The sequence below is a fragment of the Sciurus carolinensis genome, chromosome 1 (genome assembly GCF_902686445.1).
Source record: "Sciurus carolinensis chromosome 1, mSciCar1.2, whole genome shotgun sequence".
Classification (NCBI taxonomy): Eukaryota; Metazoa; Chordata; class Mammalia; order Rodentia; family Sciuridae; genus Sciurus; species Sciurus carolinensis.
In genome coordinates this window covers 2,107,103-2,175,386 of record NC_062213.1, presented here as the reverse complement: position 1 = coordinate 2,175,386, position 68,284 = coordinate 2,107,103, and the positions used below count along the sequence as shown (strand labels likewise).

General features: G+C 56.1%; 4 protein-coding genes across 4 annotated transcripts; all 4 read right to left on the bottom strand.

Annotated features, from left to right (window-relative positions):
• Positions 1-2,003: 2,003 nt before the first annotated feature.
• Ly6d (lymphocyte antigen 6 family member D) lies at positions 2,004-3,524 on the bottom strand. The gene is made up of 3 exons (XM_047516299.1): positions 3,419-3,524; positions 2,622-2,720; positions 2,004-2,479 (listed from the first exon to the last, which is right to left on the bottom strand). Exons 1-3 carry the CDS (start codon positions 3,480-3,482, stop codon positions 2,247-2,249), a joined length of 396 nt encoding a protein of 131 aa, XP_047372255.1. The 5' UTR covers positions 3,483-3,524; the 3' UTR covers positions 2,004-2,246.
• Positions 3,525-11,417: 7,893 nt separating this feature from the next.
• LOC124967526 (secreted Ly-6/uPAR domain-containing protein 2-like) lies at positions 11,418-19,767 on the bottom strand. The gene is made up of 4 exons (XM_047529938.1): positions 19,686-19,767; positions 18,412-18,550; positions 15,190-15,288; positions 11,418-12,339 (listed from the first exon to the last, which is right to left on the bottom strand). The coding sequence occupies exons 2-4, from the start codon at positions 18,470-18,472 to the stop codon at positions 12,128-12,130; spliced, it is 372 nt and encodes a 123-aa protein (XP_047385894.1). The 5' UTR covers positions 18,473-18,550; positions 19,686-19,767; the 3' UTR covers positions 11,418-12,127.
• Positions 19,768-41,913: 22,146 nt separating this feature from the next.
• Ly6k (lymphocyte antigen 6 family member K) lies at positions 41,914-44,032 on the bottom strand. The gene is given in 4 exon segments (XM_047566998.1): positions 41,914-42,107; positions 42,110-42,199; positions 43,352-43,453; positions 43,894-44,032. Coding segments are annotated over 4 exon segments (525 nt in total).
• A 17,685-nt stretch (positions 44,033-61,717) lies between these two features.
• On the bottom strand, positions 61,718-66,708 carry LOC124991346 (cytochrome P450 11B2, mitochondrial-like). The gene is made up of 9 exons (XM_047562136.1): positions 66,470-66,708; positions 65,981-66,139; positions 64,288-64,487; positions 63,967-64,170; positions 63,619-63,777; positions 62,852-63,014; positions 62,446-62,524; positions 62,168-62,356; positions 61,718-61,831 (listed from the first exon to the last, which is right to left on the bottom strand). The coding sequence occupies exons 1-9, from the start codon at positions 66,706-66,708 to the stop codon at positions 61,718-61,720; spliced, it is 1,506 nt and encodes a 501-aa protein (XP_047418092.1).
• Positions 66,709-68,284: the final 1,576 nt, after the last annotated feature.

Genomic DNA, 68,284 nt, shown 5'->3' with positions numbered 1-68,284 from the left:
GGGACACCAGGAAGGAGGGAGCAGGACTGGGGCTCCCCCTGGTCGGAAGCTCTGTCCATACCCACAGCCCCCCCCACCTTTGCAGACCCTGCCCAGGGCTCTGGCCTGAGGTGGGTCCCAGTGAGGTTGGAGTCAGGTTGGGTCTAGGACCACTGAAGGGGCTGCCCGGTGGGATCACACCAAGGTAGCCAGGAGGTCAGAGCCAGGCCTTGGAGGCTGCTGGTCATGGCACAGGGTCTGGCTAGGAGCTGTGGCTCCCTCGGCTCTGGGCGCTGCCTGGTCACAGACACTGCTGTGCCACGTCAGCAGCCCGGGCACCCTCGAGTGTGCAGACGGCCCTGGCCTGGGACCTGGCACACCCACCCTCACTACCTCTGCTGTCCCTTTACTGGTCACCACTTTTAGAAACCCTCCCTGACACACTAGATGGTACTCCCTTGGTGGCCTGATTTCTGGGGTGGGGGCACATTTCTCCTTGCCTCCAGGCAGGGTTGGACCCAGAGCCCCCTCCCTGTCTCCTGGACTCTATGGCCAGCTTGTTGTGGAGTGAGCAGGAGTCACTTCCCTGCTCCTGGCTCAGTGTCCACATGGGGAAATGGGTCTGCATGCTGGGTGCCCCTGATCCTCGGCTCTGCCTGATTCCCATGTCCAGGGGGTTTTCTACACCTTGTCCTGGGCGCCGAGGGGGACTGAGAGAGGCACACGTGGGCTCTGGGTGGCCTGGACAGGGGAAGAGATGATTCTGAGAGCTGCCTTCAGGTACCTGGCTCTGGGGTTCCCAGGAGCTCCTCCCTGCAGCCCTGGGGACAGTTGCTGCAGGGACTGCAGGTGCTGCACATGCAGCAAGGGGGACAGCCTGCTGCCTGTGGAGGCTGGGAGGAGGGGCAGCGGCCCTGCAGAAGCCCAGGGGCCCCACTCACAGGCACCATAATGGGGGCAGGTGCTGACCACCCTGCGAGGTGCTGGAGGTACCTTGCTCAGGTCACCTAGTGAGGACCAGGAGTGAACAGGCTGGGCCTGGAGGTGGCGGGGCTTGGGTATAGAGAAGGGGCTCACAGGGTGGAGGCTGTGGGGCTCACCCAGGCCAAGCCCAGAGCTGAAGGGCTGACCTGGGTGACCTGGGCAGCCTGGACATTGGGGTTCCACATTGGCCCAGGGTGTCAGGGGAGGCAACATGCGTGTGTGGTCAAGAGAGACCGCTGCCATGGGTCACTCTCCACCTCTCACGGCTCTCCAGGCCCAGGGCCCTCAGCTAGAGCCAGCGCGTCCAGAATGCTTATCTTGGTAGGTTCAGGGGAAAGAAGAGGCGCCGTGTGGGCCTGGGCCGGACCCCCTCGTCAGTGCTACCCGCTCACAGTCTGCGAGGGCTGGCTGGGGCTGGGCCCTGTGGGGTTTGCCAGGCCAGACTGCCAGGGTGCCAGCTCTGGTGGGGATCAGAGGCTGTGCTGACCCAGAGGCCCGGAGAATGGCTACTGGGGAGTGGGACTGGCCTGCTCCCCGGGATGGGGGCCATGCTTGCTTGGGCATCTGTGAGGTGGACTCTTCCTCTCACTCCACCTCAGCCTCACCGTTGGAAAACTGTCCAAGCCAGGCAGCAGCCAGCTGGAGGCTGCACTGTCCTTAGGCCCCTCCCTGTCTCTAGGCCACCTCACCCAGCCCTGTGCTGAGTCAGGCCCCAGCTCCCCTGGGTAAGTCTGGGCTCCTGAGCGTGGGGTCAGGGGACAGCTGGTCTGGCCTTGGGTCAGTGTCTGCATAACCCCAAGACCGGGGTCTCTCTGAGCCTCTTGTACCCAGACCTCAGGGATGTGGCCTGGGTGGGTGTCCCTCCACCGCTGGGTGCTCCCCTGGGACTCACCCCAAGGGCACCTTCCTCTCTGGGAGCTGCTGGAGGCACTGGAGAGGGCCCGGCCCCTCCGGGGGTGGTGATGCCTCTCTGGCACTGCCCGCACGCTGCCGAGGCTGGCCCAGGTGACAAGAGCAGGAGACCCCATTCCACAGCACACTAATCTTAAGTCATTTATTTCCATGCGGAGGCTCCAGTACAAAATCAAAGGAGTGGGCACCAAATCAGGGGTCAGAGCAGCCCGTCCTCCCTCCGCGGGTTGGAGAGCCAGTCCTCTTGTTCAGGGAGGAGCTGCTCCGCACGGACAGCAGGACCGCGCAGCCCTCTGGGGGAGCCCCAGCCCACCGAGGCAGGGAGGAAGGGGACCCAGGGAAGGTAAGGGGCGACACCCTGGCCTTGGGGGTTACAGGCGGGGGGCTGCGCTGGTGAGGAGGCCCAGGGCCAGCGCCAGGCCCAGGGTGGCGCTGCTGAGCAGGGTGCGGGCGGGCGCAGCGCTGTACAGCCTCTCGTTGCACAGGTCATCCTGACAGCACTGGGTGGACTGGACGCCACTGCTGACCTGGCCCTGCTGGCTGTAGGTGGGCATGCAGGAGTCTGCGCAGTCCTTCCTCACCAGGTTCCCGGACAGAGGCTCCACTGCACAGATGTGGGTGTCAGGCTTGCCCGCCTTGCCCCCAGCTCCCACCTGCGCAGCACCAAGGGCACCCTCCACCTCTGGGCCATGACTGCCACGTGACCAAACCGTCCCCAGCACCACTGCGCATGGTCCTCGGCCCACCTGTGGTCATGGTCCGGCAGTAGCGGGAGCTGGCTGGGCACGTCTGTGGTTGCTTGCAGTTGGAGGAGCTGGAGCACACGTGGCAGCGGAGTGCCCGGGCTGGTGGGTGAGGGTCAGAGTCAGCTGGGCCTGGGTCCAGGGCAGAGCCCTCGGCTACCCCTGCCCCAGGCCAGAGCCCCTGAGCCCACAGATCCTTGGGACCCACGCCCCATACACAGCTTCAGGAGGAGCCTGCTCGGCCCTTTAGCCCCCTGGAGGTATCCTGGCTGGACCCGTCGGGGCCAGCGGCCAGGAAGAGAAGGGGATGGAGTATCGTGAAAACCCTTCCTAGGGGTCTCAGAAAGCCCTGGGCAATGCTGAGAGGGTTTTGCAGGACACCTCTGGTACCCCACCCTGATGGTTCTGAGAGCCTGGGTTCTTGGCCTCCTGAGTCTTGGGGAAGAGGGGTCAGGCACCCCAGGGCTATCGGGGAGGAACAAGGGGGCCCAGGGAGGGACTGGCGGCAGGGACCAATGACGCCGTGTCTGTCTTTCCCAGGAGGGAGGCATCTCAGGACAATGCCAGGCTCTGTTGCTCTCAGCCTGAGTCTCCTGGATGTTCCTGGATGTTCTGTCTGTGATTCTGCCAAGCCCAGACGCAGGTTCCTTTTGCTCTGGATTCCTAGAGTCAGCCCTCCGCAACATCGGGATTCTCTGAGCCTGAACTCCAGGCTTCCAGTGTTTGGTGACTGCCCCGGCTGAGGCTGAGGGTCTGGCAAACAGGCCCACTCCCGCTGCCCCCCAGGCCCAGCCTCTCACCTGGGCCCACGGCCACCGCCAGGACAATGAGGATCAGCAGGACGGTCTTCATACCGAGCATCATCTTGCAGCAATGGTGCCCCTCCTCTGGGGAGGACTTATACTTGGGATGGGGGTGTGGGAGTGGCAGCCAGCCAGCCAGTAGCATGCCACCCGGACCTGCCTCACCCTGCCTGGTCCACACCCACCGGCCCCACTCATGCCTGGCCCCTGCCAGCTGAGAGGACACTGCCCCAGCCCACCTCTCTGGGGCCTAGCCAGTGCTGGCTGTGCACAGGGCCCCGTGTCTGCCCGGCCCTGCACTCCCTGCTTCTGAGCCTCCCTGCCACTCTGCTCTCGGTTCTCCTGTCTGCCTGTTCCTGGGTCACATTGTCTCTGACTTTCCACCCGGTCTGTCACCTGTGTCTTTGCCCTGCATTTCCCAACCCCGGAGAGTTCCTTCAAGCCACAGCTTGTCCCAGACACTCTGGGGGTTCACATGGGTGGGGGTGCAGGGGAGGAGGTGCCGGCCCTGCCTTCCTGGGCTCTGGACTCAGGGGTGCTGGGTCAGCCCAGCAAGGAACCCCAGGGAGGAGAACCATCCCTGCTGAGGCATGAGGTTGGGGGGGCAGCTGTGAGTTGGTGGGCTAGGGAGGCAGAGGAGAGGCCACCAGGCAGGAGGAGCTCGTGGGAGCCAGGTGTGGGCCAGGTAGGAGGTGTGAAGACCCCAGGATGTGGGGACTTGGTCAAGGCAGGTGCCTGGGGAGGCAGGACTCACCCTCCCTCCCTTGGAGCCCTTGACCCTCCCCATCCAGAACTCCCTCCCCCTGCTCTGGGGCACAGCACAGTTACCGTCCTGATCTGTGCCTCTGCCCCATCCTCCCAGGCTGTAGCTCCTCAGTTCTGAGCCCAGCACCCAGGGTCCTTGGTAGTTGCTGGACCTGGTCCCTGTGTGGAGACGGAAACCCCCTTATTGCTCCATACTCATAAGGGGAACTTCGTTTCCCCACGAACTAGGTCTCAAAGCGCCTCTCCCTGCTGGTTCCCTATATGCCCAGCTGTGGTTGTGGGTGGACCCCGCAGAGTCCTCACCCTTCCTCTGCCGCTGCCCCTGCCCTGGGGGACCTGGCTAACAGGGAGGGAGCCTATCCCAAGTGTCCCTGCAGCAGCAGCGCGTAGGCACTATAGGGCCTGCTGCTGCCGGCTGGGTCTGGGCCAGGTTGAAGCTCCTGGGAGCCCTGTGGGTTCTGGGGTCAATCAGACCCAGGCCTGACTCCTGTGGGCCCTTCTGGCCTGCACCTGGGCCAGCTGGCTCCTGTGTTGAGCTGGCCCGGGAACAGAGGAGACGCTACCTGACGGCTACATGTGGTTCTCTCAGACGCAGCTCCTGGGCCTGCAGGACCTGCCCAGGGACAGAGGGGCACAGGTGCTGCCTGCTGGGACCTAGAGGGATGCAGGGAGGAGCCCCTGGGGTGGTCCCGCCTTTGCAGCCTGCCCGTGCCAGGGCTCCTGATCCGCGGGGATCCCGGGTTCCCTGGTGCGTGCTTAGGGCTGCTGTAGCCTCCGGCTCGGGCAGCTCCGCAGGGTCTGCACTGCCCAGAAGGCCACACCCAGCTCCGGGCCTCCCTGTGCACAACAGGCACAGGGTGTGCTTGGTGGTTGGAGGGAGGGCGACCTGCAGGCCTTAGGAAGCAGAACCCAGAGCTTGGGGACAGGGTGGTGACCACAGGGGATGACGGGTGGGAGAGGTGACTCACTGGGGCTAGGAAGCTGCTGGAAAAACAGGTTTGGAATTCCTGACGGATCTGGTAAAGCTGGTGGGGCCTCAGGATTCACAGTGGCTGTGTGTCCCGAGGCCAAGAGAGAAGCTGTGCTCCAGTTTGTCCCTGGCAGGGCTGCCCACGAATATGTGAGTTGGCTGCCCTGGCAGTTCCCGGCAGAAGTGTGAATCAGCTGGGCACGAAGCTCACTCTCAGGAGGAAGTGGGGATGCTGGTGGCAGGAGCCCTTGAGAGATGGCAGCCTACGGGCAGGGCGGCAGGGAGGGCTTCCTGTAGGCAGCAGCCAGATCGGGCCTTGGAGGCATAGTGGGTGGAGGGGCCACTGTGGTCCCTTACATCTGCCCCCTCCCAGCACCCTCCTGCTGGTGGAAATGAGGGCCAGAGAGGACCCCTGGAGGGGCAGGACCCGGTTGAGGTCTCAGGCCCCTCTTCCTGTCTCCACTGGCCCTCCCGTCCCCTCCTCCCAAAGAGAAGATGACTCTTTCAAAGCCTGGCCCTCTTAGCCCCTTCTCAGTCCTGGGGCCAGGATCCTCACTGTGACTTCTGTTCCCAGGACGTTGGCAGCAGGAAAGGTGCCCAGGAGATATGAGGGAGGGCAGGGAGCAAGGACACCACCACGCTGCCCTGCACCCAGACCATGCCCTGCACTTGACTGGATGGCCAGGAAGCTGGGGGCCAGGACTGGACCTGGTCTGGAGCTAGGGTCCCCTGCTGGAGCTCTCCCGTGCTCTCCCGTGTGTGTGCCAGCAGATCACAAGGGCCTGTGGCTCAGAGGGGGAAGCTCCTGGCTCAGGGTGGCACAGCATGCTACCCCAAGCCCTCTGAAGGTGCAACCCTGGACCCTGCCCTGACCTGAGGGCAGACGCCAGGTGGACAGGTCAGGCCCTTGGACTGGAGATGTTCAAGAACTTTGGGGTTCAGGAAGGAGGCTTCCTTAGGCTCAGGTTGCCACGTGTGTAGTCCTGGCCACACCTGGGGCCCAGATTGCATCCCTGTACCTCAAGGTACTCCACTCACTCATTCCACCTCCTACAAGGATGTACCACATGCAGGCAGCATGGATATACTGGAGACCAAGAGAGGAGAGGGAGGACCCAGTGCTTGGGCCGCAGATCAGCTGGGGAAAGAGAGACAGACAACAGATTGCTCTGTGGCGGCACACATGTAACCCTCGGGGAGTCTGGGACTGCCTTAGAGCTGTCTAAGCTGAGAACTGAGAGAAGGTGGCCATCCACTGGTGGAGCAGGGAGGGCATCTTGACACGGGTACCATGTCATCCAGGTCCCATGTCATCTGGGTCTCTCCCAGGAGTCAGGGGAAAGCTCAGTGAGTCAGGCAGTGAGGCGGTGTTTCCCTTGGGCTGCTTAGTCCCTCTCGAACACACGGGCAGGGCCTTCCCAGCATCACTCAGCAAGTGCAGCCATAGCTGGGCCTGGCCCTGGGCCTAGGGCTCTTCTTCCACAGCTCTCCCTCCTGGCGAGGAGTCACCTTTACACACAGCCGCAGCCTGGATGTGCGGCTCGCTTGCCTGCTTCCAGGGCCTACATGGCCCTGCCTGCATCTTTGGTCCTTCTCTGGGACCCTGACCACCAGCAGCCATTCTCCCATTGCTGGGCTGGGCTTCTGGGTGTCGTTAGTGTCCATGGACGGGGTCCCTCTGTGTGGCTCTTCATCACTGGTGGGCCTCTGCCTTCTGCCCTGCCAAGGTGCACATCCAAGGGGCTGTGTCATGGATGGAGGAGCCCGAGGAACTCTGCCCTGCCTCGGATGTGGCCTGCTCTTGGGAAGGGTGAGGCTGGGGCCCGAGGTCCCAGAGAGAGGTGAACAAGTTCCCAGGCCTATGTGGCAGGGCCAACAGACACTGCACCAAGGGTCCCACCAGGGGTGCCTGGCACCACAGTTTGGGTGATGAGGGAGAGGACTTTAGTGCATGACAATGAAGTGGGCAGAGAGGGTGGAGGGCATGGCCATGGGGCCATGGAACCATATCACAGAAGACTATGGGGACCCCAGAATCCCAGGCCTGCAGGCTTGCAGCAGTGTGGGCTTGCAGAACACAAGGCCCTGAGAGGGTCAGGAACCTGGATGGCGACTTGCTTTCTGCATATTGAGATAAACTCCTGCCAGGGTTCTGGGAAGGACAGAGGGTTTGTGCTTAGCTCAGTTTCTGGACTCACCTCTCTGAGGTGCTGCAGGTCACTCTACCTCCCGTCATAGCCCGGAGATTGTGGCTGCCACCCCTTGAGCTCCACAGGGAGCTCTTCACATCTTCCCTCACCCCCTACCTTCACTTGCTCCCAACATCTACCTACTCACTAATTCATCCATCCATCATCCATTCATCCATCCAGTATCTATCCATCCATCAATCTACCCACTGATCCATCCTTCTACCCATTTGCACCTACCCATCATCCATCCATCCATTCATCTACCATCCATTCATCCATCCATTCATTCATCCATGCGTCTGTCCCTATCCATTCACTGATCCGTCCATCCATCCATCCATCTGTCCATCATCCATCCATCCATTCATCCATCCATTCATTCATCCATGCATCTGTCCCCTATCCATTCACTGATCCATCCATCCATCCATTATCTATTCATTCCCCATACATGTACCCATTCATGCATCTATTCATCCATCTGTCCATCCCATAGATATGGTTTGAAGAGCAACAGACGTGCTGGTTACCTTGCTGGACAGCAGACAGGAATGCTGACATCAACAAGGCACATTCCTTCCTCCACAGAATTCACTTTTTCAGAAGTGTGCTGAAAGCTTTATTTTGTTCAATAAAGAAAACAAAATGCATTCTGGGGCACCAGGTATGGACAGAGTCTGTGAAGAGAAGTTGAAGAGGGTAGGGGATGGAGGAGTGGGGTGCTCTGCTGGGTTGTGTTCCAGGAAGAAACAGTGGGTTGGATCTCATCGGCTGCCTGGGAGAGACCGGGGGAATCCAGCAGTGCCGCACCATGACATTTCCCTTAGTCATGGGAACAAGCCCAGGACATGGATGGCATCCAGAGTCCCTGCCCAGATGTCCATTTCCCAACTGCTCCCCCGCCCTCTGGATGAGCCTTGGTCTTCTTACTCTCCCTGAGAGCCTCCTTGTAGCTTTGGGGTGTTCCTACCCTGCCAGGGAACCCCTCCCCTGTGAGTCAGTGCAGATCAACTTCCAGGGTGGAGGAACTTGGCCTGGTGGCCCCAGGGACCCCACTTTTGTGCTCTGTCTGGGGCAGGGGTGGGGGAGTTTAGCCAGGAGTCTGCATGTAGTTACAAGTCCCCTCTGGTGTGGTGACAACCCTAGGGAAGGAGGAGGTCTCATACTGGGCCCTACCAGAGGTCTCTTACTACAGTCCTCAGAGCTTAAGGGGTCAAAAGATGTGTTGTCTGCATCTGGGGTTATGTAAGAGGGACATGATGGCAGGTCCTGGCAGGGCAGAGGTGCTGGTGCCAGGACAGAGGAGGAGCCCTAACTCAGCCTAGGTAGGATGAGCTGGGTGGGCACAGAGCCTAGCGAGCCCCACCTTCAGTTTGGAACTCTCGGCTGCTCTCAGGACAGGCTCACCTCAGGGCTGACTGGGTTCCTGGCTGCATTTCGAACCTTCGCTGATTTCCTGGGAGCTTTGAATGCCTCCCTCCCATCCTGGCCCTTTAGGAGTGACTGTCCCAACCTGCTTGCTCCTGTCCCCACATATGCCAGGGGCTCCTCCCGAACCAGTCTCAGCAGCCAGAAGGGACCCAGGAGGCCGCATCCAAACCCTCCCCATGTCCTGCACTCCCCCACCACGGTCTCCCTCCTTCTTCTCTTTCCTCTGCAGCCCCATCTCTCCCTGGTGGGGGCTGCCACTTCTCTCCAGATCCCCACCGTCTTCCCAGGGAGGGCGCGAGACTCTGGACGTGGGTGGACGGATGGTGTGCCTCGTCCTGGTAGAGTGCCTCAGGGTTGAGCCCCAGCTCCTGGGCCCACTTAGCGCCCTGGGCTGGCCACAGCACACAGGCCTCCTCCTAGTCCCTGGACCTGTCCCCTTCCCCCAGGCCTTGGCTGTGCTGGGCCCACGGCTGGTGTCTTCCCTTGGGCAGAGTCTCGGCTGCACTCTGCCCGAGTCTGTCCTCTCTCCTCGACGGGGGGCCCACCAGGGCTTACCCGCCTCTCCTGCTGCAGTCCCTGGGCATCCCACATCCATGGAGCCTGGTGTGCAGGGGTGTGTGCTGACTCAGTGCGTGGGAATCCGGGGCCAGTGAGAACCCAGACTGCCCACCCACTCTCCCTGGGGCTTTGGGCTGGGGTCTGGGAAGCCCTTTGTGTCCCGCTTCTTCTGTAGGAAACAGCCTCCCCGTCACCTGCCTGCGGAGCAGGAAGCTCTGGGAGGAGGTGGGTGGGATGCCATGCGGCATCTGATGGTCTCCCCGGGGACTTGCAGGTAGGCACTGCCCTAAAGGTGGGGTCCCTCCTGGCTCAGGGAAGACAACAGGGCAGGGCAGGGCTTTCCATCCTTGAGAAAAGAAGACCCCCATTTTGCTCCTCACAAGCCCCATACCCATCATCAGGTCAGCCACCAGGCCCTGGAGGCTGGGGCCCTGAGGGGTCTGGACAGCCTGGCTCAGTGCCCTGGGGCACTGCCCTTCATTGTCCTCCACAGCTCCAGGCGAGGTAAGAGGCCTGGAACTGGAACCGCACCCCACAGCCCCAGCCCTCTGCTTCCCATGTGGTAGAACAAAAAGGGAACTTAAGCAGCTCTAGAGCCAACGGGCTGTGGTTTGCAGGTGGAAACACAGGGGCTCTGCCTACTGACCTCGGCCATGGGGCTCGCAGCAGCCGCAGGTCCCTGCTAAGAGAACAACAGAAGCAGGAGCAGGAGATAGCAGTGGGCGTGGGACCGCCGCCCTTCAGACCTTGTGCAGTCCAAGTCCCCAGCTGGCAAGCTTGCGCCACATGAGGAGTGCAGAACGCACCCTCCAACAGAGCACACCAACCCCTCACCTTGATGTACCCCAAACTTGCTTATGTATAGAAGTAACGCCTGCTGTGCTTGGGGCTGACTTTGGGGATCATCCCTCTGGGCTGGGACTCCACTAATAAAGCATTGCTTCCAGGTCTTAGTGTCCTAACCCTCATTTCCCACACAACCATGCCCCTCAGAGTGGCCACTGCACAGGATGGAACAGGAGGCCAGCATCAGGTCAGGCAAGGCTGTTCGGGGCATGCAGGGCAGGAGGCTTGAGTCTGGGCACCAAGTGGCAGTGATCAGGGGACAGGGTGTGGCTCTGGTGGGGGCCTTCCTCCCTCTGGGTGTGAGCTTGTAGCAGGCAGGTGAAGAGGGTGGAGGCTGGGGGAGGCTGCGGGGAGGCTGGGGGCCTGGCCTGCACACCTGCCTGCCAGACTCCAGAATGGAGACACACCGTTTAGGGAGTCTCCCAGCCACACCTGGCCACGGGAGCCAGCTCCGCCAGGCAGGCAGGATCCTGCCTCCACTTGCCCGAGCTGTGTTTGTCCCTGGCACCTGGGCAGGGATGTGAGGAATGAAGAGGTAGGGGAAGGGAACGGACACCTCTTCCAGCCTCTGCACTCCAAAAGGGCAGCGGAACAGGACAGGGACTCAGGCAGACGTGGCAGCTGGCAGGACATGGCAGGGCAGGGCAGGCCCACGGGCCCGGAAACAGGGACACTCAGAGCCATGGCCTCTAGGACCTGGGCAGGTTTCTGAGGAAGGGCCTCTGCTGCCCTGGCAGACAAGTCCTGGGCAAGAGTGGGGGCTCTGGTTTTGCTCCCCAGAAAGTGCCCTGGGAGGAGACACAACCTTGGGAGGCCTGTCAGAGAGGTGGAAGGGCCCTGTGCCTTTAGGGATGTGGACCGTGAGGGAGGGGCACTCTGCAGGGTCGAGGGCAAGGTCCTGCAGGATGCCGGCACCCTGGGGGAACGCCAAGGCTCAGAAGAGCTCCCAGAGGACCGGAGGGAGGCCCCTTGGGACTGACCGCACACTGCTCCTGGCGCCCTCTAGGGGCACACAGTAGACCAGGAGGCCCAGGTAGGAAGCAAGCGCTGTTCCCCACGGGGCTTCCGTGCAGGAGAACGGCAGCCTTCTCTGAAGCCCCCCGCTGCCTGAGGTGCTGGGCCCATCCTCCTTCTGAGGGCAAGAGTGACCAAGACCAGAAAATCCCCAGACCTGACATCTCTGCCACTTTATTCATGTCTCAGGATAGCCTGGGGGAAGGCCGGAAGACAGCACTCTCAGGGAAGTAAGAGGGCCTCCCCATACCCAGTGAGTGGACGCCTGCCCCCACGTTCCAACGCCTGATACCAAGTCCCAAGGTGCCCGCCCATCCCCACAGGGGCAGCCAAGGGAGGGTCTGAAGGGCCTGTGTTCACCTGGAAGGGGCCGGTGGTGCCGGGGGCGGGGCATGGTGAGCATTTGGAGTCCCTAGGAAGCCCTGGGAGGTGGGTCTGTGATGGGTCAGTGCTGTGGCCAGGTGGGGTGGGAAATGTGAGCGAGGGGACGTGAGTGAAGGCGGGGTGGCCACGGCGTGCAGAGCTGGAAGGTGGAATGCCCAGACACAGCCACGTTCTCCATGCCACTGCTGCTGCTGGCACAGGAGAGCCGGGTCCATGTGCACAAGGCCCTGCAGGCACCCTTGGCAGGGTGCACCCCAGCCTGAGCCCCTCGTCCCAGCCCTGAAGTGAGGGTGCAGAGTGCTGGGGGACCCTGGACCTCCCAGAATGGCCGGGAGGCCGGAGCCAGGGTAGAGTGGCTCCTGGAGGCTGCGGGCGGTTCCTCATCAGGGCAGGAGACCCGGGGGCAGGTCTCTCGGGGGCAGGGTGGGGACGGTGCTGGCTGTGCTCTGGGAGGAGTGGGGCGGGGCCTGAGAGCTGGGCCTGGGACCCTCCTCTGGACTGAGTGTGGTGCGGGAGCTGCCAGGGGCAGAGACCCGGCCGGGGCCCTCACCAGGCCACGTGGAGCAGGGCCCACAGCAGGCTGGCGGCGGCACTGGTCCCCAGGGCCCCCAGGCTGCCCTCCAGGCCTGTGGCTGCGCTGCGGTTGCACTGGCTGCCCTGGCAGCAGGAGACGGAGAGGGCGCGGCCGTCTGAGGACACCGTGCTGTTGGGGCAGGTTGGGGCGCAGGACTTCATGACGAGAATGCCGCCGGGGTTGGCTGTGGAGAGAGGACAGGTCCATGGGTGGCATGAACCACAGGCCCAGAGGCCCCACCACCCACCCAGCCCTGCCACCTGGCCACCAAGGGCCACGGGCACAGCCTGCTTTGGAGGTTCCTGGGACCTCGAATGCTTGCGGGGGCCCGAGGGGGCCCCTTGGGGTGCCTCAGGAGACTCGCTGTGGTGGGGTCCTTGGTGCCTCAGTGACCGCTCTCCCCTGCTGCCTGGCACCTTTGTGGCCTTTGGGCTCAGGAGTCGCCTGGAGGCTCCTCCCTTCCCCAGTGTCTGTGAGCACTCCCCTCCTCCGGGCTTCAGTGACCGGAGGACAGGCACCAGCCCAGGTCCTCGTCACCCGCGAGGGAACCTGAGAGAGCAGTAAAGGAAGAGGATGACAAGGACCCGCAGCCTGCACGCTGCCCTCAGGCCTCACGTCTGGCCACTGGGAAATGGCCCTGCCTCTGTGTGCACAGGCCAGCTGGTGGGGGAGCTCTAATCCTGCCCCCAGGGGCCGCCTCCGCAACTGACCCAGAGATGGTGGGGTGGGGTTAGGTGCTGCTGCCTCTGTGCCCGGTTCCTCCATCTGCTCTGTTCTGGTCATGAGTGAGGCTGGGGCTGGGGTGGGCCTGGACAAAAGGGAGCCTGCAAGGCCAGTGAAATCCACCTGCTGGCCACAGGGCTGAGCCGCCCTCTCGAGCGGCTCTGAGGACAGCTCCCTCAGGTGGGACGGGACACCAGGCAACGGCGCTCCTTCTCACCTTGCCAGAGTGAGTTCTTTCTGAGGCACCATGGTCAGTACGTCCTTATGCCAGTGTTTACGCAGGGAGCTTTTGTAAGGGTCGGGTGGAAGAGAGGCCGCGTTCACAGCCCACTTCTGAGACATGGACATGGGACATGGACAGGCCGGTGTCCTCGCCAGCACTGGTTTAGAGAGGAGCCCTGGCTCTGGCCGGAGCTCCGCCCTCCCTCACGGGTGGCTCTGAGCCGCTTCCTCACCTGAGCAGGGGGCCTTTGAGCCGGGCCATGGCAGGATTGGGCCAGAGGACGGGCGAGCACTCAGGGCTGGTGCAGGGTCGGGAGCTGACCCGGTGGCACCCCTTTCTCTGCCCACCTCAGGGCCAGGAGTCAGGGAGGCCCACCACCTGCTGGGGTGCCTCGGGGGCCAGGGGCGGGAGGACGTTGCCTTCTCCCCCAGACCTCCTGTTACCGCTCCAGTGCCTCCTGTCAGCCTCTGCACCCCCACTGGACCATGGTCAGCTTTGGCTGTGACCGCCGAGGCCCCTGGAGGACGGGAAAGCCTGCACCCATCTCCGTATCCCCACGTCCAGGACACTCAGGGACACGGGTGGATATTCAGAGAGGAGCGAGTGGGGAGCCGGCGCCCGAGGATGCTGGGAGAAGCCCCGCCCCCGCAGGCACAGTGCAGTCGAGGCAGCTGGTCCTTCTGACTGAGACCTGAGGCTCAGGCCAGGGGCCCGGGGCCCAGGCTACTGGGCACCCCTGGGGAGAAGAGCACCCCCAGGCCTCACCACCCTGTTTCTCTGGGTGGCACCTTGTTTTCATCTCCCAGCAGGGTGCCCACAGGGCAGGATTTGGTCGTCCTTGTTCCTGCCTTGTGTCCAACTGAGGTGGTCAGGACCGTGGGACCAGAGTGCCCACAGGGCCACTGTGGACCAAGGGCATCCTCTTGACCTGCCACCCCCTGCATCGCATGCAGCCTTGGTGTGTGCCTGACCTCAGGGGTAGGGTCAGGGGTGGAGTGGGGGGTAGAGGTGTCCCCGGGGGGGGCCTTGCTCTGCCCCTTCGTGCCCCCCGGCTGGGAGGGGCCCAGGGCCCTGAGGTAAGAGCATGCCCTCTGGGTCCTGCCGTGTGCTTGTGGCCCGGGCAGGGCACTCCTCTGTAAATGGGTGGCTCTGAGTCTGAGAAGGGGGCTTTGGTCAAGGCCGGGGTTGAGGAGGCTGTGGCCCAGTGAAGGGCCCAGAGCTGCAGTGCCACCGGACTTCCCTGCCTGACACGCAGGCCAGGAGCCTGGAGAAGCGCCCAGTATCCACTGCAGCTGCCGTTTACCAGGCCAGAGAACCTCGCGGACATGAACCCAATGGTGGCAGCAAACGGCAAGGCAAGAGGACCCCAGGCTCAGAGGCGACGTCGCCTGCCCGGGGTGCACTGACCAAGGTCTGACGGTCTGCCTGCACACTTCCTTCCTCTCAGCTGCCCCTTCCTGGCCACCTTCCCCACTGCCTAGTGTCGTTCCTTGCAACCAGATCAGGCCTAGCGGCCCTGGGGGTCCCCAGTGGTGACCTGCTTCACTGTGAGCAGCACTTTCTCATCTGTCCTGCTCGGGTCCTGAGGTGACCTCTGGGCTGCTCCTGTGCTCTGCCTGGACTCCTGACACGGTAACCTCTTGGCCCCACGCCTGAGCTCTGACCCCTCTCAGACGGGAAGCTCAGGGAAGAACCCGAGCGCCCCGGGGCACAGGGAAGGAGGAACTCTGGCCTGCGGCGCTGTGGGAAGGGCCGTGGTCAGTGCACTGGACGAGGCCGGCCTGCTGCAATGTGGACAGGGCAGAGATCCAGCTCAGGGAGTGGGCAAGTGGGCAGGAGGTCATTGTAGCCATGGCTGACTTGAGATGGAGCTGGGAAGAGTCCAGGAGGCACACGGTCCTGGAACGCTGGGCTCTGGAGCTGGGGTGGGGTGGGCTTGGTCTTCCAGATGTCAGTGTGTGTACGAGGCCCCTCGGGCCCTGTCTCCTGCGTTGACTCGCAGGTTGCAACTGTGACCTGGAGGGCAGTCTGTCCCGGGCCTGGCTGGGTGTGCGGGGCGGGCCGGGCGGTGTGGCCCAGGGTACTCACTCGCCCTGGTGATCACACAGTACTTGTCCGTCGGGGCACACTCCACTAGAGACTCGCAGTTCTCGTGGCCGCAGCACACGTGGCAGTGCAGGGCCCGGGCTGCGGGGAAGCACAGGCGTCAGTCTGGGCTGGGCTGGGGCTCAACGCCCAGCTGCAAGGTCACACTCGGGGCTCCTCCTCCCTGCTCCAGGGGTGCTCCAGGTCTTTGGAGGGACTGACAGGCTAGGGGCGTTGTGACAGTGATTGGGACATGCTCCCAACTCTGTCCTCTCTGACCCTGCGGGTGTCAGTGTCAGGCTGTCAGCTTGAGGGACAGGCAAGTGTGGGGCCTGGTGTGGACAGGCCACCCTTGGGCTGGGCTCACAGCCCCTCTGCCCATGGCCCTCCTAGCACCTGTGGACTCAAGCATCTTCTGTCTCTTCCCTGCAGCTGCCTCTGCAGAGGGACCGAGAGCACAGTGGAGCCACATCAGTGGTACCGCAGAAGTTCAGATGAACTTCAGTTGGTGAATGGATGGATGGATGGATGGACAGGTGGATGAAGGTGGGTGGGAGGATGGGTGGTTAGTGGAGGTGGATGGATGGACAGGTGGATGAAGGTGGGTGGGAGGATGGGTGGTTAGTGGAGGTGGATGGATGGACAGGTGGATGAAGGGTGGGTGGGAGGATGGGTGGTTGGTGGAGGTGGATGGATGATAGGTGGGTGAAGGGAGGGTGAGAGGATGGGTGGTTGGTGGAGGTGGATGGATGGCAGGTGGGTGGAGGGTGAGAGGATGGGTGGTTGGTGGAGGTGGATGGATGGCAGGTGGGTGAAGGGTGGGTAGGAGGATGGGTGGTTGGTGGAGGTGGATGGATGGCAGGTGGGTGAAGGGTGGGTAGGAGGATGGGTGGTTGGTGGAGGTGGATGGATGGCAGGTGGGTGAAGGGAGGGTGGGTGGATGGGTGGTTGGTGGAGGTGGATGGATGGCAGGTGGGTGAAGGGAGGGTGGGTGGATGGGTGGTTGGTAGAGGTGGATGGATGGCAGGTGGGTGAAGGGAGGGTGGGTGGATGCACAGGTGAGTGGTGAGTGGGTAGGTAGGTGGGTAGATGAATGAATCAGTCATGGAGCAACAGGACCAGTGCAAGTTGGCTTCAGAGGTGAGCTGGGTTCTAATTCTCACCATCTCCCTCTGTGTGAGCCATGGCATCTCACCTGTGAGATGGGAATCATAATCATCTTGGAATTCTCACAGTGTGAAATGGTGTAATGCATAAGGCATGTGGCTCTGGCCCTTTCCTTCCCTCCAGGGATGGAATGGCTGCCTAGAAGCTCGGAGGCTGCTGGCGCACCTGACCCGGGCAGGCTGGCTCTGAGAATTTTCCCTCTAACAGGTGCTTAGGGCTGTTTAGTGGGAGGGAGGGAACCACCCAGGCCCTGCCCATCTGCCTGAGGCCTGCTGGTAACCCTCAGCCCTGGGATGAACACAGAGCTTGTAGCACCAGCCCTTGGTCCAGGCTGCCGATGGGCAGGAGCTGGCAGGCCCTAGAGATGGCTGGCTCTGGGTGCTCTGTGATCAGCCCAGCTTCCAGCCAGCGGGACTGTGCCAACGTTGCCCTGCACAGACTGCAAGCTGCTGGGTGCAGCTGGCCCATGGACAGTGGTGTGACCTGCTGTGGGCTGGAGCAGAATGGCCACTCTGTGGACTCTGTCTCCAGAGTGAGGAGGGCGGTGATGTGGAACGGGAGGCCCTGAGTTGGGTCTGCAGGCGTGGATTTCTAGGGGTAGTCTGGGGACAGAAATGATGGCTTGTACAGGTGCGAGGACCCCGGAGTTATGACAGGGCACAGGAGGCCAGGAAGTCCAAACATGAGGTCCTGGTGTGGGGGCCAAGCTGCCTGGGCCTGAGGATGGGTCTCTAAGAAGTGCTCTGTAGGGAGTTCCCTGTAGGTTTCCCATAGGTTGTCATATGGGGGTGTCCTGCAGGGGTGTCCTTCAGGGGTTCCCTGGACAAGGTACACCCACTCCCACTGAAGAGCTCCACCTATGGAGTGAGGTGGTCATACCTTCCACACAGGGGCCAGCCCATGTTCAGCCATGGTCACGGTCCTATGCAATCAGTAGGGAGGTGCTTAGTCCCACCCTAAGCTCAGAGCCACGCTTCCCATGTCAGGGCTTTGGAACTCCCAAGGAGAAATAGCCTTCCTGTTGGCCATGACCCCTGGCCATTTCTGCCTCCTCTCTCTGCAACTAGTCTGTGGTACTGCTGGGGCCAGAGAGGCACTCCCAGGTTCCTCTGAGCAAGGACCTTACAGTATGTCAGTCTCCCCGCTGAGTTCTTCAGACCCTCTGCCCTGGGCACTGGTGAGAGACCCCAGCTAACTCTTGTTAGGTCCTCAACTGTGGCCAGCTACCCACAGGTGCTAAGCCCTGGAGGACAAAAGCACTGGCCAGGTCCCACCTCTGGCTCGGGCCTCTCAGTCCTTCTCACCTACGGCTGTGCCCTGACCCTGAGACTGGTGAGGCCTGAGTGTGCCCTGGCCTGGCATCTTGCACGCCTTGTCTTCTCTGGTAAGTGCCCTGACTTTGACTTCTGTCATGGCCCCTGGAGTCAGCCATAGGCCCTTGCCAGTGCCCCTTCCTTTGCCTTCCCAGCCTCCTACTGAAGGTGTCCCTCCAGCTGGACTGTCCCCAAGGCTCCCTTCCACACCCCCAGGGGAAGCTGATGGGGCTAATTATCCTCCAAGTGATAGTTATTCAGCTGATAATCACATGCTGCAGAACATCCCTTCCCACCCCTGGCCTCATTTCTGTCCCCAAACCAGCTTATCAGGGTCAAGGAAGAGTGGGCCAGGGTGGGGGTGACCCAGTCATTCTGTTTTGCCTGGGAACTTCCTTCTTAGCATGGATAGTCCTGCATCCCAAGAACCCCCTGTCCTGGGGGGAAAGGGATGGAAGTTTGCCCCAGTGCCTGGGCACACAGTCTGCCTCCCCAGCCTTCTCCCAGAGTTTTACCTCCACGAGAGCCAGAAAGGTACCAGACACCAGGTCCTATGTGAAGAGTCGCAACATGTGTCCAGGCAGGGGCTTCCTGAGGGGCCTCACTCTCCCTCCCTGTGGCTCCCAACCCAGGCCCAGGCCCCAGGGAGCACCCGGCATCCTTGACAGAGAGCCAGCCTGTGCCCAGGCCCCCTGTGCCCTGCCTGGGAGCCCGCCCTGCTCCTGCGTGCAGCCGGCAGACTTACCCAGGGTGGTGCACACAGCAGCCAGAAGCAGCAGCACCAGGAGGGGCCTCATGGTGGACATCCGCCGGGACTGGGGAGCCACGGCGTGAGGGTGCCTTTATACAGCCGCCGGGTGCCAGGGTCAGACCTGGTAATTTAGCTGGAAGATGAGCTTGGGCTGGCAGGGCTGGCCTGACTCATGCCCCTCGGGCTCCCTCAGCCCCGCCCCCAGGGGCCCAGGGCTCTCAGGAGTCCTCTGTGCCCACCTCTGCCTGTCCCTTGGTCCTGAGCCAGCAGCCTCTCTTCCCTGAAGTTAACGCTAGACCCCTGCTGGGCTTACTGGGGTCTGATGCTGAGTCTGACTTGGAGGTCTGGGCAGGGTGAGGCCTGGCTCCCAGCGAGCTCCTGGGGCTGATGGTACTGCTGCTCCAGAGTCCACAGAGCCAAACCTGAGGTAGAGCCCAGGAGCACCCAGCAGCCCATTTCAACCAGATCCCCAAGTCTGGCCTCCAGGTTAGTATGGGAACTGCAGAGTGACCAAGGTCCCCAGGGGCCACAGGAAACAGCCTGTGCTTGCATTGGTTCACGGGGTCTTGCCAGCTCTTAGTCTGAGGGGCAGGAGCTTGTGGCCTCCTGGTGTCTCTCCTCCATCCCTTCAACGGCTGGCCTCCAAGCCTCCAGGCCTCCCTGTCTCTTCCTACCCTCCCTCTACTCCAGGTGGCTCTGGCCCTCTTGTGTGGGCCACCGACACCTACCTCCAGGCCCTTCCAGACCTTGTGCCCAGAACACCCCACCCAAGGACAAACCATCCTGTCAGAACGCCCTTAACCCCTGTCCTGGCCTATACCCAGCGGCCTGGCCGCTTTCCAAACCCTTTCTGGGGACCTGGGTGCCCAAGGGTCTCTCTTTCCTCACCCTGGAGGGTGACTGAGCTGCTGGCTGCTTACTGCGAGGCCACAGGTGGAAAGGGTGTTAGTCAGGTTCAGGGAGGGAGGTGAGGAAGATGGGGGTCAGCTGGGGTGACTCTCCTCCACATGCCAGGCACTCCAGGAGGTCTGGGTAGTATATCGATCAGTGATATTTCAACTACTTAGATTCCCTTAGAAGCTCCATAGTTTGGACATAAGGTATGTGAGCTCCCGTGTGTCTCAGACTCAATGATAAGGGTCCGCCCCCGTCAGGAGCACCCCAGAGGGCACTGTGAGGGACCACGAGGCCTTCCCAGGACAGGGGCCCCTCCACGAGCCGCAACGGGCAGCTTTGCTGCTTGGGCTCTGCTCACCCCACTCACTCACTCCATGTCTCCTCTGAGCTCGGAGTCCCCTGGCGGTGGGCACAACAGCGACTGAGCCAGCCAGCCTTTGCAGGCCCCGGAGCCTGGTCGTGCCCAGCAGCCACTGTCTCCCAGGCCCAGAGCCAGCCTTGCCTGGAGCTGGCCTGAGACAGGGACTGGACTGGGGCCTGGGCACCTTCCCAATGCACCCCAGCCCTCAGCCCAGCCTGAGATTCTCTTGCTCTGGGGCAGAGAGGCAGTCGGGAAGAGCGACGGAACAGGACTGTTGGCAGCCAGCAGCGCACGGGCCCTGAGCCCAGCCCTGGAGGGAAGTGGAGGAGACCCAGAGCAGGTGCCCCACTTGGCATCTCCTTCCGGTGGGCTCCAGACGGGTGCCTCGGGGCAGGCAGCACACCCCAGAGAGGAGGCATGTACCAGCTGCCGCTGCACCCTGGACAGTTCCATCAGGGCGGGCTCCCCTCTCCTCCCCACACCCAGCTCTCCTTCCTGCCCTTCCCCTCCCATGCCCATGGACACCACCACAGGCTCTGCGGCCCCAGAGTGCAAAGGACATGAGTTGTGAGGAGGGACAGGGAGAGGTAGGAGCCCAGGCCCAGGCTTCCTTGCCCAGGTGGTGTGAGACCCTCCGCCAGCGAGGGACAGGGGCCTGGGGTGGCTTGTGTGTGTGGCGGGACCCACAGCGGCAAGAGTAAGGGCAGGCATCTGGAGACGCCTGGAGCCGTCTGGAGAAGATGCCCGGGGGGTCCTTCAAAGTGGAGGACAAGCCACCCAAACAGGGCAAACTGGGGCCTGAAGAATTCCAAAACCTCAGTGTCGGCGGTCAGCTGGGTTTTTACCTGCTGCATATGAAGTGTCTTAAATTGGGGTCTATATTGTCAGGAAACTTTGAAGCGAATTTTCTTCTAAGAGAGGGACTTGAGAAATGCTGCACCCCACAAATCTCAAAGGGCAAAGGTTCTGCAGCCCCCAAGGGGGAAAGGGGAAAGCTGGAGGCAGGGACTGCTGGAGGCTGGGTGGGGCTGGGGGCCTGCGGAGGCTGCAGCCTTGCTGTGACCTCTCCTCATTAAGCTAATCAGGCATCGGAAACTCACTCTTTTACGAGCTGGGTGTGCGCTAGTTATAGCCCATACTCTTGCAGGGCCATAATTAACCCATGGCCTCCCCAGCCAGGCACTGGCCTCCACTCCCAGAGCCACCCACAAGGGAAAGGGCTCCCAGGACCAGGGGTGTGCAGGGAACGGGACTGGGACATGAGTGGGGTGCTGCACTGGTCAGACATCTAGGGCCCGACCAAGTCCAGAGGAGTTCAAGCCCACGGCCAGGAAGGACCCCGATCCCGTTAGGAGCCCTGGGGATTCCCAGTGAGGCGGGGCCGAGGCCGCTCTGCTCTCTCCCTCCTGAAGCCCTCTGGGGCTTCCCCTGGCCTGCTCCCACCTGCGCAGGGCGCAGGGGCCGAAGGCGTGTGGGTGGGCTCCCCTGCACAGACTCCTGCACTCTCCCTACTGGAGCCGGGACAGGAGGCAGCACCCCTTGCTGGCTCTGCAGCGACCGGTTCCGGGACCTTGGACGCTCAAGACATGGTGCTGGATGGTGCAGCGTTCGGCACGACCTATGCATCTCCTCCTGAACCCTGAAGTCACCTCGGATCACCTCTGACACCGAGCAGTGTGAATGATGTGACACAGCCCTGTGGGGGGGACTGCAGTGAGGGGAAGTCTCCACGCCGGCTTCCCAGTGTGGTCAGGGTGGCTGGACGCAGGCAGAACCCTGGACGTGGAGGGTCCGGGCTGTATGCTGAAGGCCCCTGAAGACCCGCTGCTTCTCCACCTGCTGCCTGCTAAGCCCCACCAACACCTGAGACCTCTCAGCACCCCTTGTGCCCACTGGGTGCCCCCCGCCCCCATAAGGGGCCCCTAAGCAGCGTGTGCTGGTCCGGCTACTGAAGGGCCCAGTGCTAGGCCAGCCAGCCTGCTCCCTCACATCACAGGGACGGGGGAGCCAGCCTTGAACTCAGGCCTCTTGATGGTGGCAAGTGTGGACAGGGGTTGTGCCGGGGGATTGGACAACTGGACTTGGGGGCTCTGTGCCCAGATACCCTACGGAGGACCCCTGTGCTGAGGACAGCAGAGCCCCACAGGAGTGCAGGGCTGGGCTGGCACAGGCGAATCTCAGGTCCTCCCTGGGGGAGAGACGAGGGCACCTAGAGAGGACCAGCGCCAGCGGCAGGGGCTCACTCTCACCAGGGCTGTCCCCAGGCTTGCCAGCATCCAGCTGTCACCCGGAGGATCGAGCAGTGCAGCACTCGGCTACTGGAGGTCACGAGCTGAGGACCCGCAGACGGACAGGGGGCCCAGGGGCCCCTCCAGCACTCGGGTCTTGGTCCGCAGCACCTCACTTCCACACAGGGTGCCGCTTGGCAGAGAAGTGGCGGGTCTGGGGCGAGGCGAGGCGAGTGCAGAGGACCAGGAGCACTTGCGGGCGTCTTCCCGGGACCCCACTGGCTGGCTTCAGGAGCAGCTCAGCCAAGAGCGCGGTTCTGCCGCACCTTCCCAGAGCTGTGTGACCACGGTCACCACCTGATTTTGGAATATTTTCGTCACCCCTGTGCCATCAGCAGCCAGCCCGGCACACCGGGCTCAGCCTCCTCAAGGGACATTCTGGAAACTACTGACCAGTATTGACAGCTGTCAGGGTCATGGAAAATATGGGCATCTGAGCAACAGTCACCTTCCGGGGGAGCCAAGGAGAAATGGTGAGTAAGTGTCATGTCGAGTCCTGGATGGGACCCTGGAGGAGAGGACCAGGGGAAGGCAGAGGAAGTCTGAACTGTCCTTAAAAAAACCAGCGATATTGGCTCACCAAGCACAATACACGGAACACGGTGTGAGAGGCCGATGGAGAACCTGAGGGCGGGGCTGGCACAGCCCTCACGGTCTCTGCGACCACTCTGTGAACTCAACCCCACCTGAAATGGAAAGTCTACAAGAAACGAGTTAAGGTCTCCCGAAGGTGAGCGACACACGGTGGGCTTCCGTGGCTGGCAGAGCACGGGGCAGTCATCGCCTTTCCTTCGCCCAGCTGGGGGACCTACTGCCTGTGCACCAGGAAGATCCCACCCAGCACTGGCCTGGCTGTGCAGCACCGTCTCCCTGGCCTAGAGAAGCCGGGGCGGTGACTCCTCTACGGAGGCAAAGAGAAGACCACGCGCCGAGGCCACTGTCCCCAGAGCGGGTATTCTGACTTCTAGGCCTGGCCTGAACCTAAGCTCTGGTCACATTCTGAGCCCCGAGCCTGGACACACACTGAGCCTGACCCTGGACACGCACTGAGCCTGACCCTGGTCACACACTGAGCCTGACCCTGGACACACACTGAGCCTGATCCTGGACACGCACTGAGCCTGACCCTGGACACACACTGAGCCTGACCCTGGACACACACTGAGCCTGACCCTGGACACACACTGAGCCTGACCCTGGACACGCACTGAGCCTGATCCTGGACACGCACTGAGCCTGACCCTGGACACGCACTGAGCCCTGAACCTGGTCACACACTGAGTCTGACCCTGGACACACACTGAGTCCTGATCTTGGGACAGTCGTGGGAGAGAGCAGATAAGCTCTTGGGTCTTAATTCACAATCTGTTTTGGCTAAGCGTCTTCCTCGCTGGGCCTTTGCCCCACTCTTTGGTCCTGGTATGGAATGCGCCTTTCTTAATCAGATCAACCGTAAACATCAGGTGCCCGAATGGCCATCTGAATGTCCTGAGGCTCTTCCAGAGGAAGCTCTTTCAAAGTCACCCACACAGCACCAGCCCCCTCCTGTGTCCCTGCTTGGTGAAAGGCAGCCCCTGCCTTTGCCAAGTCTCCCCCTGTGGCTCTGCCCTTCCCAGGGTGAGCCCCTCTTGCTAGAAAGCCTCGCCCTGTCTTCAGACCCCTCAGCCCAACTCCGCGTCTCTGGTGGTTGGGTGGAAGTTTCCCATCTCCGGCCTCAGTCCTGCTCACACGCCGAACCCTGGCTGGGGTCATGGAGATTGAAAGGACTTCAGAACAGAACCCAGGGAAGCAAAGCAATGCCCATTTCCTGGGGGCACAGAATGCCCACGAAGGGCTCGACAGCCCTGGGGGTCCAGGCTGTGGGACTCTGAGTTCCCGAGTGGGAGAGCTCAGGTGAAAATCGGGCACCCAAGTTGTCTGGGACCTGCCTTGGCCACCTGTGCTTCTTCCTTGGCCTCTGCGCCTCCACCCCCTGCTGCCTCCTGTGCTCCTCTAGGGCAGGGCACCAGCCTCCCTTAGCCCATCTGGAGGGGTCCAGTCTCGGTCCTGGGCTCACCAGGCGCCACAGTAGCTGCACCAAGCTGCTTGCCTAGACACGTCCCAGCTGCCCCTCCCGAGCCCTGCTGGCTCCTGTCGAGCCGGGGGTGGGGTGGGGACTGAACTCCCTCTGGGTTCCCGAGCAGTCCGGCCGCACCAGTCCCAGCCAGTCTCGTCGGCCAGGAGCCAGTCGCAGGGGTGCCTGTGCTGTGCTCCTGAGCCAGGGCAGCAGCTGGTATCTCCCGCGGCGAGGGGGTGGCAGCTGGTAACAGGGCGTGCTGGCTTCCCTCCCAGCCCCAGGCACCTGGGAAGGTGCTGCCTGCCCCCCTCCCCCACAGCCAGGGCTGAGCCACAGGCTGGTTCTGAAGGGCCCACGGTGGGGGATGCTGAAGGTGGGCCAGGAAGGACGAGTAGGAGCCCACCAGCCTGCAGGGGCAGAGGGGCAGGGCTTAGAGAATGTGGCAGAGGCACAGGGTCGACCCTCTGGGGCACGGTCCCTTCAGTTCTTGACTGGTGTCATATGACAGAAGTTCCAGCACTCTGGGTGCATCTGAGAGATGGATGCTCAGTTGTCCTGTTTTGTTAAGCCAGGCTGAGGGATAGCCCCCAGCCCCCAGGGTCCAGGGTCCTTCTAGTGACCCCTGCCTGCAGAGCAGAAGCCTGGCATGCCGTGTTGGGTGTAGAGTCCAGAACTTAGCACCAGCACCCTGACTAGGCAGCCGTGGTTCCTTCAAGCCTCGGGAGTAGAATGGACGGTGGCCCCCGCCACTGCCTCTTTGGACTCAGCCCCTTAGATCTAGGGGTGCTTTCCCTGCTCCCAGCAGGTGGTGGCCAAGTGGGCAGTCGCTCCCTGGACCTCCCCTTCAGGTAGCTGGGCAGGCCACTGGCGTCTCCGCCCGGAGCGTCTGTCTCTCTCCTTCCACACCAGCGGCACGCTGGCCCGTGGCTCACACGCCCATCCTGTCCCCTCATTCCTCACAGAGACCCCTGGATGCTCCTGTCCGTGGAGTCCTGTGTGAACCAGCCTGGAGAGCCCTCGTCCTGACCTCTGCCCCAGCCCCAGGCCGGGGTCTCCTGCCACCTCCCACAGAGGCATCGACACTTCCACGCTCACACATTTGCACACTCACAGGTACATTCTCACACACACACATGCCCACAAGCTGGCACGCAGCCTCGCACAGAACGCACCCTGGCCCTTCCCGTGGGCCGTGCCACCCTCGCCACACGCTGATGCACTCTTCAGCACTCTTTTCCAGAGACTCGGTCTATTCCCCTGAGGGACGGGATCAAGTAGCCTGGCCTCCTGGCCACCAGGGACAGGCTCCTGGTAAAAGTGTGCCTGAGGGATGATGTGATGAGCATATGAACCCGGATCTGGGAAAGGGGGTCCTGGGTGTGCCCAGGCCCCGAGCATGGGTTCAGCCCTGGGTCGGGCTCTCGCCTCTCTCAGGGGAGGGCTGCCCAGTGTGCCCAGGAGTAGCCTGATTAAATCTGAGGCGGTCCCACCTGCACGGGGCCTGAGCAGCTGCTCCGCCGGTCCCACAGGGTGTCTCCTATCTCCAGCATGCGGGGATGGGCCTCCTGGAAGCCCCCATCCAGAAATGGCCAGTTAGCAACTTAGGGAGGGCAGCATCCCGAGCCAGGGCTCCTGTGGACACAATGGTCATGGGGACCCACTCCCCAGAGTCTCCTTTGGCAAAGGTCTCTGGGCGTGCCGTGTGCTGGGGCTGAGGCAGTGGTGCCTGACAGGCTCGGAGGAGGAGGAATGGAAGGGCTCTGGAAAGGTGACGGGTGGGCACTGCAGGCAGCTGGAGCTCAGGGGCGGCCGGTCTGCATGGTCCTGGGGTGGGTGGGAAATGTCCCAGCTTCCTGCTCCCGAGGAGAGGATGTGGTTGAGACCCAGGTGTGGATGTTAACTTGCCTGGAAATATTTTCCAATGTGAACAGGTTCCTGACAGTGCCCATGCTTCCTCCCCACTGAGGGCCTTGGGAGGTTGCCCCCACCCCTCCCACCTCCGTGGGACCCTCAGACGTAGTCACCACCTGCCAAGCCGACGTCCTGGCCACCAGCCCTGGGAAGATGACCTGGTTCATAGAGGAAGGGTGAGGGGAGGGCCTCCCACTGCAGGTGAAGGATGGGTTTTCTCCAGTGTGCCAAGGAGGTGTTGGAGTGAACGTGGCCTCTGCAGGTAGGCTCAGCCTCCAGGGGTACCAGGCACCAGCAGGTGCCTGTGCAAAGGATCCATCTCAAGAGCCTTTTCCTCTGAGCACCTCAGGGAAACCGAGGCAGGAGATACAGCGGAGTGGTGATGGTCTGCCAGCTAACACCCAGCAGCCTGTGCACCCCCAGCCTGTGCCTCCGACGGGCCACAGGACCTTTCGGGCACTCCCAAAGCCCTCCCCGGGGGTGCTGGGCTCACAGGCAGTCCCTCTGGAGCTGTTGGGCAGACCCCAGGGTGTTCTCGCATAGGTGCTGGCCAGCCTCGTGGTGCTGGCTGACCCCCCGACTGGTTGGGCTCCTAGCTACAGTTGCCCCTCCCTCTCCTCAAGTTCTTCCCCTGTCTCCTCCAGGAAGCATCCCTTGACCCCACATGGAGCCCTCTGTTCCCTGGATTCCTGGCTCTCTTGGCTTCCAGGGCAAGGGGACATTGAGATACCATGTCCCCAGGTGCACACTGGGCCTCTGTCCAGCCTCCCTGTTGTCCTGCTTGGGTCCACTGTGCAAGGGCCTGATGTCCCTAGCGGATTCAACCTTCCCTGTACCTTCTCCTTGAAGTTGGACAGTGGGGCTCTCGTGGGTGGCTGCAGTCCTGGCTCCTGGGACACCTGAGGAGTCACTGAACTCCAGAGTCTAAGCTCACCAAAAGCAGGGAGCAGCTTCGCCCTGCCCATGGTGGGAGCCTACTGCACCCCTCCACCCTGTCTTTCCCGCACTCATACAGGCCTGCTGGGCTCTGTGCAGAGCACAGGGCAGGCTGTGCTGAGCCCTCGGGTATGTAGACTTGATCTGATGGGTCCCTGGTGCCCCGGAGGGCAGAGTGGAAGGCACAGAGGAGGCACGAGGGGCAGGGATTGCAACCAGTAGGCAGCAGAAGCAGAGCGCAGTGCCCAGAGGAGGGCCCTGCAGCTGCAGAGGGACCCACCGAGGGCCCCTGCAGGTGACCTGGGCTTCCCAGCCAGGATGGAAGTTGGGCAGCCCTTGGAGGGCAGGACCCAGCTTGAGGCCACATGCCCTCAGGACTGCTGGGGAGGGACTTCTCTGCTGGGCCAGACCTTTGCCAGGCAGGGGAAGGGTCTTGGCCAGGGGACAAAAAGCCAAGTGGGTGTGTGACTGTCCCTTACCCCCCACCTCCTGGAGAAAGCGGGGGACAGCTTTGAAGAGAAACTGCACCCAGAGCTGCTCTGAGGCTTGCGAGGGTCCAACTTCTCCAACCTCCTTCTGCTTCCACTGCACAGTCCTGCCTGACTGCCCTTGGGAAACCAGCCCCTCCAAAATACTGAGCCCACTCGGCAGCGAGGGGTGACTTTCCAAGCCTGGAGGCCCAGCCTCCAGGGTGAGGTGGCCAGGGAGCTTCCCCGAAGCTGGAAGGCCGTGGGCAGCTTCTAGGCCAGGCTCGGTTGCAGAGGCCTGGCCAGTGTGCCAGCTGGGGCGCAGCCCTCCTGGAACCGGACCTGGCAGGTCTAGGGATTGCAAACAGGAAATAGGTGTGGCTTCCATGCACTGAAACCACTCGTTTATTAATTAGTTCCACAAATATTTATTGTACCTCTGACATGCTGGGTGCTGGCCTTGTGTGGGCCACTGTGGCTTTGACTAGGACCTGAGGGCAGAGGCTGGGGTGGGGAGGTGCGGGTGGTAAGAACACAAGCCAGTGGCAGCAGAGAATAACTCCCACACAAGGAATGCGCTCCTGCAGTCCCAGGCGCTGAGGAGCCTGGCTGAGGAGTGTCGTCCTGGCCAGCGGGCAGGAGCACCTGACTCCTACACCTGCTGTGTCCTCCCTGGCTGAGGCCCTTGCTCCTGCTGCCCACGGCACTCTCGTCCTCTTGACGTGAGATGCACGGACCTGGGAGGCACTCTTGCAGACACAGTGAGACAAGGCCAGCAGGGGCCACTGTGCAATGTCCGCCACCTGTGCCCACGCCCAGCTTCCAGCACTACAGCTGCAGGTCTTTGACTGGAACCTGCTCCACTTCCTCCAAACTGGGCCTGCCAGGAAAACAATGTCCCCAGAGTCCTTGAGTCCCCAAAGGTGATGGCTGGGATGAGTAAGGACACAACCCTTCCCTGATTCCTTGGGCAGGATGGTTCTGTGCTGAGGGTTCTGCAGGGCTCCAAGGGACTCCAGGGGATGGCTGCTTGGCGCCTTCCCTTCCTCATCTCCCTGCATAAACCTCTGGTTCTCTCTCACCTGCATCTCCAGGTTTGCTTCCCAGGGACCCAAAGCCAAACTCACACCCTCAGTGCCCGCACGGACTGTGCATGGACACACGGCAGGTGTGAGAGTCCCAGGAGCGGAGGGGACTCTGGAAGTCCACAGCCCAGCAGCAGGGGTGTGTGGCAGGACCCAGGAGCCACAGTGCTGTGGCTGGATGAGGTCTAAGTGCATCCCCAACGACTTGCATGTTGCAAGTTCTGTCCTCACCTCATGAGAGGTGCATCCTAAGAGCAGGACGTGGTAAGAGCAGTCAGAGCTCTGGGCATGTGCCCTTGGAAAGGACCAAGGTGTTTCTCAAGGGACCCGAGGGACTGTGGTCAGTTCTCACAAGTGCTGGTTGCCGTCAAAGAGCAAGCTGAGCCCTGGCTCTCGCTGGCGTACTGTCTCGCCTGGTGGCTCCCTCTCTCCTGAGGTCCCGCCACAGTGCTGCCCACCACGAGGCCCTCCCCAGAGCTGGGCACCTGTCCTCTTCTGAGCTAGAAGGGTTAGCGGTCCAGCTCTCCAGCCAGCTCTGGCCTTGCACAGATGTGCAGGGTGAGAGCAGGAAGCCTTTGACCCCCGACGGTGGCCCTTGCACCCTGCTGGAAGGGGGTGTGTTGTTGCCGGCCCGCAGCCTCCCTGAGGTGTGCTGTGGCTATAGTTGGCTGGGGCACTCCCCACTGCGGGAATGTCTGGGCTGTTCCCAGGATGGGCTGGAACATGCATGAACAGCTTCCTGTGGAAATGTAAGCCCGCAGCTTGGGATAGACACCTGAGTACGATTTCTGGGTCATCTGGTGGTTATAAGTTTAGTTTTATAGAAAACTGGCAAATGACTTCACAGAGAGGTTGCGGGTTTCAGGCTTCACCTGCCTTGCGTGAGTGATCCTGTTTCTCTGAACCCACCTCAGCACATACGTATGTTCTTGCCACGATTTTTCACGATTTTTAATTTCTTCTCATGGGGCGTAGTGACATCTCAGTGTGACTGGAATTTACATTTTCATACAGAATAACAATCCTGGACTTTTTTTTTTTTTTGTGGTGCTGGCCTGGACATTTTTTTAATGCGCTTATTTTCTACCCAAGTCTTGCTCATGAAATAACTGTTCATTCGTCTGACTAGTTTTTTAACTAGACTTTTTAACTGCTAATTTGAGATTTCTTTATATAGTTTAGATGACACTTCTTGGTCAGATCTGTGGCTTGTGGATCCTCCCTCCGAGTCTGTAGCCTGTCTTTTCATCCTATTAACAGAGTCTTTAGCAGAGCAAACATTTCAATTTTGGTGAAATTCAAGTTACCATTTTTTTCCTTTTATGGATTGAATTTGGCATTAGTAAGGACTCTTTGTCCTAGTTGATATCTTTTTAATGTCTTCTTCATAAAAGAGGTCACCTCTTTCACTCCTGAAGTTGATCATGTGTGACTTTTCTCTTAGTCATCATCAGTCTTTCTTGGAATTGATGAGTTTTACTCATTTGTCAAAGCAACAACTTTCAATTTTATTGATTCTTTCATGGATTTTCTATCTTATTAGTTTTTGTTTCGTTCTACTTTCTTTGCTATTTTTATTTGCTATTCTTATTATTATTTGCTATTCTTATTATTATTTCTTGAAATCAATTCTTAGATCTCTGAGTTTTAGACTTTTCCATTAATATATGATTTGAGATCACAGAGTTCTCTTAAGAAGGACACAAATAATATGTCATGTGCATGTTATGACCGAATAGGAATCCGTTTTGATTCCCATTGTGGTTGTTTTCAGTCTTAGGGAATTTGGAAATGTATTGTTTAACTTCCAAACACGTGGGGATATTTTAATTTTGTTATTGGTCTTGTGTTTAGTTTCACAATGGTCAAAACACACTTCCACAGAGAAAGAGGACTCAATTAACCCAATTTTATTATCATCTGTGCAGATATGAATATGTAACAGCAAATCTCATTACTATGTACAACTATAATGCAGCAATAATTTAAAAAGCGTACTCCAGATGATTTCAATCTATTGAAATTGTCAAGATTAGTTTTACACCTGGCATATGGTCAAAAATCAGATGAATGCTCAGGCATATTAGAAAAGATTGAGTTTAAGTGTTGGATGTAGTGCTCTCTCTGTTAATGAGTCGATTGTCAATCATGATGTTCAAATATTACATGTCTTCGCTAATTTGCTGATTTATTCTATTGTACAACAAAGAAGTATGCTGAAACCTACCATTCCATCTTTTGTTTCTGTTAATTTTGCTTTACATATTTGGAGGCTAGGTGCATGATGCATACACTTTTAGAATTGTATCTACCAGTTGGATTTACCCTTGCGATTGGGAAAAGCCTTCCGTTAGGCGATGTTTCTTGTGTTGGCATCTCCTTGGTCTGACAGTAGAAACTCTACAAGAGTCTGTTTGTCTAGGGTCCACACCGGGTGCCGGGTACTAGATTGACTCTCCACCCACCCACCCACTCTCTGCAACCCACATACCTTGGCCAGTGGACTATGTCAGGAAGCCCTGCCAGGGCACCAGCCTGAGCAGTGGAGGCTCAGAAAGGGCCCCACACACCTCCTGCTGGTCTCTCCTCGCCGCCGAGGCAGGTTGGCCCGCTGCGCGGGGTCGCGGGGCAGGAGCTTCTCTCCACACTAGCTCAAGTCGGGGCAGGTCGAGGCTTCCTCTGCACACAGACCCGGCTTCCCCACACCCCTGTGACTTCAACCCCAGCAGAAGACAGTCGGGATAGGGTCCCGACCCACCTTAGCCTCTGCAGCTTAGAACCCAGGTTGCAGCAGGGCGCGGTGGTGCACACCTGTAATCCCAGCCGCTGGGGAGGCTGAGGCAGGAGGATCGAAAGTTTAAAGCCATCCTCAGCGACTTAGCGAGGTCCTAAGCAACTCAGAGAGACCCTGTCTCTAAATAAAATATAAAAAAAGGGCTCAGGATGTGGCTCAGTGGGTAGGCACCCCTGAGTCCAATCCCTGGTACCAAAAAACTCAAACAACAAGAACAAAGCAACCCCAGGTTGCCCCTCCATGGGGTCTGCAGCCACCTGCACCCTCCAACTCAGACCTCACCACTCTAGACTCCCATGCTCAGACCCCAGCCTGCTCCATCCTAGGTTCTGCGCTCATCCTGGATCCTGCAGCTCAGGTCCAAACTTGTTCCCTCTCAGGGCCTGCTCCCACTCGACCCTGGGAAGACCCTGCTTGGGCACTGCTTCCTCCAGGTCCCACTAGACCCAGTTGCAGCCAGCCTCCATGTCCTTTCCAGCTTCTTGGCACTTGGTCTAGCTTTAAGAATGGGTGGCATTACGCTTTTATCCCAGGATGGAGAGCTGTGTAATGCACAGACTTGCCCCCTGCTGGTGTCTGCGTGGCAAAGTGCCATCCGCAGGCAGATCTCCCTGCTGCTTTTGGTCAGGTCTGGAGCTAAAAGTGTTTTGTTTCTATTTAAATGTCTGGTGGTAGGTGAAGGATCTTCTGTAAATGTGTATGACGCTGGGCTTCAGTGTTCGCAGGTTGCGCGTCATGTCTGCCACCTCTCAAAGCCCAGTTTGTGCCCAGGTTTGTGCCCAGGACCACACTGCACGCCTTCGAGACCTCCTCCTGTGGGGCGAGCAGTGCTGCGCAGCGCCCGCGTGCACTTCGGTCAGCCGGGTTGGGTGCGTGGCTCTGCAGGTCCGCCCTCCGCCGGCCTCCTGCTCGCATGCAGCGGGCGCCCCCGCGCTCCCTCGCCACTGCCTGCCGCCCTTCTTTCATGTCCGAGGTCATTCTTCGTCCGCCGTGGCGTTTCCCGTGGTGATGCACGTGGTGACACGCCGTCCCGCCGACTCTGGGCTCCCTTGGAGGCTCCTGCCCGCGGGCGCCTCCTGCAGCTGCGTCCTGCCGCCCGGCTCCCGCACTTCTCCCTGTTTCCCGCTCAGCGCCTTGGCTGCTTTCGACGGCGGGTTTCCTCCGGCTGCGTGGAGGTCCCCTCGTCCTTTGCGGATGGGCAGGCACGTTCTCCTTTCCGCCTGTTCCTCTTCCTCCTGCCGGAGCCTTCCAAGTCCGCGTGACGCCGTGAACCGAGACGTGTCCACGCGCCTCCGCGTCCCCAGCTGCGGGCGGCCCTGCCGCACTGCGCTCCCAGCCCTCGGCCAAAGCATCTGCCTTATCACCTGGTGTGGCAGCTGGCCCGGCCGGGCACTGTGCTCGGCCCACTGTTCAGCCACTGTGTCCCGTCCCGGCCAGCGGGCCTGCGAGGGCTTTTCTGTAGCAAAGGGGTAGGATGGGGCGGCACCCCTCCCCTCTCCTCCCCTCCCCTCCCCCGTCCTCCCTCCCCCGTCCTCCCCTCCCCTCCCCCGTCCTCCTCTCCCCTCCCCTCCCCTCTCCTCCCATCCCCCGTCCTCCCCTCCCCTCCCCCGTCCTCCTCTCCCCTCCCCTCTCCTCTCCTCCCATTCCCCGTCCTCCCCTCCCCTCCCCTCCCCTCCCCTCCCTTCCCCCTTCCTCTCCTCCCCTCCCCTCCCCTCCCCTCTCCTCCCCTCCCCTCCCCTCCCCTCTCCTCCCCTCCCCTTCCCCCTCCTCCCCTCCCCTTTCCTCCCCTCCCCCGTCCTCCCCTCCCCTCCCCCCTCCTCCCCTCTCCTCCCCTCCCCTCTCCTCTCCTCCCCTCTCCTCCCCTCCCCTCTCCTCCCCTCCCCTCCCCCCTCCTCCCCTCCCATCTCCTCCCCTCTCCTCCCCTCTCCTCTTGTTTTCCTTTCTTCCCTCCCTCCCTCCCCTTCTTTCTTTGGTATGATGCCGCATCTATTTCCTGCCACTCCAACACTTGACACGTTCTGTTGGAGTGGAGGACTGAACACTTGATAGGGTTCTATTGAAAGATCACCCTCCCTCTTGGGGGCCATAGGCATGGTATGTCTCCATGTGTAGTTGCTTTTTAATATTAATAATTAATATATCAGAAACTTATTGGGAAGGTTTTACTGTATTGGAACACAAAATAGTATACAATAAAAATTTAGTAGTAATACATAGATAAAATATATAAAAATAAACAACTGTAGCTATGCTTGAGTTAAAAGGAACCTGTGATTGCTTTAGTATAATAATTTCTAAATATAGATGGATAAAGAGGCATTCCTCTGAATTTGGATGTGGTGTTCAGCCTTTGTTGCTTTCCTAGTTTTATAGTTGATTCTAGAGATACTTTACCTAATTAAAATATTTAGGTTAGTCATGAATATAATTTGTGTTTTTCCTATGTTTAGTCTTATTCTTTGAGAATCAAAATAGGATTGTAGTCTGCCATTAAATGAAACAGAATAGACTAAATATTAACTATAAGTTGATTTCTTTGCCCTTTGTTAATAATAGTAAAAGCTTTTCACTGTCAAACACTGGAGTTCATGGTAAGGGTAATTTCTCAGAAAATCCAGTGATCAATTTGTTCTGGAAATTGAAAGTTAACAGATCATGGTGCTCTCAGTTTAGCTGGGGGACAAGGTTGTTTTAATCTAGCAGGGAAATAAGGTTGTTTTGATCTAAGCTATCATACAGAAAGAATGTGTACTTAGAGAAGAAGCATAGATTGTACTTTTGAAGGTTTTTTTAAAATTTTGAACTAACCGTAAAATGATATAATCATCACTAAAGAAAAAATGTATAAAAGGGCTGGCAGAATAAAGAAGATTCAGCCTCAGAACACCTGGTGTCTCTGCTGTTTTCCCCGACTGCTGCTAGGGCTGGACCCTGGCAGTATGAGGATTGGATCCGTCTTGCCAAGTGGCAGAGGCTGGCCTGGAACTCCTGACCCTCCGCCTGGGCCTCCTGAGTGGCTGAGTGCACAGGTGTGGTCGCGTGCCCGGCCTCCCTCTCTCAGAAGGTGTCATCTGCAGTCTGAGGTCCTCTGCCCGCGCTGTTCCTGTCCAGGCTCCCCCTGGTGGTCTCAGCTCGGGCTCACTGCCACCACACCACCGACTTCCATTTCATTAAATTTTGCCACTCTAATGTTTTCTCGATACTCATTTCTATATTTTGAGATGGAATGTTTCATTCACTCATTTTCTGCTATTATAAACTTTTACATTTCATTTTTCTTCTTTTATGACTCTTCGAATAGCTCCTCAGTTAACCTTGTTTTAATTACTTTTACTTAATTAATTAAATCGCAGACAGAGCTGGAGACAAGACGGAACCCAGGTTCGGGTTTCAAGCATGCTAGGTGAATAGCTCTGAGCTACCCCCAGCCTGGTTAACCCCCTTTGGAACCACTGCTTCTTCTTCTTTTGGGATTTCAATTGGCCTGAATGCTTAAATGTCTGTATGTCTATAAATGTTTCCCTGGGTACTGCTTAACCTTTATTCCAAACATGTTTCCCCCTATAATTGTTTGTTAACTGTTCAGTTTAAAGTGTTTTAGAATTTCCGTTGGTTCTCCTGTTTTTAAAACCTTCCCCACATTTGTGTTGGTGCCAATGGCCGCCCGTCAGTGGGACTGCTGTCCTGCTTGTACACAGGCACTGTCCCCAGCGAGGCCGTGTCTGAGACCCTGCTGTGTCCAGCCCAGGGCCCGAGGCACATCCATTCCCCCCATCTTGTTAGTGATCACTATTTCCACCCCTTTTGTTGTATCTCCATCTGCCCATTATCGGGAGAGGTGTGTTGAAATATTCTGCTGTTGCTGATTTTGTTGTTTCTCTGTCGTCCTAACAGTCTAACTGTATGTTTAAGCACTTCTGCAAGGTGAGAATCAATTCTAAACTGTTAAAATGTCTTTATTTTGAGTTGAACACCTTGTTCTTTGTGTCTGTTAATGCTTCTCACTTGCAGCCTCTGACAATATAAATCCACAACATCTTCTGCCGTCCTCTTAGAACTGACCCTTCCAGTCTTACCTTTGGGGTGTGTCTTTTTTATACAGTAAAACAAAAAAGCCAGTCTGATCATGTTCCTTGAACTGGTGGTTTTGTACTGCGGTTGCTGAGACCTAGGGATGTACAGTCACTTTATTTCTTTTAGCCTTTCCGTCACTCAATATTGGCTTTTGTCATTTCTCCTTATTTTTCTATGCATATTATAAAAGCTAAAACTCTCATTTCTATCATTTTATTATTTACTGTGTGTGTGTCATACTGGGGACTGAACTTAGGGCCTGGCACAAGCCAGGTAAATATTCTACCACTGATCTACATCCCAACGCTTTGTTCTTTTTTAATTGTTTTTATTTTGAGACAGGGTCTTATAAGTTTACCAGGCTGGCCTTGAACTTGTGATTCTTCTGCCTCATCCCCAGAAGCCAGGGTTGCAGGCGTGAGCCACTGTGACTGGTGTAGTTATTTTTGCTTTTACCATTATTTATCTATTTTTTCTCCCCACCCCTCCTCCTCCTCCTCCTCCCTGTTTTGCTTTTAGCCTGGGGGAAATGGGTAGCGAAGAAGAAAAAAGAGGACGATACACCAAGTCAGAGAGGAGCACAGAGATGGAGAGGTTAGCGACCACCAAATACCTCCGCCCGCCGGCAGGCCGAGGAGGAAGTGAAGGATCTCGGAGGGGATGGACAGCGCCTGGCCAGAGAAGCCTGGGCAGGGCGAGGGAGACCCTGGGGGCGCGCACCAGGGCGGTGCCCAGAGGTGAGGACCAGCGCGCGTACCCTCTTGAGGGGCAGATGAGGAGTGGGGCGCTCGCCAGGTCCGCGCTGAGGCTCCAGACCCGCCCCCAGGGTGTGCGCAGAGGCCGGCGTGACCAGCGGCCGCAGAAGGAGCCCCAGAGCTGCCCTCTTCCTCCGGTGCTCCCGAGCGCCTGCCCTGCCTCCCCCTGCCGGCCGCCCCACCTTGGCCACATCTCAGGCGCGCGGGCCGGCAGGATGGGGGAGCCTCCCCAGTTGACGCCCAGAAGCCAGGCTCCGCGCTCCCGAGCAGAACTTGGAAAGGTGTGTCCCTGCAGGAGGCCCGTCCCCCCCTCCACTTCCGGTCCTGGTCCTGGACTCCCTCCCTGGCCTCCACCTCCTGACCTGTGCTCCCGCCTGCTGCACCTCCAGCAAGCTCTGCCGCGTTCATTCTTTTTTGTGGGAGCGGTGCTGGGGAGGGGTCCGCACTGCTCAGCTACGCCCCTGCCCTGAATTGATTCTTTAGGTGCAATTGTTTTCATTATCTCTGGCCTCCTTGTGACCTGTGAAAAACAGACAGTTCTGTTAGGGGGGCTGGCGCAAATCTCCCTGAGAGACACAGCTCTGAGGTCAAGCAAAGGTTTGTGGACAGTCTGCCAGGCTGCCCCTCTGCAAGGCCAGCAGCCTGCTGGAAGAACTTTCCCCGATAGGCAGCTACAGTGGAGTAGTCAGTCACTGCCTGTCCCTTTGCATTCTTTGGGGGTGGGCCTGCTGGGAAGGTCATGTCTGGGTGGGCAGGCACTGATTTTCAAAATGGAGTTACTTTGGCCTAAGGACCTGACAAATTCCAGCTGCTTCCTTCCTAGCTTCCATGACGTTTCTCCCTAGTGCTTCTGACTTTTGTTGAATCCCCTCACATTAAAAGCCGTGGTCTGTTATCGAGGCAGTGTGTGTTTTGATTTGTCCACCTGCAGTCATTTTCCTGGGCTGCCATACACATTACCATCACTGAAAGACTTCGTTTATCTTGCACCATTGTGGAGGCTGGAAGTCCAAGATCAAGGTGCTGGCCTCTAGCAAGAGCCTCTTCTCACCTCCTGGGGGCAGGTGAGAGGCGGAGAGCCATAGTTAGGAGAAGGTACAGCCTCCTCACCAGTTAGAGCCCGGCTGCCAACACCTTGCGCTGGGGGCCTTTCCCACTCAGCCTCAGGAACACCTTCCTACTCTTTCTAAGTCTGAGAGGGGCCTGTGAGCCTGGGACCGATGGTGTGCTCCTCCAGCAGCTCCTCTGCTTTTCCAGACATCTGCAGAGAAAAGGGGACTCATCGTGAGCCCACCTTTATATCTTAGCCTAGACTGGAGTGAAGCAGCAGTGGAAATGCCGGTTCCAGAGTCGCCAGGGCCCTGGATTCTCCCAGTATCATCTTCCTGTTTTTGTTTGTTTGTCTTTCTCCTCTGGGCAGAGCCAGAGAAAGACACGATTCCTTGTGTCTTTTCTCTTGGTTTAACGCTAATTTTGGGTCTGTCTCCTCCTGGGATCCTCCTTTATTGTATCTTCTCTTTGGGGATCCAGTGTCACGTCTGCCGTCTGCCACATGGGGCACTACCGAGCCAGAGATGGCCAGCGTGCTGCGGCTGTGGCCAGCCTCAGCACTTGGTCCCTTGTCACTATCCAGTTCCTATTTTAAGATAGTGTTTGATTGTTTTATGCTTCTGAAATATTCATGAGAGCTTGGTCACGAGAGCTTGGTGTATAATCGAGAAGAATTTAAAATACTCTTTTCTTCTGAAGTATATTGTAATAGGAGGGTCTTAGCTGAAGCCAGAATTGGGGACAGGCAGTTGGTGTAGAAATAGGGGATCAATTAAATGGAGGAAATGAAGGCCATGAAAGCCATCTGCTTCTGGAAGTCTGCCCCTGGGAGAATGGACTTTTTACATCTCACCTGCAAAACCAGACCCAGTCACTTAGGCAGGAAGGAGAGATAAGGGAAGAGAACTGGAGAACAAAAGATCTTCTTATAAAAACAGAACGGGGGAATGTAATGTAACATAAAGCAGCTCCCCGCCCTTTTCGCTGCAGCCATTTCCCCGCCTCCCAACTACTGTCAGTCTGTGAACATCCTAGCTAGCTATTGGTTCCTCAGTCAGCTTGCAAGTATCCTTCTCCGTGATTGGTCCCGTTAGCCCGCGGAATTCCACTGCTTAAGGATAGCACCCCGCCCTTTTCTCTCTTCTCACATTCATTCTCTCTCTCTTGTGCCTGCTCTCTCTTTTCCTCTCATTTTCTCTCTTGCCCTGCAGGGAGACACTCTGCTTATTAAGCCCTCTTGTGTGAGTTCCCGGGGCGGGTGGTTTCCGGGTTCTTCTGTCAGCTACTGCTGTGGTTGGAACGTACATCTCTCCAGGACTCCTGCTGAAAGCTGACCCTCGCTGCTCAGTGTTAGCAGGTGGCCTTTGGGAGGTGTCAGTCCTGACTGGGGTCGGTGCTCTTAGAAAAGAGGCGGCAGGACCTGCCCCAGTCTTCAGCCCCTCTGCCAAGTACAGACGGGCAGACGGTGCCACCCACAAGGAAGAGGCCCTCACCAGGCCTGGGATCTGTGGGTGTCCTGATTTTGGACTTTCCAGGTCCCAGGATTGGAGCATTCAACTTGTAAGTAACCCAACCCACGGCATTTTGTTATAGCAGAACAAGGCCGCTATCTAATAAGACACGTTGTTGGAAAAAACCACTTCTATACTTCTTTCTTTATCTTTCTTATTTTCTTGTTGACTAAGCCCCCACTTTGGTGTTTGGTGATAACAGTGAAAGTGTATGTGCTAATTTATGTTCTTGTCTTTAGAGGGATCGCGTCTAAGGCTTCACCATTAAGTATGGTGTTTGAGCTTCTAGTGGGCAACTTTTATCAAATTACTGAAGTTTCCCTCTCTTCTTAGTTATCTCAGATTTTAGAAAATAAGCAAATGTTGATTGTTCTGTGATCATCACCCTTTATTTTCTTGCGAGAGTGATGGATATCTTTTCCGGAGATTGAACCACTCCTGCACGTCCTGAGTCAATTGTACTTGCTCATGATGGCCTATCATTTTTGTACACTTGGATTCGATGAGCTACTATTTTATTTTTTTGTTGATGATGGCCCCTAATTTCCTTTGCGTGTATGTGTGCTTTGTTTCTTATATTATCACTTTTGTGTTTGCCTATAAAAGGACTGTTCAGTAACTTTTTTAGTGCTTGTGACAGGGAAGGTGTTCAGACAGTGGACGTGTCTGTTCACAAACGCAGAGGCACAGGGAGCCTGTGTGGAGGAGTCCACGGGCTGCTCCCTGCGACTCAGAGGGGCCTCCTTCCCCGCATGTGGCCCACCATGGGGGTTGGCAGGGCAGCCGGCAGCTCCGGGAGCTCCTGACGCCTGCTCTCCCTAGAAGATGCCTTTCTGTGCCCAGCCAGGGGTCCTCTGAGCAGGGACACAGCCCTGGCCCGCCCACCTCCTCACTGCACTGGCAAACACACCGTCTGCCCGTCACAGTCCCTGTGATGTGGGGCTTGGTGGGACAGCACCACAGTCTGGTTGCGGAGGGGCCGCGGGGCAGAGCCAGTGCTGGAGGACCTGTGCCCCGCCACTCCAGACTTCGCTGCCCTGGGCTCTCTTCGGGCTCTGGACAAGGCCGTCGCGGCCCCGCCCCTGGCCTCAGCACTGCTCCCGGGGTGGTGCCCTCACCTTCTCTGCCTTTCCTGCCCGCCCACCCGCTGTTGCCACAGTCCTGCCCTCAACTCCTCTCCTGAAAGCAACAGCCATGGATGGCCTCTTGCTGCTGGCCCAGGACACTGCAGTCACTGCCCTTCTGCTGGCACCTGTGGGCTCCTGTGGGTCTCTGCCAGCGTGTGGCGCCAGCCGGCCGTGGTCTGCGCGGCTGGCTGGGGGGTGCTTTCCTCTTGCCGCTCAGGACGTCCCTGGCTGCTTTCGTGCCACTCAGAGCCCGATCTGACTCGAGCTACTGTTCAGAGACAGCACAGAGAAGCTGGTGTCGTGGGGGCGGGGTAGGTCATCACTCTGAACAGAGTGACGTGCTGCTCCTGGCAGTCCCGTGTGCGGGGTCCCTGCTGACAGGGAAACGCCGTTTGCCACGGAACCCACTAGTTCAAAAAGCCCTGATTTCAAAATGCAGCCACTGGAGGCAGAGGAGGTGGCAGACCTGCCAAGCCCCAGGCAACGCTCCCTCCTGGTGCCGTCTGTTTCCTCCAGAGCCCTTCGCACTGCGCCCTTCCACATTCCTACCTATGAAAATAAAAAGCAGCCTCTTGTTCTTTGTCAGATCCAGTCTCTTTCAGAGCTGGTCACCCACTGTGCCCCCGCCTTCAATTAATAACAAGTCTGTATTTTATTTCTATCGTTTCTGATTAATTTCTCCCAGCTGTGAGTTTACTGATCCCTTGCTCTTCTGGGATGCAGTGAGAGTGATGTTGGGAATGAGTTATTTCAGCTTCCTGGTCCCTGCCTGCATGTGATCTTTCTGCCAGGTTGATGGGAGGAAGTGTCTGTTCTTCCTGCCAGTGTCTGGCCTGGGACCTGCACTGACCCCTCCTCCCTGGGGGAGGACCCCCTGGGATCTGCAGGCCACAACCCAGCACCTCTTCAAGCGCCTGCTCTCGACTGGGCTTTCTTTTTCATAATGTAGTGCTCCTGCCAATCCTCGATCTCTCCTAGACACCACCTTCTGCATCTCCTTCCTTCTAAGGTGACCTTTCTAGAAGGAACATCTAACAGCCCTTGACTTGTCTTGACCCCTTGTCTAGTGGTCTTTGAAAGCACTCCTCCTCATGCTGCCAGAGGCCCACCAGTTCCAGAATCAGGATCTGTCCACATTCACATTCTTGATTTTCTATTGTTTCCCACTGCAAATTGCATCCTCCACTCGAAGAGCTCTAGCCTCAGGTTGCCATGGCAACTGTCACGTGTTAATCTTTCCCCTTGCTCTCTCTGGGTTAAGTGTGCCTACTTCTCTCTCCCTAACATAAGTGGTGCCCCTGCAAACTCCAGCCCAGGATGCCAATTTGGAGGAGCATGGCTACTGTTACTGGGTGCAGGTGCCAGGGGCAGGGTATGAGCTCAGAGCCCAGGTTGGCCAAGGGATGTGCATGCTGCAAGTGCTCTCCAGTCCTGGAGGTGCCAGCTGGCACTGCAGGACACTCAGCCACTGCTTCCAGGATGGACTTTGGCTTCAGGTTTGCAGGGTTAGATGTGATGGAGGCAACCTTGTCCTCCATGCCTTAGAGGAGTAGCGCAGACTCTCTCTGGAAGGATCCTCAGGCTACCCTATGTCAGAAGAGAAGGGAGGGGACAGCAGAGTATGGGCACATGAGCACCAGGGATGAAGTACTCACTCAGGGCCAACTACAGCTGGCTTCTTGGTGCTTGCAGGGCAGCTGGAACTCTTTACCCACCAGCTGGTAAGGTTATGCCAAGGAGTCCTTTACTCCAGAGATGTTCACCCTAATCATTTGGTCTCCTCATCCCACCATCCTGGGTACCCCAAAAGGTCAGAAGCAGTGAGCACATCCCCTTCATGGGTGGGACACAGCCCCCTCCCCATGGATGCTGAGGCCCTTAGTGGCAAGGAAGAGCAGAGGAAGGCAGAGGCTGTCAGTATAAAGACAGTCTTAAGGCTTGATTTCAGAGACACTGGTCAACAAAACCACTGCCCAGAGTCACAACTGACTCACTGCGCTGCAAGCTGAGACACCCCTGAGGCTGAGGGCTGAGACACCCCTGAGGCTGAGGGCCACCCACCCATCCTGAGGCGCCCAAGGAGTCCGACCAAGGGGTAACACGGAAAACAAGTTTAATGCAACCATTTCGTCAGTCTGTGGGGAGTTCATGCCCCAGAGAGTGTGGCCCAGGCCCTTCTGTGGCCTACAGCAAGCTAAGGCCAGTGAAGGTGGTGGCGCTGGCCACGAGGATGGTCAGAATGGCCTGGCCGTGGCTGCTCACGCTGGCCCTCCCAGCCTGTTCTCGGAACACGTCTTCGCTGAGGGTGGGTCCGTTGAGGTTGCACAAGGAGCTCTTGCAGCAGTTCACATAGAAGAAGGGCAGGGGCTTCTCGACTAAAAGGACTTGGGCTGGGTATTTTCAACTGGCCAGATATACGGGCAGATCTTGGAGCACTGCTTCGAAATGTAGTAGACGCGTGGGAATACTTCTAACAGGAAAGAAAGAGGAAACCCAGTGAGTTCGGAGCCTCCTGCCAGCACCTTCCTGGCTGGCGGTCAAGCCCGTACCCCGGGGGGATACCCATTCAATGAAGGCATCGGGCGGGGAGGCAAGAGCCATGGCTCAGACAGGACGGGAGAGGGCAGGCTCCCCTCTCAGCTGCTGCAGGGAGCGGCAGCCTGGGTGCAGCATGGCCCTTGATGCCCGACTCCGGCCTGTCCACGTGCACCAGTGGTACACACCTCTTGTGCTCAGCTCCTTAAACACTGGTGGGCTTAAGCCCTTTGTTTGTCCGCAGACAGACACCTGGGCCTGGGCCGAGGGCTTCCCAGCCGTCCTGGCATTGCCCACAGCTTAGAGCTGGCCCTCAGTTGGCCTGGCTCAGCTCTGGGCAGGCTCTGGTCTTATACTTCGTACTTCACCTCATCTTCTCCTTCTTTGTGCAGATGTTTCCCACATTCTAGGGAGCTGCCCTGACCACTGCTTCGTCACCCCACAAACTTCCTGGAATGCAGAGGCACCAGGGAATAAACTGAGAACAGAATTTGAAGACTCAAGCCCCAAAACACCACTGGGGGCAGAATGTTGCAGGTTTTCTGATTGCACTTTGGAGAGCTCCGGGTGTGCCCAGAGCCCGGGTGAACTACGGCTGACAGCACGCTTGCGTCTGCAAACCTCATGAAGCAGGCGCACTCCTTTGAGAGCAGACAGTAAGCCTGTGCTGCTGTTTCCCACAGCTGAGATACGCTTCTCAGGGAGGCACTCGACAGCATTACAGCTTACTTTTTCACTTGAAAACAAATAAAAAGGATCACTGTTTTCTCCTGGTACCCACATGTCACTGTGGCCGGCCGCCTATGTGTGCCGCCCTCCCCTCCCCCATGCTGCTGGGTGCTGCCTCACTGGCACCCCTGCCGGGGGGGCTTCACCTTCAGTTTTGTTGTCCCAGTGGACTGAACTGAACCCAGGCACTTGTGCATGCCTTGCTCCGAGAGCGCTCCACACGTAGTTGCATCCCTAGACCTCAAGTATTTTTAAAAGCAGCTTTTTATTAGTTTTTCTCTATCAAGGCAAAGCAGAGAGCTCCTAATTCCCGAGTGTTCGCTGCCCTCCCGACGGTGGCCTGAACCCAGACGCCTACTTGCGGCCACGAAATTGCAGTACTCCTCAGATTCGTGACAGACCACCTCGTTCTTGCAGGCGAAGTCATTCTCCGTCTCGCAAACATGACATGTCAGACCGACTGAAATGAGAGCCAAAAGCAAAATGCGGGAGCAGCTCAGGTTTTGGCTCCTGTGGGAGAAAGCCTGCTGTCCTCCACACCCAAGCGGCCACCCTCACCACCTAGTTCTCTTTCTGCTGTCCCCACACTCACCCGCCAAGCATGTCACCGGGTCCCTCACGCACCACTGGAACACGCAGGTGCACGTGCCGCAGCACCCACGCCACGTGCGTCCCCGGCTGCGCCCAGCTGCCTTCCCGGGGCGCGGGGGCGCGGACCCTGCTCTAGGGAGGCTGGCCGCCCTCCCGCCCCCGGCTGCCGGTGCTCTGCGAGGCCAGCCCGCTTCCATGCACCGTCCCTGCGCAGCCCGGGCGCGGCGCTGGGCGGGGGCCCCGCGCCTGCCGGGGACCCCAGGCGCCCTCCCGCCTCCGCGCCCTGCCGCCGCCCGCGCCCGGACTCACCTTGCTTCCCGGTCCTGTTGCTGGTCCGCACCTGAGGCAGGCCCAAGGACAGGAGCAAGGCCAGCAGGCACGCCGCCACCATCGAGCGCCGGGCCTTGCAAGGAGCGGCGGTCAGCGCGACCCGCACCCACCGGTCCATGGCGAGGCCTTGTGCAGGCGCGACTGTCGGGCACCCGCCTCCCTGCTCCGCGGATCCTCTCGCCCCTCACTGCCCCCTCCTGGGCGTCGCCAGGGTTCCTTCTGGAAAGTTCTTGGTGTGCGCCAGCCGGCCTGTCTCCTCGCAGTGCCACCAGCTGGGGGCAGTGGAGCGGGGGTCGGTGGCGGGGAAGGCGTGGGCGGCGCCCTCCCTCGCCCTGCGGAACTGGGACTGGCTTTCCTGCGGTACCCTGCAGCCATGCCGCTGATAAGCCAGAAGGGTGTCTTTCTTCCAAGTCAGAATTTCACTGAATAACAATCAATTCACCGGCTACACCACTTACAGCCCTGCAGTTCACCCAGCGCGTGGGTCACTTGCTGGTCACAAGCTCGCAAACAAGTTGTTTTATTCCAGTCTTGATGATTAGAGTTTCAGTGTCCCGCAGGTGTCAGCTCCGAGAGTAGGGCCGGAGTGCACTGTGTCACAGGCAGGAGAAACTGGGCAGTGCTGAAGCCCAAAGGGACGGAAATGGAGGATCCTTGCTGTGATTTTCCTGTCAAAGTTCATGACAAGTGATCAGGTGTTGGGATCAGAGTGCACTGTGTCCAGTCTGGGGGGAGCACTTTCGTTTTACAAGTCTCAGGTGAGGGGAGTCCCTCTGCTGAGGCTGATAAGCTGTGTGTCTGGAGTTCCTGATACAATTTGGGGTGTCTAAGTGCTCCAGATTCAGTTTTTTGATAGGTTGTGTCCAATGAGTTGTTTGTGTCAAGCATATGAGGGTCGTTCAGTTGTACAAACAAGGTGTAGAGTGTTGTAGCTGCACTTATGATCAAAATGGAGTAGCTTATGGCAACCCGCTGCTTTGCACAATGAAGTTTTGCAAAATGCAGCTTTAGGCACAACCTGAAAACTGCTTTTCTACACACGGCAGGGTAACTCAGAGAGGGCACAGCCTTCTCTCGGCTTCCTCTCTCCACTCAGTGGGGGCCGTGTCAGGGCCAGGGTGTGTCTAGACTGAGGCAAGTGGAATCAGCTGCAAGTGTGAGTGCAAGAGCTGGAGGAGATGATGAGCTCAAGGTCCTGGGGCCATCCCAGGTGGTGCAGGAAGCACCTTTCCCTCTTCCAAGTCCTCCTGGATGGCTCACAGGCTGATCTGGGCCATCTCCTGATTTCTCCTGCCCACACTGCTTCCTTCCCTCCACTTCTGTGCGGACGCTCTAGTAGCACAAGGGAAGAGCATAGCATTCCATGGCCCAGAGGTACTGGGTGTATTCCAATAGCCCCCTAAATGAATGTCTGTGTGGTTGTGCAGCGTTTCTCCCTCATACCCAGCACTGCACCATCCACGATGTCACCCCGTCACACGAGCGTGGACGGGAAGGGCATGCGCCATGTGAAATGTTTGGTCAAAGTCGGGCCTATCTCTGCTCAGGTGAGTGTTGCCCAGTTGCTGCTTTTGGTCAGTGGATGATTTTCTGCTCCCTTGATTGAGAAGCAAACACCTGTTCCGGTGCTGCCGTCACAGGGTGTATTTTCATTCACCCTTTGCACTTCTGCTGTTCTGACAGGGGCTCAGGAGCTGGCATTCTTAATCATGAGTGAGTGTCAGGAGTGGTGACTTGAATCACGGTCTCTGACTGTCCTGCAGCAGGAGCTGCGCCTGGGGTCTCCTTGCCAAGGTGCAGGTCAAGGCTGCTCGGTTGCTATGGTGACTTCCTGCTTTAAGGAGGTTCTGCACTAGACACAGAACTATCAGTCTTGACCCTGAGTTCAGACACCAGCTGCCAGGGGTAGAGAGTCACAAGTGCACAAAGATAATTATAATAGCTACTTCGTCCTTCAGCCTGCCTGCTTCGAAGGAACTTTCTCACAGAAAATCCTTGTGTTGATAACCCTATATAGTGAACATGCTGAGCCGGCTCTGGGTTCGCCATCGGAGGGTAGCGTCCCACCTGGTCCCAGCTTCCCTCTCTGTGTGTTTGTCTTTTCTCAGTTCCCCTCCCGCTCACTGGTTTCCACCTCCCCTGCAGCTGCAGGACCAGGAGAGTGCTCCCGCTCAGCTGGTGCCTCCTCTGCCACAGTTTGCCTGGCGGTCACCCCACCCAGGTGGTGGCAGCACCCACTTGCAGTTGCCATGGGAGCAGCTGGAGGCGAAGGGTCAGGAGTCCATGGTGCCGAAGGAAGCCACAGCCCAGGGTGGGGGCACGAGGAGGCCCTCCCACTCCCTGTACTGTCCTGAGCACAGCTCCCGGGGCGCTGAACTCAAAGTGCCTTCAGCCACAGGCCTTCCCGTTTGACAAGCAGCACTGGTCACAGGGCGCCAGGCTGAGTGGGGCAGGCTTGCCTGCCTTCCCACCAGACCCACACTCTGTGCCCAGCACCCTCGCGCTCAGCTGCGATGCCTGCCCTGGGCTCAGAAGCAGAGGGTGTGCACCGTGCCAGGCATTCTGAGCGTTCCTCCTCCACAGGCCCCCAGCGTTGGGGTGCAGATTCCCATCAGAGGTGCACGGATTTCCAACTGACCTGTGGATAAATGGGACATGCCCGGAGCGAGAAGATCCTTAGCAGAAGCCTGGGAAGCCTGTGCAGGGCGGCCACACCGCTTCCCGTGCTGAAGCTGGGAGACAGGCTGGCGGGAAACACATGGCCCAGCAGTCCCTGGAGACAACTAGAGCCTGGAGGGAGGGTTCTCCCAGGAGCACCGACCCTCAAGAACCTAGTGCTGCAGAGTAGGGGAGCTGGCACGAGGCCCAGAGTCCCAGCAGAGGGGACATGATGGGGGCACCTGGTCTAGGTGTTCTGGTCTTTATCAACGAGAACCAGAGCCTGACTGGGCTGGAAATCCTGACTTAAACCCCTTGACCCTTGGAGCAAACTGCCAGCAGCTCCGAGACCAGAGGACTCCATGTCGCTCTGTCTCTTGACTGCCCCAGCTGCTGTCCACTCCATCACTGATTGCTGATCAACTTGTCACTGAGGCCAGACCACTGACCACCTCTTCTGCGGTGATGACTGCCACCCAGCCACTGGCTTATCAGACACCTGAGGACATCCAAAGACATCTGAGGAGCCGAGAGGCTACGGCTGAGAAGAGTCCCCTCAGTCTTGCTGACTGACTTCTTGGCTAAAAGACGTTGCATTAAGTCCCTATTATAAGGGATGTTGAGTGTGCACTGCATGAATGAAATCCACTTGTTGGAACCAAACTGGATTCCTCTCTTACTGCTCACGACACTGCCCCTCCAGTCTCTTCTGGTTCCTCTGACCTTTCAGGTCTGGTGACCCCTCCTCTCAGAAACCCCGTGGACCCACACAGGGTTCCAAACTCTAGTCCCGTGGAGCCCGTGGTCGCGAAGACCTCTTCTCAGAGACCCTCTCAGTATTGTGGCGCCTCATCCCAGAGACCCTCGTGTCCGGGACACACCTTCGGGATTTCAGCCCTCCTCCTCCTAGAGAGCCCCCTTTCTCACAGCTTCTCCCTCTTACGCCACTCTGTGCCGTGACTCACCCCTTTGTCCTTGAGCCCCTTCCCCTTAGTGTACATAGGCCCCTTTCAACCACGAGCCCCCACCCATGAGGAGCTTCTGCTCCTGACCTCTGCCCCCTCTCTCGAGGGGTCTGAGCCACACCTGCCACCCCCAAGTTGCTCCATCTCCAAACCCTGGACTTGAGTGGCCACCCGGATCCCTCTTCCCTCCCTCCCTAGCTCTTTGAGTCTGTTGACGACTGTTGCAATGGAACCTGGACCAGGTTCCCCACCTCTCCCTACCACAAGCGTGCCTCAGAGCCCTGCCCTTCCGTGCAGACTCTTCAGGCTGCTGAGGCCAGCTCGCAGTCTCTCCTGCGTTCACCACCGGCCTGTGCACCACAGGCGTGGCTTCCGCTGGGCGTAACCTGGGCCACCTATTATGTGGAAGTGCCCCCTTCAGTTCCAAGCAGGAGCATGTCCTTAGTTCTCCTTTGGTGAACAACTTCTGGCTTCCTGCAACTGGAGGCACAAAATGGACTCAGGCTTCCAGAATTGCTTTCTGCGGTCACCCGGCCTGCCTCTTACCTCTGCAGTCCTTTGGGCCAGGACACCGGCCCCAGTCAGTCCTTTCCGTTCTGAAGCCTCCTCTGCTTGGGCTCTGGCTGTCTTTGGGACTCTTCCTAAAGGGGTCATCAGCTCAAGACTTCTGGTCGCGGGTCTCCTAGCAGCATTGCCCAGCGCCGCCGCTCTGAGCCGGTCTTCCTTTGGCCCTCACCTGTGAAGTCCGTTTTCACTTCCAGGGCGGGAGTGTTGCTCAGCACTTCCCAGTTTGTGTGGGAGGGTCAACCCCCACTGGACTTATTGCTCTTGGAGGCGCTGGCTTTCCTCTTCCTCTGGCTGCTGCTCACATTTTCAGGTCGATTTTGGGGGTTCAGGTGTGATGTGTCTGCGACTGGGTATCCTTGGACTTCCTCTGCTTTGGAGCCACTGACCCTTTTGCAGTTGTGGGGTGATGCTTTTCATTGCCGTTGGAGCATTTCTCTACCAAGTTTCTTCCAATACTTGCTCCTCATGCCAGTCCAGTTGTGTGTATGCGGCACGACCGACTCACACGATGCGGCTCCTCTTCCGGCTCCTGTGCCTTTGGCCTTGTTCTCTTTCTGGGTAGCGGTGTGGATGTTCTCCATAGAGCTCCATCACGCTTCTTATTTCTTCTTTTGCCGAGTGCAGCTGGCTGTTAATGCCGTCCAGGTGAATGTTTGGGTTTCAAATATTTTGCTTCTCCTGGTTTAGGAATATCCATTGGATTCTTCTGCTGGGTTCCAGTTCTCTGGGGTGGAGGGCGAGTGAGGGGGCGGGAGAGGGGAGACTCCTTTGGTGGTTGATGCCGGGAGCACGAAGCGGAGCAAGGAGCCGGTTCCTGGCTGACTGGCTGTGGGTCTCCTCACATTCAGGTCCAAGCTTCTGCCCGACACGATGCCCTTGTTCCTGCTGCTCATCGTGGGGCTCCCACTTGTGGAATCCAATGTGACCAGTGCGACCAATGTGACCAAAGCTGTTCCAGCTCTGTGTAGGTATCATCTCTTCTGAGGCATGGAGGGCACTGAATTCTAGAGTTGACCAGGGTCCCAGGAAGGCGTGGCAGGGCTTTGGCCCTCTGAGCTAGCTGTGCTGGGTTTCGTCAGTGTCATGGGAGGAGGGGGGCTCGAGTGCAAACTGGGCCGTGTTAGTGTGCAAGGAGAGAGAGAGGAGGAAGGATGGCTTCCCTCGGAGAGCAGCTCACCAGGAGACCTGAGGGGCAGCTTGGAGGTGGCACTTCCCCGTCAGGGACAGCAAGAGAGGCAGTGTCCAGGGAAATCCAGCAACATACGTACGGGCCCCTAGGGGTGGGCCTCCTCTGCAGAGCTCAGTGGTCCCCCAGTGTCTGCCTGAGAAGAGGGAAAGCTGCTAGGTGGGCCTGGCTTCCCTCCTGGGAGCAGGTCCTGGCCACACTGGGACTGCACTGAGGACCAAGCTGTGCAGGCTTGGGAAGTCCTTGGGAGGAGAGAGCAGGGCCAGGTACCGCAGGAGGGAGGAGCGGGATGGTCGTGGGTGGAAGGACGTGTTGGAGCAGAAGCCGATGCCTGCTTTTCCTCTCTCAGGGACCTTCAATGTGAACTGCCATGAGTGTGTGGCCGAAAACACGTTTGATTGTTCGCGAGTCAGGACGTGCCCGTACCATGTCCGCCGCTGTATGACTGTAGCCGCGCGTAAGTATCTCTCTGCACTTTGGATGCCCGTGGTTAATGGGCTGCCTGGGCAGTTTAGGGACTGGGGTCTGTCTGGCTCTCTCTGCACCTGGCCTATGTCCTTCGCCTGGAATCTCCTGTCCTGAGGACTTATTCCCAGGTCTTGCCACGCCTCATGGTAGGGCACCGTGCACCGGCTTGTGGAGAATGGAGCAGGAGTCCACTCTGCAGCGTCTTCAAGGACGGAACGTTGCTGGACCCCAAGGTCTCTGACCCTTGGGTCTCCCTGCTCATGTGTGTCCCTCTATTCCACAGTGTGGCCTGGGTGATTGTCACTTGAATTCTGGTCATGTGTTGGGGTTGGGGGTTCCAGCGAGCCACGACCAAGCAGCAAATGTGCCTGGACCCCTTGGGGCCATGCCTGTCACAGAGTCACACACAGATGCTGAGAGGAGGTGTGGCGTCACAGCAAAGCCTGACCCCCGACGTGCTCTCACCTCTTCTTTGGTGGCCTCTAGTGCTCTGAGACAGGTGTGCCTCTCCCGAGGGCTCAAGTGGTCAGAGGACCAGTGACCCATCCGGTGGCGGGGAGGGACGGTCTCTGTGGGTTGTGACAGGCAGCTGGAGGCCTTATGTGAGGCCCTGTCCAGGACCCTGCCTCTGGTCACTGTCTTCCCCCACCTGAGTTGTTTCTGCAGCTCCAGGTGCCTTTCTGTTTTCCGAGCTCGATGCAAAGACCTTCTGACCGCCTCTTCTTCACTGCACCAAGTGCCATTTCCCTGTGGTGATTGGGACAGCAGGAGGTGGAGAATCTGGCTTTGTCACTGTGGTGGGCCACTGATGGGGGACCTTGACAGGTTATGTTGTTGTCATGGTTTTGATGTGAGGTGTCCCCCAAGAGCTCACGTGTGAGATGATGCAAGAAGGTTCAGAGCAGAAATGATTGGATTATGAGAGTCTGAGCCCAGTCTGTGAGTTAATCCCCCGATGGGATGAACTGGAGTGGGAGGATGTGGCTGGAGAAGTGGGAGTTGGCATGACTGTGGGGTATGTATTTGTGTCTGGCAAGTGGAGACCTCGCTCTCTGCTTCCTGATCATCATGTGAGCTGCTTCCCTCTGCTGCACTCTTCCTCCATGATGTTCAGCCTCGCCTTGATCCCCAAGGATCGGAGCCGGCCTTCTGGGGACTGGGACCTCTGAAACCGTGAGCCCTCGAGTAAACTCTTCCTCCTCTACAGTTGTGCTGGTTGGGTGTTTCAGTCACAGCGATGAAATAACTGACTGAAACTACTGCTGGCGAGTGAGACTGGCAGATGCTTTTCTGAGAATCTGCATCCCTGTGTGGCTCTGTTGCAGCTGGCAAAGGGAGACACTTGGGTGGCATTTGTACTCTGGGCAGGCATGGTGGCCTTCTACAGTGCTCGACCTTGTTGTTTCAGTCAACTTCCATCACTGTGACCTATACCTCACATAGTCCTAAGAAGGCAGTTTATTTTGGCTCACAGGTTTATAGGTTTCAGTTCATGACTGCTTGAGCCTGGGGCTGAACATCATGGGGGCATGTGCAGGGCCTAAACTACTCACCTCATTGCAGGAAGCCCATGTGCGCGCGCACACACACACACACACACACACACACACACACACAAAATGTAAAACCAACCACCAGAACAATAGAACAAAAACCCAAACACCAGGAGAGGGGAATGGGGTTGTCCCTCCGTGACCTGAGGAACTTGCAGTGGGCCCCGCCTCTGAAAGATTCCCCAGCTGATCCATAGCAGCACCTGGGGAACAAGCCTTTACCACGTGGACCTTTGGGAGCTACCTCCGTTCCACACTAGAGCAGCAGTGGACTCCAGCCTGTCCTCTCCTCTCCCATCCTCCTCCCATCCTCCTCCCAACCTATCCCACCTTCACCGGTGCTGGGTCTTTACACCAGCAGCTGCATGGCTCCTGAACGGCATGTTCTGAGGGCCCCGATGAAGCAGTTTATACCTCTCTGCAAGAGACCTCTTGGTATGGGCCTGATGGGAAGGACAGAGGCACGAGGCTTTTGCTCTTTTCCTGGGAAGCCTGACTTTCCCACCCGCCTCGGTGCCAGGTGGCTTGGCTCTGGATGGTTCCTCTGAGCTTCAGTCGTAGCTCACCTCCTGCCACTCAACAGCTCTGTCTGACATCTTCTCCCATGCTTGTTTAGGGGTTTCCCTTACCCGAGGGAGCCCGATGAACACTAGGACACAGAATCTATGCGAGTGCTGGGGGAGATGTGGAAGTGCCCCAGTGCTTGGGCGCCTGCCATCAGGATGCTTGTTGATTTCAGGGGCTGTGTGGGATGAAAAGCAAAAGACACCATATGGGAAAATTTGAATCTTCCCGCAGACTGAGCTTCCACCCACAGCCGAAATCACTGAGATACCTTTGAAGGGACAGACACATAGGTGAAGGGAACAGAGGAGAGAACCCAGAAACAGCCCCATGCCAATATGCCCGACAGATTTTTGACAAAGGCGCAGAATCCATTGGTAGGGGCAAGGCTTCTGTAGCCTAAGGGCACCTTGACCTAAAACCTTACATGAAATGTAACCCCAAATGAACCATGGGCTTCAGTGCAAAGGCCAACGTCAAAACGTTCAGAGAGAAACTCTCCAGTATCTCGTGTGAGGCGGAGTTTCTAAACTTGCTACCAAAGTGTGACCTTTGGAAAGCCACCGTGGGGACACTGGCCCAAAACCAGTGAATTTTTTTACCATATTACTTATTTTTAAATGATGCCTTATAGTTATCCTTAACAGTGCAGTTCATTTTTGCATATTTGTACATGCATAGAATGTTCTAATTTTGTCCGTTCCGTTCCCCAGAACACCCCCTTTCCCTCCTTCTCACTCTCTGCCGATCCACTTTTTCTACTCTCCCCATCAAACTTCGACTTTCATGAGATCCCTTCTCATTTTTTCCCCTTTATTCTCCCTGTCTTCCACGAATGGGAGAAAACATATGACCCCGAACTTCTGAGTTTGGCTTATTTCCCATAATACTCTCAAGTTCCATCCGTTTTCCTGCAAATGATATAATTTCATTTTTCTTTATGGCCGCATAAATCTCCATTGTGTATAGAAACACCACATTTTCTTCGTCATTCATCCATTTGCGGACACCGGGACTGTCCCTAGTTCGGCTGTTGTGTGAATTGTGCTGCTGTAAACGTGGGCTTGCATGTGTCACCACAGTATGCTGACTTCAGTGCTTTAGAACACATACCAAGGAGTGCTACAGCTGCGTTGTGTGGGGTTTCCATCCCTTGTCTTTTAAAGACCTCCATACTGATTTCCATCGTAGTTCTACTGATTTACTGTCCCACCAACCAAAAGTATTCCCTTTTTCTCCACATCCTCTCTAGCACTCTTATTGTTTGTGTTCTTGATGACTTCCATTCTGACTGCAGTGAGCTGGAGTCTCAGTGTGGTTTTGATTTGCTTGTGCCCAGTTGCTAGAGGTGTTGAGCATTTTTCCTGTGTTTGTTGGCCCTTTGTGTTTCTTCTTTTGAGAAGTGTCTCTTTCGTTCATTTCCCCACTCATTGCTTCGGTTGTTTTTCTCTTATGTGAGTTCTTTACATATTCTAGTCAGAAGAATAGCCCACCAAGATTTTCCTCCCGTTCTGTAGGTTCTCTCTTCGTGCTGTAGTTCCCTTGCTGTGCAAAAGCTTCTGAATTTGATGCTATCCATGTATTAGTTCTCGGTATTCTTTCAAGCGTTAGGTGTCTGCTTGAGGAAGTCTGAGCCTGCACCTACCCAGGTCTGTTGAGCCTACGTTCTCTTCTAGGAGGTGCATGGTTTTGGTCTGATTCCTAGGTCTTTGATCCACTTTGAGTTGACTTCTGTGCAGGGTGAGCACTGGGGATCCAGTCTCATTCTTCTGCATGTGGATGACCAGTTTCACAGCACCATTTGTTAAGAAGGTGTCTTTTCTCCAGTCTGTTTGGGCACATGTGGAGGGTCAGATGGTGGTATCTGGGTGGGTTCGCCTGTGTCTTCTACTGTGTTCCTTTGGTCTGTGTGTCTGCTTTTATGCCAGTACCCTGCTGTGCTGTTACTGTAGCTCTTTACTATAATTGGAAGTCAGATGTTTTGATGCCTCTAGCATGGCTCTTATTGCTCTGAATTGCTTTGGTTACTCTGTGTCTTTATTCTTCCGAAGGAATTTTAGGACTTCTTTCCCCCTAGTTCTGTGAAGAATGTCATAGGTATTTTGAAGGGAATCGCTCTGAATCTGTAGGATGCTGTCAATAATATGACATTTTAACAATATTAGTTCTGCCTATTTATGAACATGCAGGTCTTTCCAACTTCTGAAATTTTATTCAGTTTCTTTGTCCAGTGTTCCATATTTTCGTTGTAGAGTTCTTTCACCTCTTTGGTTAGGTTTATTTCTAGGTATTTAAATTGGTGACTACTGCTGCTGGAATTGTTTTCCTGATCTTTTTCTCAGTGGGCTCATGATTGGGTTTTAGAAAAGCTGCTAATTCTTTTAACTTCTGCTCTCTGTTTCAAATTAAATATCATTATTAATTTTTGTATGGATTCGTTTTAGTTATATAGCATTAGGATACTTAATCATAAACACAGGGAATCTAATTTGCTTTAATTCAGCCTCAGCACTTCCCCCCCTCAGACTCCCCCGCCTGCTCCCCCGATTTTTGTATGTTGGTTTTGTATGGTGCTTCTTTGCTGGATTGATCAGCTCTAGATGTCTTCTGGTGGAGAATTTTGGGACTTCCAAATATAGAATCATGACATCAGCAAACAGAGATAATTTGACTTCTTCTTTTCCTACTCGGGTCCCTTGACTTTCCTTCTCTTGTTGATAGCTCTGGCTGAGGTTTCAAGGACTGTGTTGCATAGGAATGGTGAGAGTGGATGTTCTTGTCTTGTTCCTGATTTTATAGGAAATGCCTTTTTCTTTAAAATACATGTGCTGAATTTTGTTAAAGTCTTTTCTGCATCCTTTGAAATGATCCTGTGATTTTTGTCTTTAATCTATTCAGAGGATTAATTACATTTATTAATTTGCATATGTGGAGCCAACCTTTGATTGCTGGGGTGAAACTAACTTGATCATGGAGGTTTCTTCTTCTTCTTCTGTCAGTTAGAGCTTTATGGTTACACAGAGTAGTTGGATTCATCCTGACAAACTCATACATGCATGGAAATTGATTTCAGTTCATGATCATCTGTTTACCCTCCCATCCTCTGTTTCTTCCTCTATTCTACTAGACTCCCTTTTGCTTGTCTATTAATTTGTATTTGGCTCTTTCTGTAATCTTATTATTTCCTCGCCCCTTTTTAAATTTTACTCTAGCTTCCACTTATGAGAGAAGATAACAACCTTTGAGATTCTGAGTTTGGCTCATTTCATTTAGCGTGATATTCTCCATTTCCACCGATTTGCCAGCAGATGCCATAAATTCTTTCTTCTTAATGACTCAGTAGAACTCCATTTTTTGTGTGTGTGTGTGTGTGTGTGTGAGTGAGACACAATTTCTTATTCCATTCATCTATTGACAGGCATCACAAATTTCGCTGTTGTGAATTTGCTGCTATCAACATTGATGTGGCTGTGTCACTGTAGTGTGCCAATTTTAGATCTTTTGGGAGAATACCCAGGAGGGGGATAGCTGGGTCCTCTGGTGGTTCCACCTTTAGTTTTTTGAGGAATCTTCAAACCGCTTTCCAGAGTGTTTGTACTAGTCTGCAATCCACCAACAGTGTGCACGTGTTCCTTTCTCCTCACAACCTAGCCAGCATTTACTGTTGTTCGTACTGTTGTTTACTGTTTACTGGCCATTCTGACTGGAGTGAGATGGAATCTTAATGCAGTTTTGATTTTCATTTCCCTGGTTGCTAGAGATGCTGAACATTTTTTCATGTGTTTATTGGCCTTTTGTGTTTCGTCTATGGAGAAGTTTCCGTTGCGTTCTTTTGCCCATTCTTTGATTGGGTTATTTGTTTTCATGGTGCTCAGGTTTTGTAGTTCTTTGTATATTCTGTATATTAATCCCTTACCAGAGGAGTAGCTGGCCAAGAGTTCCTCCCTTTCCATAGGCACTCTCTTCACGCTCTTGATTGTTTCCTTAGTTGTGCAGAAGGCTTTTAGTTTAGGCCATTCCACTTATTGGTTGTTGGCTTTATTTCCTGTGCTCTGGGGGTCTTGCTTAAGAAGTCTGTGCCGGCACTGATGTGTTAGAGTGTTGACCCTGTGGTTTCCTCTAGCACTTGTAAGGTTTCTGGTCTAATTCCTAAGACTTTGACCCTTTTCCATTTGAGTTTTGTGCAGGTTGAAAGCGAGAACTTTACCCTTATTTTCTACATTTAGCTATCCAGTTTTCCTAGACTGTCTTTTCTCCATGCCATGCTTTGGGCACCTTCCTCAAATTTTACCAGATGGATAGGTTTGCCCTGCACTTCTGTAGTACAGTTTCAGATCAAGCATTGTGAGGCCTCCTGCTTCACTTTTCTTGCTTAGTGTTGCTCTGTCTATTCTGGGTCTCTTATTCTTCCTCCTGAATTTAAGAATTGTTTGTGCTCATTCTGAAAAGAATGCATTGTGACAGGAATCGCCCTGAATCTCTGTATTGCTTTTGGTAGTAGTGGCCATTGTGACAATATTAATTCTGCCCATCGAAGAACGTGGGCTGTCCTTCCATCTTCTAGGTCATTTTCAATTTCTTTCTTCAGTGTTCTCTAATGTTGATTGTAGATCTCTTTTACCTCCTTGGTTAGAGTAATTCCCCCAAGAGGTTTTTTTTTTTTTTTTTTTTTTTAACTTATTGTGAATGGGGTAGTTTTCCTGATTTCTGCCTCATCTGAATCATTGTTGGAGTATAGGAAAGCTATTGATTTGTGGGTGTTGATCTTCTGTCCTGCTACTTTGCGGAATTCATTTCTAGAGTTCGAAATATTAGCTCTAAAGGTCTTCTGGTGGTTTTTTGGATCTTCTACAGATAGGATCATATCATCAGCAACAGAGTTTGATTTCTTCTTTCCTATTTTTATCCCATCGATGCATTCCTTTTCTTGCCTGATGCTCTGGCTAACGCTTTAAGGACTATTTTTAATAGGAGTGGTAGGAGTGGACAACCCTGCCTTATTCCTGAATTTAGTGGAAATGATTTTGGTTTTTCTGCATTTAGTATGATTTTGGCTTTGGGTTTGTTATAAATGACCCTTACAATGTTGAGGTAAGTTCTTTTCATCTCTAGTTTCTCCAGCATTTTTTAACATGAATGGGTGTTGGATCGTATCAAAGGCCTTTTCTGCATCTATTGAGATGATCATGTGATTTTTGTTCTTCATTCTGTCTGATGAATCACATTATTGTTTTGCATATGTTGAACCAACCTTGCATTCCTGGAGTGAAACCCACTTCCATCATGGTGTATTAGCTTCTTGATGTGCTTTTGCTAGTATTTTATTTAGGGTTTTTGCGTCTGTGTTCGTCAGGGATATTGGTCGATAGTTTGATTTCCTTGATGTGTCTTTGTCTGATTTTGGTATCAGGGTTATCCTAGCTTCATGAAAAGCATTTGGGAATGTTCCGTCTCATTCAATTTCCTGGAGTAATTTGAGAAAGACCGGTGCTAGTTCTTGTGTAAAGATCTGGTAGAACTCAGCGGAGAAACCATCAGGTCCTGGGCTTTCCTTTTCTGGAAGCCTTTTAATTGCTGTTTCAATCTCAGTACTTGACATTGGTCTATCTAGGATTTGTATGTCTTCTGGGTCAATGTGGGCAGGTCATTTGTGTTTACAAATACGTCCATGTCTTTGAGATTTTCCAGTTTATGGAAGTCTCAATTTTCAAATTAGGATGTGGTAATCCTCTGGTCTCTGGTGCTACCTTCTTTTTCCTCTCTCATCTTGTTGATTTGCTGCTTCTCACTTTTTCTTTTGGTTAGTTTGGTTTAGGGTTTGCCAGTTTTATCTTTTCAAAGAACTAACTCTTCTTTAGATTGATCCAGTGTATTTTCTTCTTCTCAGTTTCATTGATATTGTGTTTGATCTTACTTTTTACCTGTCTTCTGCTGGTTTGGGGGTTAGTTTGCTCTTCTTTTTCTAAGGCCTTGAGGTGGGGCGTGATCTTATTTATTTCGGGAGGGTCTGGCTAATTTTTTAATGGGGTCTCTCTAAATTTTTAATTTATAGCACTCATTTCTATAAATTTGCATCTTAGAACTGCTTTCATACTGTCCCAGAAATTTTGCTATGTTGTGCCTTTGTTCTCATTTGTTTCTAAGATTTTCTTGATTTCTTTTGTCATTTCCTCTTTGGTCCATTCTTCATTTAAGAGAGTATTGTTCAATCTGCATGAGTTTATGTGGTTTCTGTTTTTCTTGCTGTTGATTCCTGCTTTCATTCCATTATGATATGATAGGATACATGGGATTATACCATGTTTTATATTTGGTAAGATTTGCTTTATGGGTTAGAATATGCTGTGTTTTGGAAAAAGTTGCATGCAGAGCTGAGAAAAGTTAAATTCAGCTGTTTCGGGGCAGAATATTCTGTAGATGTCCTTTAGGTCCATTTGATTCATAGCACTATTTAGGTTGGAGATATCTTTGTTGATGTTTTGTTTTGATGACCTGTCTCTTGATAATAAGGGTTTATTGAAATCCCCCAGTATTTTTGTGTTGGGGTCTATGTGGAATTTAATCTCATGAAGTACTTTTCCATGTATGGGGTGCATTGACATTTGGGGGCATAAATGTTTACTCTGGTTATATCTTCTTGTTGGATTGTTCCCTTTACTAGGATGTAATGTCCTTTGTCTCTTCTGATTAATTTATTTTTGTACTGAGATTTGAACCCAGGGGCACTTAACCACTGAGCCACATCTGCAACCGTTTTTTATATTTTGTTTTGAGACAAGGTCTTGCTGAGTTGCTTAGGGCCTCACTAAGGTGCTGAAGCTGACTTTGAACTTGCAATCCTCCTGCCTCAGCCTCCCAAGTCTCTGGGATAACAGTCATGTGCCACCATGCCCTGCTTCTTCTGATTAATTTTTGCTTGATAGCTACTTTTCAGATTTGAGAATAGGTATTCCTGTTTGTCTTCTTAGACCAGATGCCTGGGATATTTTTTTGCCATCCTTTTACCTTCTGCCTGTGGATGTCTTTGCCTATAAGATGGGTCTCTTATAAACAGCACATAGTTGGATTTTGTTTTTTGATCCCTTCTGCTCATCTGGATCTGTGTCTTTTAACTGGGGAGTTGAGATCATTGACGTTCAGCGTTAGTATGGATATGTTTGAGTTTTACTGCCATTCTGGTTTTTTGCTCTTATTTTATCCTGTCTTAATTCTCACTTAGTGGATCATTCTTCTGTTGATCTTCCCTTGTTTGTGGGCTTTGGGAATTGTTTTTTCATTCCTCTGTGTGAAATTTATCTTTGAGTATTCTTTGTAGTGCTGGTTTGGTGTTCATGAATTCTTTTAGTTTATTCTTGTCGTGGAAGGTTTTTCTTTCCCCCCTAGAATTTGAAACTGAGTTTTGCTGGGTATAGTAACCTTGGATGACAGTTGTTTCCATTTAGGGTTTGGAATATCTCATTCCAGGCCCTCCTTGCTATTAGGGTCTGAGCAGAGAAATCCAAAGTGAACCTTATTGCTTTGCCTCTAAATATGACCTGTTGTTTCTCTCTTGTGGCGTTTAATATTCTTTCCTTGTTTTCTGAGTTAGGCATTTTGATTATGATATGTCTCAGCAAGCCTCTCATTTGGCTAGTTCTCTTTGGGGTCCTGTAAGTCTCGTATGTGGATATCTATCTCATTTCTGATACGGGAGAAGTTTTCTGTAACTGTCTCATTAAAAATGTTCTTTATGCCTTTAGTTTGGATCTCCACTTTCTTTCTGTCCCAATGATTCTCCGGTTTGTTCTTTTAGAGTTGTCCTAGAGCTCTCGTACACTGTGTTCCTGCTCTGTAACTTTTCTCCTTACTGCCTTCTGTGTATTCAAGATCATCTCGCCTAAAAATCGTCACTGCCCAGAGTTCTGTCTTCAAGGGCTGAGGTTCTGTTTTCTACACCATCTAGTCTGTTATTGATACCTTCATGTGAGTTTGTCATTTGATTGATCTTGTCTTTCGTTTCTAGGCATTCTGCTTGGTTTCCTTTCACTATTTCTATTTCTTTATTAAAATGGTCTTTCATCTCCTGCAATCACTCTCTTAATTCCTTCCTTAGATCTTCTTTTAGTTTGTTGAACATTTTGTTCATTAATTTATTATCATGTTTTCCTGGGTTTTTGTCCCTCTCACTCCCAGTGGATTCCTTAGTTGGAGGTTTGTGGGTTGGGGGTGGATTTTTCTTTTTGCCTGTTGTCTCATGTTTCAGAGGTGTTGGTCTTGTGCCTCAACTGAAGTGGTTTCTTCTACTTTCTTTTTTTAGGGCACAGCCTCCAGTTGCTAAAGGGTCCTAGGGTGATCTGGATTGAGATCTCCTTAGTTGTGGTGTCCACAGCCGTTGGGTTATTTCACTCTTTTTCTCTTAGAGCAATGATGTCTGTAGGGGGACCTGAGGGCCGACCCTTAGCTGTTTCCACTTGGGGCTCTCTCATAAGTTTGAGTTTTTGTCTATTCTGTTCTTTGTATTGAAGTCTAGCTGAAGATTGAGTGTCATTAATTTGTATGTGGAGCATGGTACACTGTCTTTGGGTTGAGTTTAGTTGAGCAGCAGAGTTTCTACCCTGTGAACTTGTAGTGTCCCTGTAGGTTTCTAGTACCTCACAGAATAGGGGGAAGTAAATAATAGCAACAACTAATGCAAACAGTATTAAACCATATACTTGGCTCTTGCTACAACATCTACAATGTTAAGTGCCAAACACACACACACAGACACAAACACAAAACGAAAAATGATAGAGTTTTAACTTTATTTTTCTACATTTTCCCACCAACTTTTGTTAAAAGACTGTCTTTTCTCCAAGCTGTGCTTTGGGCACCTTCCTCAAATTTTACCAGATGGATAGGTTGGCACTGCACTTCTGTAGTACAGTTTCAGATCAAGCATTGTGAGGCCTCCTGCTTCACTTTTCTTGCTTAGTGTTGCTCTGTCTATTCTGGGTCTCTTATTCTTCCTCCTGAATTTAAGAATTGTTTGTGCTCATTCTGAAAAGAATGCATTGTGACAGGAATCGCCCTGAATCTCTGTATTGCTTTTGGTAGTAGTGGCCATTGTGACAATATTAATTCTGCCCATTGAAGAACGTGGGCTGTCCTTCCATCTTCTAGGTCATTTTCAATTTCTTTCTTCAGTGTTCTCTAATGTTGATTGTAGATCTCTTTTACCTCCTTGGTTAGAGTAATTCCTCCAAGAGGTTCTTTTTTTTTTTTTTTTTTTAACTTATTGTGAATGGGGTAGTTTTCCTGATTTCTGCCTCATCTGAATCATTGTTGGAGTATAGGAAAGCTATTGATTTGTGGGTGTTGATCTTCTGCTACTTTGCGGAATTCATTTCTAAGCTCTAGAGGTCTTCTGGTGGTTTTTGGATCTTCTACACATAGGATCATATCATCAGGAAGCACTCTGCACACATTTTTAGTGAAGGGGAGTCAAGGAGTTTCAGGACATGAGGGACTTCACAGGAAGGCAGAGGGCTTTAGCTGAGGGGCCCTGGACGGCCCCAGGAGGACCAGGAGCTACTGCCAGGCTAAATCAGGACCATGTCCCAGGAGACTGCTGGTGAAGAGCTGGGTGAGGCTGGTGACAGAGTCTGGACAGCCACCAAGACCCTCCTGAGTGCTGCCCTGGCTTAGCTGCACAGCCTGGTAGGCGCTGACCAGGGGGGCTTTGGCCATTCCAGTGTGCAAGGGGCTGGCTGGACTGTGCTGGGGCCCAGAAAGCAGTGCCCTTGGGACAGAAGAGGGGTGGACTAGGGTCAGGACAGAGGGAGGCTGGTGGCGTGACTGGCACCCTCAATGTGCAGATGTGACTAGTTGACGGGTCGGAAAGTGAGGAGGGGAGAGGAGGCGGGTCTCAGAATGAAGCTGTACACCAACTTCACATCCTCTCGGACCAGTGTCTCCAGCCGGAAGGATTTCAGCACCTAGGACAGAAGTGGGACTTGCATCTGCCTGGGCAGCAGGCCCAGGTCCTGGCCAGCCTCCTGAGCAGCTACTCAGCAGAGCCACCCTGCTGCAGGGACAGGGCCCTGAGCACCCAGGTGGGCCTGGCAGTGGGTCCCGGAAGTGGGCCCCGGACCCTCCCTCGGGGCAAGGCCCCGGCCTGGCGGGAACACACCCACGTGGTGCGGGGAGGGCCCCAGGGTGCTTTCCGCAGCCCAGAAAGCTCACTCCACCCTGCACCTGAGGCCCCTGTGGGCCCCACTCTCCTCCACGCACCCATCACTACCCTTCTGCTGGCGCCGCCCAGGCCCACTCACGTGGTGCAGCAGCAGCAGCATCTCCACCTCTGCCAGGCGCCGGCCCAGACACTGGCGCACCCCAAAGCCGAAGGCCAGGTGGCGGAAGCTCTGCCGGCTGTCCAGCCAGCGTTGCGGGTTGTAGCACTCAGGACTCGGGAACAGCGCAGGGTTTCGGCCCATTGAGTACAGATACAAATGGACCAAGGTCTGCAGACAGGTGCACGGGGAGGTGTCAGCTGCCTGGTGAGGTGGGGTGGGAAGGGCCATCTGCTGGGTGGCCTCAGGGACTCACTCACCCCAGCTGGGATGTGGTAGTTCTGAAGCACCACGTCTGAGCTCAGGGTTCGCTCCACAATGCTACCTATTGGGTAGAGCCTGGCATGGGACACCAAGGGGCAGGGCCTCAGCTGTGTCCGGTTCCCTCCTCTCCCCCTGCCCGCTGCCCACCCAGGACCCCCAGGGGTGCAGGCAGTCCTGATCTCAGGGATGTGCTTTCTTGCCCCTGCTAGGCTCAGCGAAGGACACGGCAGGGTGGCCCAGGGTCTGAAGTCTGAAGTCCAAGCCCAGCGGAAGTGGCGTGCCCTCCCTTCAGCAGATGACAAAGAGCTGAGGACACGGATTCTGCGGCAAAGTCGCTCTTCCCTGTCACTCACCTCCAGTGGGCAGAGGGCCGGGCGGCTGGGGAGGTGTCAGAACACCTACCTCAAGGTCTCCTTGATGGCAGCCCGCAGCAGGGGCAGTTCTGAGGTGGCCCTCTGGGGGTTTCCGGAGATGCTGGCCTCTGCTGCCAGGCTCTCCTGGCGTAAGGCCTCCTGCACGTCGGGGTTCCGCGCCAGCTCAAAGAGTGTCATCAGCAAGGAGAAGCCTACCTGTAGAAACCACGGGGGCAAAGCTCAGGCCATGGCCCTGCTATGCCCCCAGTCCCTGGGCACCCCTCCCGAATACCTCCCCCAGAGGGGAAGGGCATGCCCGGAGCAGCACAGGGCCCTGGTACCCCAGAAGTCAACGTGCCAATATCCCCTTGAGGCCTTGCCCTGTGTCCTGAGGGAAAACCCCTCAGGTCCCAACCCAGGCCACCTCCTGCAGTCTCCTTGGACTGATTGGTCCTCATACCCTGCAGTGTAGACCTGAGGGACTGACCATCCACAGGAGTTACAAGATCTCTGGAGCCCATGTTATCTGTTCCCTGCCAATGGCTTATCTGCCCTGGCTGCGTTCAGGCCCCTGTGCTCAAACCTCATTGTCCTGCCCTGAACAGGCCTCCAGGACCCAATCAGGTCCTCTTCCTAGATCATTTCTGGTACTTCAAAATATCTGCTAGCCCCAGACTGAGATCTGAGGCTCCGCATCTCCAAAATGGTTCCTTCCAAGGCAGGGCACTTCTACAATGTCCTGAGCCACAGTAATTGTACAAGACATTTGTAGGGAGTCAGAAGAACTTCATGCACAAGTTGGGGTGAATGCAAGACTGACCGTGTCCACACTGCCTGCTATGAGTTCAATCGTGTTCGCCTTGATGGCATCTAGTGACAAGTCTCCTTGCAAGATCAGGTTCAACGGGATGCTAAACGCAGGCAGAGGGCAGCCTCTGGCAAGCTCCTGACACACCTTCTGGATGCAACTGTTGGCTGTAGGGAGAGGACAAGCCAGGCCTTGGTGTTGGGAAGGTCCTGCCACCATCGATCTGCACACCAACCCCAGCACCTCGTCTCCCTGCTCCTCTCCCCACACCTCAGCGCTGACCCAGCCCCAGCCACACCTCCAAACTCTGCAAGGACCACGAGGAGCCCGTGGCCCTGCCTGGCCCCAGCCCTCACCATACTCGGAGATGTAGTCCCAGGCTTGGAAGTGTTCCTGCCACACGTGGGGGCTCGTCCAGCGGGACAGGCTCTTGGGCAGGAATATGAGCTGAGCAGTGGAGTCGAACATGGCCTCCAGGGCATGAATGAACTTGAGGCTGCCAGGGTTCTGGTTGGGGCCAAAGAGGCCCAGCCGATCTCCAAAGAGAACGAAGTTGCTGGCTGCAGAAAGATGGCGTGCCTGAACCAGGCAGTCCTGGGCCTCAGCTGCGTGAGCAGCCCTCCCTCCCCACGCCTGCTGCCTCCTGACCCTTGAGGCCAGGGCGCCCCAGCCCACACCTTCGATGGCGTAGCGGAAGATGCTGGGCTGGGCGTCCAGGGTCAGGCTCCCCCGGGCATTCTGCAGCACCTGCTTCTTCAGGGCCTCTGAGAAGTCCCTGGCCACCGTGTCAACCATGGGGATGAACTTCTGCACGGACTTCACTGACAGCATGACTGGGTTCAGCCGTAGCCGGTTGAGTCTCCACTCAGCTCCATTCCTGCAGGGCGGACGGGCAAGGCTCAGGGGCTTCCCAAGCGTTCCGCCATCTTCCTGGTCCCCACGGGACGCAGGGGTCACAAGGTCACTGTGGGCCAAGGGCCAGGCTGCTGCCTGTCCTGGCCAGGCCTTATGCTCTCAGTGTCCTTCCTCTGCTGGGCGACGGCCACTGAAGGGTGAATGGGATGAGAGGCAGGTGGCCTAAAAGAGCTCGGAGGGTGGCCGGTCAATTCCTGGGGACTGCCAAGCCCCGTGCCAGGCACACCCGGAGCCCCCGTGAGCCCGGCCTGGGTGGACAGGCCTTTCTGCCACGGTGGGGGCTGACCTGAATTTGCCCAGCTGGCCCACTCCACGACCCAGACGGGAGAGGCCTGGGCTGACCCTTCACCTCCCTGCCCTTCCCCGTGGAGCCTGATGGTGCCTCTGGACAAGTGGCACCTCCTCTCTCCCTGGACTGTCCCCATCTTCTGTGGTGCAGGGTCCAAACTGAACCTCTCGCCACACCCACACACCACATCCCAGAGCACGTGGGCCCCGGGAGCTGCTGGTGCCAGTGGTGGGCGGGGCTTTGCAGCCTGAGCCACGATCGGGCCACACCTTGCTCCTCCTAAGGCAGTGCCTCCCATGCCCGAGGAGGAGACACGGTGCACAAGCCCTGCCAACATGTGGGCTCACACACACACACGCTCAGCGCTTCCTTCAGATGCCCTGGCTGCCCTTCCCCCAGACCTGCCCTTCCTATCTGGCCTCCCTGTCAGATGCCCTCCATGAGGGCCGGCCCAGGGGACTCAGGTGCACACTCCCTGCTCTTCTCCAGAAATCTGCTTCCTGACAGGGGCTGGTGACTGTCCACAGCCTGATGTTCTTCGTAGGCCTTACTGCTCTTGATGGCAACCTCTCTGCCGCTGGTCCACCCCAAGCACAATCTTCTCCCCTCTCCCTGTGCTCGCGTGGCCCTGTGCACAGGAAGGAGACAGTCCCGGGGGCAACCCACTCAGGGCCTTGCTGCTGAGCCAGAAGATGCCTTGGACCTCCCTCATCCCCAGCACTGTCTCCCCCAAAGTGAAGCTGGACTTTGATCCAGCATCCAAGGACCCGTGGGTGGTGAAACAGCCCTGGTGGACTTAAGATTCTGGCACATGCTTCCGATGGTACTGGGCCTGGGATTTCACATCTCGGGGCTGGTTTTCCGGCCCACAGGAAGGACAGCCACCTAGCAGTGGGTGGAGACTTGGGCAAAGGCCTAGGGCCCGAGGGTGCTCCCTTCAGGGAGGGGCTGCGTTCCCTGTCTGGCCTGTGCAGACACCCTCTACCTTCCTCTCCCACTGCCCTGTTCCCCTGCCCAGGACCTCCGTCATGCTTCCCACCGACACTGTCCACCCTCCCACACCGAGCCCAGGACGTGTGTCCTCGCGGTCTGCTGTCTTGCTCCCTCTCCACGTCCACCTCCAGGCTGTCAATCCCGCCTCCCTCCTCAACCCATTGGTGCCTCACAGCAAGAACACGCCCAGGGGCTTCTGTCCACGATGCTCTCTGTAGGCCATCCAGGGCTCCACGGGTATCCGCCAGGGTTGCCGGCTCTCCACCTGCAGCAGCTTCTCGGCGTCCTCAGGCAGCATCACAGATATTATCTGCTTTCTTCCCACGTCATACCTTGGGACAGTGCACAAAGCCCTGCTGGATCCCATGTCCCTCCCAGTGCCCTGGAAAACCAATCCAGACCCTGTCCTCTCTGACCTCACCCTTCTGGACGTGGGCTTGCTCCAAGTCCCCTGGCTTTCTACCTGAGCCCTGTCCCCCTCCAGTGCTTCTGCCTTCCGTCCAAGGGACAAGAACCCCCATGCTCCCTCCTTGCCTTGCTGGGGCTGAAGAACACCCAGGTCCCCTGGAGAGCACTGGCATCGTGTGCCCGGTGAGGGCCTGGGCAGCCAGCAGAGCAGGAGGCTCTGGGGATCCTCAGCGAGGGGCCAGCCAGGGCTCTACCTGAAAATGGGCCCCAGCTCCTGGAAGGTCCGATGCATGTCCAGGTGCATGTTCTCATGGCCCTTCTCCTTCCAGATCTGCAGCACCCTCAGCCACTTGTTGCCAGCACACTGAGGTATGGCCTCAAAGGGCAGCACTGCCTTGGGGGCCTGAGCCGTGCTGGTGCCCAGGGCTCTCACCCTGCCCAGGCACAGCCAGGACCCTGCCAGCCACACATCTGCCTTTGCCCTGAAAGCCATTCTGGTGCCCCCTCCAACCCGGTTCAGCCCAGTCCTTTTTATCTCACCCGAGGTTCTCTGTGGCCAAGGATCACGTCATGGAACAAATTGTCCCTGGACCTGCCTGAAAGATCTGGGGCACTCATAGGGGGGTGCACATTCAGAGGTGGAGGAAGGAGATGGTTGGGGCCTGGTCCCCATCTGCAAGGCTTACTGGGGGGTGGGATCTCACCCTGTGCAGGTCTGACGGGGGCCCACAGGGTGCATTCTTGGGACCACAGGTCCTTCTTCCCCATATTTGAGAAAAGACAGATGTTTGGGACGCTTATCTTATCAAGAGCCTTGACTATTCATCTCTCCTGGAAGACACATTGCCAGAGAAGGGACAAGTTTGTGCCGTTATCACAGTGACCACGTTTATTAACCTTTAAATTATTTTTTTGATCTTGACAAATAAAATCCTGCTTATGTGTGTTAGGCAACGCAGTGCTTGGCTGTGTGCACCCCTTGTGTCCTGGCTCGACTTCGTGTTCCAGTGTTTGGTGAGAGAACAAACCATCTCAGCCATTTTCAAGCACCAAAACCGTGTTCCTCACTATGGTGCCCGTGCTGTTTGATAGTCTTGACCTGCTTCCTCCTGGCTCAGTGAAACCTGGTGTCCCTTGACCAGCAGCTCCCCAGCCCTGGACCCCTCCCCTTCGCTCCCTCTCTACCTCGGCTCTGCATGGAGCTAGATTTTTGGTATCTGTACAGGTCTCCACCGAGTCTTGTGGGTTTGTCCTTATCATTGCAAATGACACAGGTCCCCCTTCTCAGGGGTAAACACCCTTCTGTTATGTCTGTGTCTCCTTTCCTGCACATTTTCCTTTGCCTGACACAGGGTGACACCAGGTCTTGGCCACTGCGCGTCGTGCTGCTGTGAACACGGGAGCTCGGATGTCCCTCGACGTGCTGGGAGGTTCGGGTGTGTGAACACCCACGTGCGGTGCTGCTGACTCTTGCGGGAGCTCTCTCTGAATTCTGAGTGGATCCTCCATCGTTTCCCCAGGAAGAGTGCGGGCCCCCTCAGGTCCCTGTGTCCAGCCTCGTCTGACGAAGGCCACCCCGCAGGCTCCTGGGGTGCTCCTCGTCTTGGGCCCTGCGTGATTCTCATACACCTGCTGGCACTCTTTCGTCTTCCTTTGAGCGATGTCTGCTCAGGGGCTCTGCCGGGGTTTCATCCTGACTTGTTTCATTGCTCTCAAGTTGCCTGAGTTCTTCCACCTTTTGGGTATTGAAAAGGATGGTTTCCACTTCTGAATAGTGAACTCGACTCTGTGGAGCTTTGAAACCAGGTGGCAGCTGGCCTCTTTCCTTGTGGCCTTCCTCATGCCCACCTTGCCTCCTGCTGCTGTGCAGATGGACGTCTTGAGCCTTTCCACTCCTATTAGTACGCGCTGCTTTCTGGCTCCCACGTTGACGGAAAGTTTGACAGACATGGAGGAACCCTCAGCCAGCGTGGGAGGGTGAGCACGCCAGGTCTGCTCAGGGCTTCTGCTTGGCTGTGGAGAAGCTTTGTGGTTTGCCGTATTTGCAGTTGAAATAGAGTTTAGTGCTG

Coding starts and splice junctions, on each gene's coding strand:
- LOC124967526 (XM_047529938.1), bottom strand. CDS start 18,472: ATGTCCACCATGAGGCCCCTCCTGGTGCTGCTGCTTCTGGCTGCTGTG. Junction 15,289..18,411: donor TGCTGTGTGCACCACCCTGG/GTAAGTCTGCCG, acceptor GCTTCCCCGCAG/CCCGGGCCCTGCACTGCCAC. Junction 12,340..15,189: donor CTGTGTGATCACCAGGGCGA/GTGAGTACCCTG, acceptor CTCTCTCCACAG/CCAACCCCGGCGGCATTCTC.
- Ly6d (XM_047516299.1), bottom strand. CDS start 3,482: ATGATGCTCGGTATGAAGACCGTCCTGCTGATCCTCATTGTCCTGGCG. Junction 2,721..3,418: donor GGCGGTGGCCGTGGGCCCAG/GTGAGAGGCTGG, acceptor CTCACCCACCAG/CCCGGGCACTCCGCTGCCAC. Junction 2,480..2,621: donor CTGCCGGACCATGACCACAG/GTGGGCCGAGGA, acceptor ACATCTGTGCAG/TGGAGCCTCTGTCCGGGAAC.
- LOC124991346 (XM_047562136.1), bottom strand. CDS start 66,708: ATGGCTTTCAGGGCAAAGGCAGATGTGTGGCTGGCAGGGTCCTGGCTG. Junction 63,778..63,966: donor GGACTACATCTCCGAGTATG/GTGAGGGCTGGG, acceptor CTCTCCCTACAG/CCAACAGTTGCATCCAGAAG. Junction 62,525..62,851: donor GCCATCAAGGAGACCTTGAG/GTAGGTGTTCTG, acceptor GTCCCATGCCAG/GCTCTACCCAATAGGTAGCA.